This window comes from Malus sylvestris, chromosome 15 (genome assembly GCF_916048215.2).
Source record: "Malus sylvestris chromosome 15, drMalSylv7.2, whole genome shotgun sequence".
Lineage (NCBI taxonomy): Eukaryota > Viridiplantae > Streptophyta > Magnoliopsida > Rosales > Rosaceae > Malus > Malus sylvestris.
The window spans coordinates 51,849,967-51,913,412 of NC_062274.1; the positions used below are offsets into that span (position 1 = coordinate 51,849,967).

Genomic DNA, 63,446 nt, shown 5'->3' on the forward strand with positions numbered 1-63,446 from the left:
CTGGCCACAAGCGATGGTGGTGGTTGTGGAGTAAAAAATAATTCCAAAAAACGTGGAGATGATGTCACATCCCGGCCCAGGGTCCACCACATCCCTGGCCCACTCCACTACCGTAGCATGATATTGTCCGCTTTGGGCTCCGACTACGCCTTCACGGTTTTGTTTCTAGGAACTCACACAAGAACTTTCCAGTGGGTCACCCATCATGGGATTGCTCTTGCATGTTACTCGCTTAACTTCAAAGTTCCGATGGAACCCGAAGCCACCCAAAGCCAGTGAGCTCCCAAAATGCCTTATGCTAGGTAGGGATGAAAATATACATATAAGGATCACTCCCCTGGGTGGTGGGATCTTACAATCCACCCCCCTTAAGGGGTCCGATGACCTCGTCGACACACCACGGACATGGTTAAGCTCTGATACCAATCTGTCACATCCCGGCCCAGGGTCCACCACATCCCGAGCCCACTCCACTACCGTAGCACGATATTGTCCGTTTTGGGCCCCGACTACGCCTTCACGGTTTTGTTTCTGGGAACTCACACGAGAACTTCCCAGTGGGTCACCCATCATGGGATTGCTCTCGCATGCTACTCACTTAACTTCGGAGTTCCGATAGAACCCGAAGCCAGTGAGCTCCCAAAATGCCTCATGCTAGGTAGGGATGAGAATATACATGTAAGGATCACTCTCCTGAGCGATGTGGGATCTTACAGATGACATGTAGATTTTTGGACAAGAAAGATGAGATTACCCTTGAGGCATACCGGAATTCCAACGTGCATGCAACGGACAATAACGGCTCAATTAAGGAAGAGTCAAAAGTGATCAATGTGGATTTTATTTCGGGTTAATTACACTAACACCCCCTAAGGTTTATCGAGTTTTCACAAAACTCCTCACCTTTGAGATATTACACTAACACCCCCCTTAAGGTTTTAATTTCCTTTCATATAACCCCTTGAGTAAAAAATCTAAGAAATTTACTATTTTACCCTTATAATTAAAAAAAGTTTTATTTTTTGTCCAATACGAAAATCTTTATAAAAACATAAAAAAAATATCAAATTAAAAGAAGGGAGTTTTAATGAAAAGGGTTTAGAAGAAGATTATTTTAACAAAAAAAATCAGCCTAAAATATTCTTTAACCAAAAGCTCTTCAAATTTAATCATAAGGACAAAGACCCTAAATTATACACGGGCTAAATTACAGACCCAACCCCCTCAAATTTAACTTTCCATAATTGCCCTACCATAAAGAGAGAAGAAGAAAAGTTTCTCTCTCTTCACTCTCACCCCACGTGGTCTCACCCTTTCATATTTAGTTTTTTATTAAGTTGCTATCCAACGAAATTGTGACAGCTAACATCTCAACATGTTTTAAGAAATTATGTGGTGCCCCACCTCCCTCCTTTTATGCCTCAAATCCCTTAGCTCTCTCCCTTTTTTTTTCTTTTTTTTTAATTGTTGTTCAAATGCTTTTTACATCATATGTTTTACACTTTTATTTTGTTTTAAATTTACAATAAATTCATATGATTTCTGTAAAATATTTCTTAAAGTACTTAGAGTTGTAATTATTTAAATTTATATTCCATTCTATCAAATTCACCAAAGTACTAAAAATAAATAATAAATTTATTTACTTATGTCTAGTCCGCCACCCGACTAGCACCTAACGTTTTTTAGGTCTATTACAACCCCCTCAGGTTTGAGGCCTATTACAACCTTATACAATATCTTTAGAACATTTCACTTTCATACCTCACCTACTATTTTATTTCAATATAGTACATCTGTTACATTTTTCATCCATTGATCCGTTAAGAGCTGACGTGGTTGCCACATTTGTGCCACGTGGTAAAAAAAAAATTTACCCATTTAAAATATTATAATATTTATTCTATTTATTAACAACAAAAAAACAAAAAACAAAAAAAACCCACACCCACACCCAGATCTTCATCCTTCCCCCTCACCTCTCTACAACCCTAGACCCACTTCTCCATCCACCTCTCCAATGGTTTCCTCCTCCCTATCCCTCATCTCCCCCACCCCCCACGTCGACAAAACTTTTGTTTTTAGTTATTTTCATAGTTTATGAGTCCCTTCTTTCTACTCGCCAAAACCCAGAACGGGAAGCCCTTCTTTCCTTCAAAACCGCCCTTAGAAACCCTTAATTCTCCCCTTGTGGTGGCCTTCCACCATGCGTTACAACTGGGTTGGCGCCCCTCCCGACACTCTCCGTCAAAGGCCCGCTCCCTTCCTCTTCTTCGTTGTGCTGGACCTCTCCTCCAACGTACTCCGCGACAAATTCAGGCATCCGATCTCAAAGCTCCGCCTCCTAATTGTGGAAATTAGGGTTTCTTTTTCCTGAAAATTTCAAATTATTAGTTGTTTGCAACTTCGCCTTCAGGGATGGGGGGAGTAAGTTGTGGTTTTGGTGATAAAAGGAGGGGGGACGGACGAAAGGGGGAATAAAGGTAAGGAGAACGGCAAAAACTTGCTCTAGAACGTAGATAGGGAGGCAGCGTCGGAGAAGTTTATGGTGGGTTTTTGGGGTTTTGGGTAGGGTGGGGGGGGTTGTGGGGGAGGTGGGGATAGGGGAAGGGGTGGGAGCCAATGGAGGTGCGGCAGCCGGCAGCTTTGTGGGATCTGAGGAGAAGGGCGCCATTTTTATGGGTGTGAGTTCTTTTGGGCATCGGCTATGGAGAGAGAAGGGAGGGAGGGAGGGAGGGAGGGAAGGTGGGGTGTAGGAGATGGAGGTGAGTTGGGGGGGAAGTTGGGTTCTGGGAGGGAGAAGAGGGGTGGGGAGGGGTTGCGGGGAAGGTGGGGTGGGTTCTGCATTTTTCAGTTTTTTTTTTTTTTTGTGAGAAGATTCAGGTTTTTTAAAATAAAAAAAAATTTGCCGCGTGGTACAAATGTGGCAACCACATCAGCTCTTAACAGATCAATGGATGGAAAATGTAATGGAGGTACTATATTGAAATAAAATAGTAGGTGAGGTATGAAAGTGAAATGTTTTAAAGATGTTGTATGAGATTGTAATAAAGGAAAACTAATGAAAAGGGCTTGAAAACTTTGAGTTTTAATGATAAGGACAAAATAAAGGGTAAAGTGAATAGTACCACGATTGACTTTTTAGTGTAAAAATGTGGTTTTTCGTTAAAGTGAACAGTACCGGGTGCTTTTCGTTAAAGTTCCCATTGTAATAAACCTCAAACCTGAGGGGGTATTATGCAATTTACCCTTATTTTTTTGTTCAAATTCAGAATTAGTGTGAATTATTTTGTTCTAGTTCCTAAAATAGTGTTTATTTTATTACCTTTCATAAATAGTGTAACTTTCAGAAATAGTGTGGCTTATTATGTTGTAGTTCTAGAAATAATGTGAGTTATTTTGGTTCACTTTCAAAAATAGTGTGGGATATTATGTTATAGTTTTAGAAATAGTATGATTATTTTTGTTCATTTTTCAGAAATAGTGTGGGTTATTATGCTGTAGTTTCAAAAATAGTTTGGGTTATTTTTGCTTACTTTCATATATAGTGTGGATTATTATGTTATAGTTCCACAAATAGTATGGGTTATTTTGGTGTAGTTTCAGAAATAATGTGAGTTATTTTGTTGTAGTTTTGGAAACAGCATGAGCTATTTTGCAAAAATAATGTGTCATTTTGCTATAGTTCCACAAATAGTGTGGATTATTTTGGTTCAGTTTCAGAAGTCGTGTTTGTTATTTTGCTATAGATTCAGAAATACTGTTTATTTTGTTCCATTTCATAAGTAACGTGGGTTATTTTGCTATAGTTTAAAAAATAATGCAGGTTGTTTTGTAGTAGTTCCAAAAATTGGGTGGGTTATTTTGTAGTAGTTTCAAAAATAGTGTAGATTAGTTTGGCTCAGTTTCAAAAATAATGTGAATTATTTTGGTTTAGTTTTCAGAAGTTCTATAAATAATACAAGATCACTCCACCAAATGACAAAAAAGAATATGTAATCACACTTTTGGACTTATGTTCAACAAATACTTTATAAAGATTCAATTTTAATTTTATTGTTTGACAAATTTTTTGTTTTTTAAATTTTAAGTTGGAGCAAAGACACGAGAACCCCACTTGAAATGGTGACTTCAAATTTCAATAGTAGTGTCTTTGACTGCATGATGACAACGATGACCGTGAATGTTGGATTATTTTTAGAGAGTTCTTGAAACATCATTGCAGTTGCTCCTTGTCTAGTCACACGTCTTTTTAGTTTGCTATGTGTAGCTGTGTATAGCTGAACTAACTTGACCATTTCATTGCTGCAGCATACTGTGTAGTTGCAGCTGAGGCTATTGGTCGAGAAATTCCTCTTGCCTTCCTCAACAAAATCAATAAGGATTTTACTGGCAAATATTGTCAGCCGTTAGTTGAAGCATTAATTGCAAACGGTATGAACAACGAATTAGGGTATCTGTGCTTTATCCTTTCTTTCATTAAAAAGATTGCGCCTTTCCCTTCCCTATGAGGTGCTCTAAAGCCTTAACGTTGGTTGCGAGGTTGTAGGTCCAAAATGAAGGTGCATATGGAATATGCTGAGGTGAAAGCTGCTCAGGTTTCAAAAGACAGAGAAGTTGCAATAGAAAACATTGAGAAGGTAAAGTGCCTTATGTGAACTCTTCTGATTTTGATTATATCTTTACTCTGCCAATCTATTTCGCGTGTTTAATATTGTTCATGTATTGAGAATAGAATCGAGGGTTGTGCTTGAGAAGAAAATCAAGGTCTCCATCGTTGATCTATAGCTTCATGGGGCACGATACTCTGATTCTTGCAGACTGCTTGCTGTATGAGGATATGGCCGCTTGCATGGCTGTGGATATGCTCCCGATGCTCCCCCGTTTGATAAATAAGATCACCTACGACCGTGATGGCTACACGATCAACTACCTGCTTGATTGCAACTTCAGTAATACCTCTCTCTCATATCTCTGTGTTTGATTTCGAATTTCGGGTCCAATAAGGTCTTGATCATGTATTTGATTTCCCTTTTTACTTCATTAATTGAATTGTTTCAATGGATGGCGTATTTTTGTTGAATCAATTGTTTCTGTTGGATATATGTTAACAATCTGTGATTTAATTATATATATGCTAATAAACTATAAATGCGAATATAAAAATTATTGAACAGAGTACGAACAACGAAATAAATTTAAACAGAAAAATTGAAGATCAAGGCTTGCGTACCGCAATGTCCTTGAAACAGAAATTTCATCTTTACTCAGTGCTTGTAGTTCTATGGACGATCAAGTTAGAATTTCAGCACCGAAAAACTTAACTTCTGACGAATTTCTATGTGGTTCTCTCAAAAATGATGTTTGTGATTGTAGAAGAAGAATATTGATTTTCTGTGACCTAAATACCATGCAGATGAATGTATATATAATAGAAGCATGCCTGTTCGCAACAAGTATAAGAATGAGATGTGTCTGTTGGGAGACATCTTCTCCAGAGGGGTGCTTTGCTCTGTGTTCTTTCTGAACTCTTCAGACTTCATCTGAAATGATGAGTCAGTTGGTAAAAAATACATAATTAATTAAATGTGAAATTAATTATTAAATAATTTAATTATTAGAGCCCGAGCTCCAAGGCCCAAGGCCCATCTTTTGATAATTAATTATATATTAATTATAATTAATTACCAATTAATTGGTGCACTCCAAAGCCCAACCTCAAGGGTGAGCCCAATTTTATTCTCCAAACCTATTACTCCAATCACTTTCTATAAAGGACAAAGCCTTATAAAGTGATAAAATCTTTTGGGAATGGCCAATGTGGGACAAAGAAATTTTTACTCAAACTACTCAAATTTCCAACAATACCCCACATTTGAGTTGAAATTTTATTCAAATTCCAACAATTACCCCACATTTGAATGCAAATGTAAATGCAAATTGATGACTAAGCTACCTAAAACTGAGAGAGAATAGACATTATATGCATCGAGTGAAGTGTCTTTTGAACTTGAACTTACCCTAGTGAAAACATATCGGGTTTACTTGCTGACGCATTGGATGTAGAAGATCTTGAATTGTTCACCGCAGTAGTAAACCGAGACAATATGCTACGTACATATCATGTCTGCCACACGTTAATTCATACGGTTGTGTTCATTTTGACCTTGAACAGATCCCGGATTTCATAAGAGCTTTAGAGAATTTATCCATGTCAATTCTCATAAATGCGGCCCCATTTACTCCTATATAGGTGACATTAATTAAGAATGGTCTGCTATATTCCTCTTGATAACAAGATATTAATGTCATTAAATGTATAAAACATAACCCCTCAAACGTCAACAGACAACACAATTTTATCATAAGAATGGGTAAGTTGTGTGGTCAACTTTTGAATCAAACTTAACCAGTTTGCCTATTGAACCTAGACCATGGGATCTCCAATCAGCTAGGTTAGGTTTCTGCCCAGTTCAATTCATTGAATTGGCTTGAGACCCATTCCCCTCGATGTAAATAATATTTGCTCTCTTAGTAGGCCTTTTGTCAAAGAATCAGCGATATTATCCTTTGACTTCACATAATCAATGGATATTATTCCATTGGAAAGCAACTTCTTAAGATTATTATGTCGACGCATGATGTGACGTGACTTCCCATTGTAAACATGACTTTTGGCCCTTGATTGCGCGACCATACTGTCACAATGTATATATAGCAGTTACCGACTTTGGCCACATGGGAATATCCTCCAGAAAATTTTTTAGCCACTCAGCTTCTTCGCCAGCCAAGTCTAAAGCTATAAACTCGGACTCCATGGTGGACCGAGCTATACATTTCTGTTTAGAGGATTTCCAAGATATTACTGCACCTCACAAGGTAAAAACATATCCACTTGTCGACTTCGATTCTGTAGTGTCAGAAATCCAATTGGCATCACTGAAGCCTTCTATAACAGGTGGATACTTTGTGTAGTATAATCCGTAGTCAAGTGTATTTTTCAAATACCTTAACACTCTTACTAAAGCATCACAATGCTCTTGTGTCGGATTACTTGTATATCTACTAAGCCTACTTACTGTATAAGCTAAGTCGGGCATAGTTGAATTCATCAAGTACATTAGACTTCCAAGTACTTGAGAATATTCAAATTGAGATATGGCATCGCCTTTATTTTTCTCCAACTTGCATCCAGCATCAAAAGGAGTTGCAGCAGGTTTGCAGTCAAATTGACCAAACCTTCGTAATATTTTTTCTGCATAATGGGATTGCATAAGAATCTTTCATGTCAAAACTTGAATTCAACATTTTCTTTGTTTTGTTTATTACATCTTTATCGCTTCCCATTATGAGCATATCATCCACATAAAAGCAGACAATAACACAAGTTTTATCATTACTCTTAATGTAGACAAATTTATCAGATTCATTTATTTTGAACCCATGTGTCAACAAAGTATGATTAAATTTCTCGTGCCATTGTTTTGGTGCTTGTTTAAGTCCATATAATGACTTAACTAATTTGCACACTTTGTTTTCTTGTTCTTTAAGCACAAACCCTTCAGGTTGTTCCATGTATATTTCTTCATCTAGTTCTCCATTTAAAAATGCTGTTTTTACATCCATTTGATGTATATCAAAGTTGTATACAGCCGCAATCGCTATTAACGTCCGAATTGACGTTATGCGAGAAACTGGATAATAGGTGTCGAAATAATTCAACCCTTTTTTTTTGACGATAACCTTTGGCTACTAAACATGCCTTGAACTTATCAATGGTTCCATCTGCCTTAAGTTTCTTCTTGAAAATCCATTTATGACCAATTGGTTTACTACCGGGAGGTAAATCAACCAATTCCCATGTGTTATTTTCCATAATGGATTCCATTTCACTTTTAATTGCTTCCTTCCATATAGGAGCCTCAGAAGAAGACATTGCTTCTTTAAAAATTTTAGGTTCATTCTCGGACAAGAAAGCAATGAAATATGGTCCAAAGTTTTTAGAAACTTTGATTCTTTTTCCTCTTCTTTGTTCCACATCATTTCCTTGGACACCAGAAGAAGAGGCTTCATCATGACTATAATCATGAACCCTCTTTGTATTACAATCATATTCCTTTTCTTTGTAAGGAAATATATCCTCAAAGAATTATGCATTCGCTGATTCTAATATAGTGTTGACATGTATATCAGAAATCGAAGATTTTACAACAAGGAACCTATAAGTAGCACTATTATTTGCACATCCAATGAATACACAATCAATAGTTTTAGGTGCTAATTTCGTTCTTTTTTGTAACGGAACTTGCACTTTTGCTAAGCAACCCTACACTTTGAGGGTTTTATAAGTGGGTCTATGTCCTTTCTATAGTTCATAAGGTGACTCATCAATCTTCTTTAGAGGAACCTTATTCAATATGGTATTTGCAGTAAGTAAAGCTTCACCCCACAAACTGTGTGGAAGCCCTGTACTATTTAACATGGAATTAATCATATCTTTGAATGTTCCATTTTTTCTTTCGGCAACACCATTTTGTTGTGGTGTGTATGGAGCCGTTGTTTGATGTATAATTCCATGTTGTGCACAAAAATCTGAGAAGACAGTAGACTCATACTCTCCTCCTCTATCGGATCTAAGTGCTTTGATTTTTCTCTCAAGTTGATTTTCAACTTCGGCTTTATATGTCTTAAACATATTCAAAGCTTCGTCCTTGCTATGAATCAAATAAACATAGCAATACTTACTGCAATCATCAATAAAAGTAACATAATAATTCTTTCCTCCACGAGTTGGTGTGGATTTAAAGTCACAAAGATCACTATGAATTAATCCAAGTAATTCATTTGATCTTTCCAGAATTGACTTTCTTGTTAGCCTAGCAAATTTCGATTCAGTACATGTTTCACACTTATGATTAAAATCAATTTCGAATTTAGATAATAATTCTAATTTAACCATTCTATGCATGGAACGAAAATTAACATGTCCTAATCTAGCATGCCAAATATTAGAAGACTCAACAATATAAGTAGAAGCATTTATTTTATTAGCATCATCAATGGCAATTACATTGAGTTTCATGAGGCCATCAGCCACATAACCCTTTCCAACAAACATTCCACCCTTGGTAAGTACAAATTTGTTGGATTCCATTACAAGTTTAAAGCCCTTAGCAATCAGAATAGGTCCAGAAACCAAGTTCCTCCTTATTTCAGGAACATGCAGCACTTTCAGCGAGGTGAGACTATTTCCAGATGTGAATTTGAGTACCACTTTGCATTTGCCCTCCAGTACAAATGAGGCAGAATTGCCCATATACAGCTTTTCTCTATGGGCAGCAGGATAGTATTCAGTGAATAGATTTCTGTCAGCGCATATGTGCTTAGTAGCACCAGTATCCAATAGTCATTCACTCACATTTGAGACCACATTGACCTCGGACACAACAGTAGCCAATTCTTCATTGGTGGTTGCCATGTTAGCATGATTGTTGATGTTTCCGTTGGATGATTTCCATCTTTGCGATGATAACAATCTTGTGCCTTATGACCAGATTTGCCACACACATAGCATGTGCCCTTAATCTTCTTCAGATTCTTGCCTTTGGGAGCAAGGGCGGATTGTACAAACTGCTTGGTTTTAGGAGCCTTATTCTTTTTCGGCTTGACCTTGGAATTTCCTCTCTCAACATAATTTGCATTGACTTCAATGGCAGCAAACCCTCCAGAATGGTCTACCTTTCTGTGGTCTTCTTCCACTCGTAGCCTCATGATCAAATTCTCCATATTCATCTCACGACGCTTGTGTTTGAGATAAATTTTGAAGTCATTCCACGAAGTTGGCAATTTTTCAATTATCGTCCCAACTTGGAAATGCTCATTGATCTCGCATCCCTCGAAGTGCAGTTCATAGATCAATTTCTGGATTTCTTCGACCTGAGAGAACAGATTTTGAATCCACCATTGTATATTTGAGAAACTTACCAATAACAAATTTCTTTGAACCAGCATCATTAATCTTATACTTTTTCTCCATGGATTCCCACAACTCCTTTGCTGTCTTGCACAGAGAATAAATGTCGTAAAGATTGTCATCCAAACTATTCAGAATATAATTCCTGCAACAAAACTCAGAATGATTCCAAGCTTTAATTGCCATGATAGTCTCTTTCGTCATTGGATTCTCATTAGACTTCAGAGCTTCTTCCTTGACAACATGAGCGAGATTCATTGGTGTCAGGAAGAACAACATCTTCTGTTGCCATCTCTTGAAGTCCAGCCCTTTGAACTTCTCAAGCTTTTCAAAGTATTTTTGCACAGCGCCATTCACATTTACAGATTGTTGATCCATAAATTTCTGTTTCAAGATTGTTAGATATGTGTCAACAATCAATGATTTAATTATATATATGCTAATAAACTATAAATGCGAATATAAAAAATTATTGAACAGAGTATGAACAACGAAATAAATTTAAATAGAAAAATTGAAGATCGAGGCTTGCGTACCGCAATGTCCTTGAAACAGAAATTTCGTTCCTACTTAGTGCTTGTAGTTCTACGGACGTCTGCTTTACCAGGATTCAACGATCAAGTTAGAATTCCAGCACCGGAAAACTTAACTTCTGGCGAATTTCTGTGTGGTTCTCTCAGAAAGGATGTTTGTGATTGTAGAAGAAGAATATTGATTTTATGTGTCCTAAATGCCATGCAGATGGATGTATATATAATAGAAGGATGCATGTTCACAACAGGTATGAGAATGGGATGTGTCTGTTGAGAGACATCTTCTCCAGATGGGTGCTTTGCTATGTGTTCTTTTTGAACTCTTCAGACTTCATATGAAAGGATGAGTATGTTGGTAAAAATAATAATTAATTAATTAAATACGAAATTAATTAATTAAATAATTTAATTATTAGAGCCCGAGCCCAAGGCCCATTGTCACAGCCCGTCCCGGAATTATTAATTCCGAGGACGTGAGATGACCAATGTGACCTTAAACGGGATTAAGGTGTGTAAATGTATGACATTTGTTTTACTTTAAGATCCTAAACTAGGGTTAGATTTATATTTGTATGTGTTAATTTGTGCTTGGACTTAGGTAGGGCCTCCTACCCTGAATTCCCTCCCTAAAACCCGTAACCTTTCTTCTCTCTTCTTCTTTCATTCCAGACTCTCTCTCTCTCTTATTCTTTTCTGAAAACTCTCTCATTCTCTCTCTTACTCTCGAACTCACGGCAACCACCAAGAACCACCACAATCTTGTACCAACGTTCCATTTAAGACCACCATCGTGATCCTGGGGACTTCACGAGCACGGGGATACCAATTTCAGGTGAGTTTCACTTCGAAAACCCTAGTTCTAAAGTTGCCGTGAGATGACACTGTTCATGAGCTTTGAATTGGTTACGTTTTAGGCTAAAACAAGATCACAGAGAGTTTATTAAGGTCCCAAGGAAGCTCGGAGTGCTTCGTTGGAAGTTTTTGGACGTAAGAACACGGAGATCGACAAGTTCAAAGTTTGGCCGGAGCTTTCGAGGCGTTTTCCGGCGAATCCCCGGCGAGTTAGGAGTCGAGGTAGGTATAAATCTCTTCGTCTCGTCAAGTACTACAACTTTCCTTTTTGTTTCACTCAATTTCGTTGAGTATTGAAGAAGTTATACTCATTTGAAAAATACCCAGTTTCCGGCGACCTCCGAGGCTTTCGAGGAATTTTCCGGCCAAACCACGGCGAACTAGGTGTTGTGCAAGGTACCATTCTCTTTGTCTCTTCAAGGGCTACAACTTTCGTTTTTGAATCACTTGATTTCGTTGAGAAATGACAAAGTTATGGCAATTTGAAAAACTGCCCGGAAAACGGCCGCCGGAAAAACCAGTCCGGCGACCCAAGGAAGAAGAAGGTGCTACAGTAAAAATAAAAAATAAAAATAAAATTATTTTAAAAATATGTCGACGTCCGTGACGTCGAGTAGATCACTGTGGTATATTCATATACCTAAATTGAACACCGTATGAGAAAGTTATTGAGGATTGTTGGTTAGGTGTTCAAATAACGTTTTATAGTTTTCACATTTAGGTGAAAATGTGAATTGATGATCCGACCGTTGGATCGTCACCAAACTTTGATACGTTGTAATACGTAATATTTGAGGATTATTGGAACTTACGGATTGGGAATCCGAGTTACGGATCTTCCGGAATTGGAATTGTAAGTCCATAATATAAAATGTTAACCGTCACTTAGTTTTGGAAATTGACGGAGACCCGACCGTTGGATGGTAATGAAATTTTAGGATGTTGTCCTAGAGGTATAATGTGGACCTCTGGAAGTTATGGATTTAAAATCTGAGTGGCAGATCTTCCGGATCGATCAACGTAGTGACGTATTTTATATAAGTTATGTATTCTATCGATATGAATTCTGAGCCTGGATTTGATTACTATTCTAGGCGGCGATCGTCATGACGCCTTGATGTGTGGTGCTAGGGAGTTTTTGGACGAACTCCAGGTGAGTGGGCAGTTTTGTTTTCCGTATATATATATACTTGACGTTTCCCAGAAATTGAATTGAAATGAAAATATGTTTAAAATGAAATGCATATGAGTTATGTGGAAAAACGGGAAGTGAAATACCATGCATAGAATTGATATGAAAAGTATATAGAAATGTGAGTTGAAATGCCATGCATGAATTAATATATGATGCATATGTATGAATTGGTGCGGTGGACGCACAGGTAAGAATTGATTTATGATGCATATGTATGAAATGGTGCGGTGGACGCACAGATGAGTATTTAATTACTGTTATGATGATGATGATATATATTGAGCTCAAATCCTGCACCATGGTTTAGTGCTTATAGTATTCACCGCATCGCACGCTCGCCTTGGATCCAAGTAGATGCTAGTCGTACAGTCCACGCGGAGTGGGTACGACAGACCAGTCGCGAGAGTGTTAGTGAGATTCCGACTGGTGGGTGACCTTAGATTATGTGCACAGATGATTTATGAGAAGCACTAGAGCGTAACTTGCGTGCAGAAGGCCGGACGGGTCACAGAGGTGACTCCGGTAGAGTGATAATGATAGATTTTGAGCTCTAGGTTCAACCGTACAGGGCTATTAGAGGGCCTACGGTTGATTACTTTCTTGCACCTGATATGATTATGTTGATGCATTCATACCTTATTACTGTTGAGATGATGTGGCATGGCATAATTAATATGAGAAATGTTGAGATGATGTGGCATGGCATAATTGTTATGAAAATGTTGAGTTAACGACTTGAAGTCTTGAGAATATATATGTATATTTATATTTTACATTTCTGGGAAAGTATACAGGTTTTACGGAGAGGGGTTACAACGTTTTGAGAAATGTTTGGATTTGGAAAAAGAATTGTTTTACTGACCCACTCAATTTTGGTTTTGCGCCCCTCCAGGTTCAGGAATCACAAAGGTGTGGTGACTACGAGGAATTCGACGGTGTTCTGACAGATTGGACAAAATTAGGACTCACCTTCGGGTGTATCAACTTATAAATTGTATCTTAAAGCTTCCGTACTGTGCAAATGGTTACGTCACTCTCACGTGACGGCCAACATGCCCTCCTTCGGGACGGGGTGTGTCAGTTGGTATCAGAGCATGGTTGCAATCTTGGACATCTTGAGAAGTCCTAGTGAATTCTGTCAGAACTACACCGCCTCGTAGCAAGCCACGTAGTTAGAGGAACTTAGTCTCCCTGATTTAGCGGTTTAGGGGGAAACTATTACTATGGTGATTCAGTCTATTGTCTAAAGGGACATTTTAAGATGGGTAATGAGTTGAACTTGAATCACCTTATGAAATGATGAACCTGAGAGAGCGAAGTAACGGTTTAACCATTTGGAAAAGATGTTTCAGGTTATGCAAGTCAAAGGAAATTTCCTTCTGACAAGGGGTCGAGACGACTACCTGGTTTTGGTTATGAATTTGTATCCTGGTGGAAACAGGAGTATGAATTGTTGTCACCAGAGGAATCAGTCGATTGAGAATTGTTTAAGGACTTGTTTAAAGGAAAAGTTTATCCCTCCGGCATTTATCGATGGTAGTAAACAAGAGTTTACAAATATGAGACAAGGAAGGTGATGATCGAGGGATATTATAGAAAGTTTTCAGACTTGCCTCGTTCCATCCAGATATGGTTGTTAATTTGGTGGAGGTGTTATGTTGTTTTAAGCTGGGTGGCAAAAAGGGAAGTGGTATTTTGGGTGACCACTATCCATTATACTTCTTACCAGGAATATACGAGATGCTGTTGAGTCTTGAGGACTCTGAGAACATGATCAACGAGAATAAAGAAGAATAAGAAATGAATGGGAATTTAAAAGAAGACGATAAAGTTAATGATTCGTCTTATCAAGGATATAGAAAGATTCAGAGCTTCGAAAGAAGTGAAGCTAGAGTTAATTCTTCCAGCTGAGGTTTTAATGTCGCTGGTCAGAGTAAAAGTGATGGATATACTGGTAATCCCAGATATTTGAGACAAGGTGTCTCGAGTAAAGGAAATGTACTTTGTGCAGCAGGTACAAAATTAACACTTTGGGAAGTGTGAAATTAATGCATGTGTTTATGTGAACAGATGGGACACAGAATTGTGAATCGTCCCTAGAATCAGTTGTACTCAACAATTTTCCATGATATCATAGTGTCGATTCAGCAGAGTTATGGACTTAGTAGTTTGGTCGGATTGACCGTGAGTACAAAGAGATTTGATGAGTTATATGTTCAGCTGTACAGACCATGAGAAGTGGATTCGACTGACACATGAGAAATTGGTGAGTTATAGGCTCGGCCGTACCGACCACGCGGAGTGGATCCGGCCGACGTACTATTGAGATAAGAGTTGAATCAGTCGTATTGATCATTCTAGTTGACTTCGGCTGATATATTTCTTATTATGTATGTTATTACCTTGAGAGTAGTAAATAAATGTAGTTGAGATGAGTGTATGTATTTTGCATTGAGTGACAAAATAGTAATGTTATATCTTTGAGAGTGGTTGCCTACTTATCGAGACAACGATGATTTATCAGTATTGCGGGCTGCAGACCGTAATATTAATAACTCATTCGTGGATTCGTTAAGCAAGCAAACCGGTAGATTATTTTACGTTAGTATTGTACTTATTTGGAATGCTTAATAATAATAGAATATATATTGTATCAGTTAATTCTGTTCCATTAGATTGGTTGGTTATAATTGTGACAAGACGAAATGTTATGGGAAACCAGTACTTTCCATCGATCTGGATGAACAGAGATTACTTTTGTAAGTATGCAAAATGGATTGAGTCAGGCTGTTATTTATGCTGTGAGAGCAAAGAGATTGTTTTCGAAAGGCTGTCAAAAATACTTAGCTCATGTGGTGCTAAATGATGTTGTTTGGAGTAGTGTGAATAATGTCGAAAGAGTTAGACTTTTCTTGATGTCTTCCTTGAAAGTATACCTGGATTGCCTTCAGGCAGAGATATGAGGTTCATTATTGATTTGTTGCCAGGTATAAATTTATATTGGAGATTGGTTCAGGATGAGTTAAGGGAATTGGAAATTCAGTTGAGAGAATTGGTTGATAAAAGTTTTATTCAACCTAGTACAACACTTTTGAGGAGCCCAGTTTGTTGGTGAGGAAGAAAAATGGATCTTGAGACTGTTCATTGATTATAGACAATGGAGTCGGGTAACGATTGAGAACCGTTATCCATGGTGATGTACTGATGTTTATTTAACCAGCTCAGAAGTAAATTGCGAAGATTCAAAGATTGAATTGAGATCTGGTTACTACCAATTGAATATTTTAAGTGACGTTGATCATAAGATGGTTTTCTGGACTTGTTATAGTCTTTATGAAGTTTGGTGATGCTATATGGATACTCATGCTGTTTTATGAGTTGATGGATGAAGTATTCCAATAATGCCTTGATAAATTGATATCATTTTCATTGACGATATTCTGGTATACTCTAAGCTAGAGCAGAGCATGTAAATGTATTAAGTCGATGAAGCAAAGATTGAGAGAACGTTGGTTGTATGCTAAGTTTAGCAAAGGCTAAAGTTAAACGAATCAAGTGGCATTCTGAGAATTGTTATATATTCTTAAGGTATTCAAGTGAATCCTTAAAAGATAGCAGAAATTGAGAAATTGGAACAACCACAAGCCATAATTGAGATTCGGAAATTCTTAACTTATCAGGCTATTTTGGATGGTTGTGAAAGAATTTTTAGTCATTGTTTTGTCATTGATGAGACTGTTGAGAAAGGAGGTTATGTATGAGTGGGAAGGAAATTGTGAGCAAAGGATTCAACAACTGAAGTATTTCCTCACTCATGCACGTATTTTAGTAATCCCAGAGAATAATGGTAATCATAAATTTTTAGTGATGTTTCTTGAATGGTATTGGATGCATGTTGATGCAAATGTTAGGGTGATTGCATACGTTTCACGATAAATGGAACCTCATGAGATGAATTACCCTACGGGTGACTTGGAAGTCATGATTACCATTCTTGCTGTGAAGTTATGAAGGCATTATATTTGGTAAGAATGCAAGATTTTTACGAATCCAAAAAGTCTTCAATATCCATTACTTGGAAGGATTTTGATATGAGGCAGCGAAAGTGAATTGTATTGCTTAATGAACATGATTGTACGATCAGGGTGATCGTAAAGTTTGTTCTAGCTCAAGCACTTGGCGAGAAGACTACAGTAAGATTAATGTCTGGCACGTTTGCCAAGATTATCTTCTTGTGGATTGGAAATCAACTGAAGTAAAGTTGAGAATTGGAGATCGAGAAGAAGCTCTACTTGCTAATTTTCAAGTTAGGCCTGTTTGGTAAGGTCGTACTCGAGACTCAAATGGTATATGGATACAAGCAAACGAAAACGTATGTGCCTAATGCTGAGGATTTAAAGCAAGCAAATTTGGATGAAGTACATTGTTTAGCTTCTGCAATATTCCGGACGTAATAAGATTTATTATACCATCCGACGTTGTATCGGTCAGCAGATTGAAGCAGAAAGAGATAAACCTTTGGATTGAGATAATTATTTTCTGTTTCGCAGTGGAAACGGAAAGATATTACTTTGGATTATGTGTACAAGCTTCCTTGTACACAAGATGGTTATGATCGAATTTGAAGTGATAGTTGGTCAATGTACCAAGTTAGTACAATTACTCCAGTGCTGAGTAATAACTTTTTCCCAGACAGGGCAACGGTACTTAATGTATTTTGTGTTCGATGCGTTGTCGCTAGGTGGCAGAGTCGTCACATGAGATTCTAGTGCAACTATTGAGAATTAAATTGGATTCGACTTGATAAGGAACCAAGGACGACTTTGGATTGGAAAAAAGAAGGTCCTAAGAATTAAGACAGAGTAAGTAGTAAAAGCTTTGTGAAGGAAATCATTCAGTAGAAAATTACATGGGAGACAGAAGAACGGATGAGAGTTATGTATCCGAGACTATTTTATGAGTTTTGATGTTCTGGTTGGTGATTGGAATTTCGGGGACGAAATTCTATAAGGAGGGGAGATTGTCACAGCCCGTCCCGGAATTATTAATTCCGAGGACGTGAGATGACCAATGTGACCTTAAACGGGATTAAGGTGTGTAAATGTATGACATTTGTTTTACTTTAAGATCCTAAACTAGGGTTAGATTTATATTTGTATGTGTTAATTTGTGCTTGGACTTAGGTAGGGCCTCCTACCCTGAATTCCCTCCCTAAAACCCGTAACCTTTCTTCTCTCTTCTTCTTTCATTCCAGACTCTCTCTCTCTCTTATTCTTTTCTGAAAACTCTCTCATTCTCTCTCTTACTCTCGAACTCACGGCAACCACCAAGAACCACCACAATCTTGTACCAACGTTCCATTTAAGACCACCATCGTGATCCTGGGGACTTCACGAGCACGGGGATACCAATTTCAGGTGAGTTTCACTTCGAAAACCCTAGTTCTAAAGTTGCCGTGAGATGACACTGTTCATGAGCTTTGAATTGGTTACGTTTTAGGCTAAAACAAGATCACAGAGAGTTTATTAAGGTCCCAAGGAAGCTCGGAGTGCTTCGTTGGAAGTTTTTGGACGTAAGAACACGGAGATCGACAAGTTCAAAGTTTGGCCGGAGCTTTCGAGGCGTTTTCCGGCGAATCCCCGGCGAGTTAGGAGTCGAGGTAGGTATAAATCTCTTCGTCTCGTCAAGTACTACAACTTTCCTTTTTGTTTCACTCAATTTCGTTGAGTATTGAAGAAGTTATACTCATTTGAAAAATACCCAGTTTCCGGCGACCTCCGAGGCTTTCGAGGAATTTTCCGGCCAAACCACGGCGAACTAGGTGTTGTGCAAGGTACCATTCTCTTTGTCTCTTCAAGGGCTACAACTTTCGTTTTTGAATCACTTGATTTCGTTGAGAAATGACAAAGTTATGGCAATTTGAAAAACTGCCCGGAAAACGGCCGCCGGAAAAACCAGTCCGGCGACCCAAGGAAGAAGAAGGTGCTACAGTAAAAATAAAAAATAAAAATAAAATTATTTTAAAAATATGTCGACGTCCGTGACGTCGAGTAGATCACTGTGGTATATTCATATACCTAAATTGAACACCGTATGAGAAAGTTATTGAGGATTGTTGGTTAGGTGTTCAAATAACGTTTTATAGTTTTCACATTTAGGTGAAAATGTGAATTGATGATCCGACCGTTGGATCGTCACCAAACTTTGATACGTTGTAATACGTAATATTTGAGGATTATTGGAACTTACGGATTGGGAATCCGAGTTACGGATCTTCCGGAATTGGAATTGTAAGTCCATAATATAAAATGTTAACCGTCACTTAGTTTTGGAAATTGACGGAGACCCGACCGTTGGATGGTAATGAAATTTTAGGATGTTGTCCTAGAGGTATAATGTGGACCTCTGGAAGTTATGGATTTAAAATCTGAGTGGCAGATCTTCCGGATCGATCAACGTAGTGACGTATTTTATATAAGTTATGTATTCTATCGATATGAATTCTGAGCCTGGATTTGATTACTATTCTAGGCGGCGATCGTCATGACGCCTTGATGTGTGGTGCTAGGGAGTTTTTGGACGAACTCCAGGTGAGTGGGCAGTTTTGTTTTCCGTATATATATATACTTGACGTTTCCCAGAAATTGAATTGAAATGAAAATATGTTTAAAATGAAATGCATATGAGTTATGTGGAAAAACGGGAAGTGAAATACCATGCATAGAATTGATATGAAAAGTATATAGAAATGTGAGTTGAAATGCCATGCATGAATTAATATATGATGCATATGTATGAATTGGTGCGGTGGACGCACAGGTAAGAATTGATTTATGATGCATATGTATGAAATGGTGCGGTGGACGCACAGATGAGTATTTAATTACTGTTATGATGATGATGATATATATTGAGCTCAAATCCTGCACCATGGTTTAGTGCTTATAGTATTCACCGCATCGCACGCTCGCCTTGGATCCAAGTAGATGCTAGTCGTACAGTCCACGCGGAGTGGGTACGACAGACCAGTCGCGAGAGTGTTAGTGAGATTCCGACTGGTGGGTGACCTTAGATTATGTGCACAGATGATTTATGAGAAGCACTAGAGCGTAACTTGCGTGCAGAAGGCCGGACGGGTCACAGAGGTGACTCCGGTAGAGTGATAATGATAGATTTTGAGCTCTAGGTTCAACCGTACAGGGCTATTAGAGGGCCTACGGTTGATTACTTTCTTGCACCTGATATGATTATGTTGATGCATTCATACCTTATTACTGTTGAGATGATGTGGCATGGCATAATTAATATGAGAAATGTTGAGATGATGTGGCATGGCATAATTGTTATGAAAATGTTGAGTTAACGACTTGAAGTCTTGAGAATATATATGTATATTTATATTTTACATTTCTGGGAAAGTATACAGGTTTTACGGAGAGGGGTTACAACGTTTTGAGAAATGTTTGGATTTGGAAAAAGAATTGTTTTACTGACCCACTCAATTTTGGTTTTGCGCCCCTCCAGGTTCAGGAATCACAAAGGTGTGGTGACTACGAGGAATTCGACGGTGTTCTGACAGATTGGACAAAATTAGGACTCACCTTCGGGTGTATCAACTTATAAATTGTATCTTAAAGCTTCCGTACTGTGCAAATGGTTACGTCACTCTCACGTGACGGCCAACATGCCCTCCTTCGGGACGGGGTGTGTCACCCATCTTCTGATAATTAATTATATATAAAGGACAAAATCTTATAAAATGATAAAAAAAAATTTGAGAATGATCAATGTGGGACAAAGAAATTTCTACTAAAACTACTCAAATTTCCAACAGTTTCTTGTATTCAACTGGTTTAGACTATCGTCTTTTTTTATGACCATCCTATAAGATCGGTCTAGATTTCCGTTCTCGAAATTCCAAAAGCCGTTTTTTGTTGGCCTTAGAAAATGTTTGGAATAAACTCAAAATAATTGGTACTGTGCTCGGTAAAAAGATCAAATATGGTAATTGTTTTTGTAACTGAACGAACATGTTATTTGCTTAAAGTAATTTGTCTTGTCAGAATGTTGATAGGTTCTTGAGATTTCTGGAAACATCTGTACCGAAGAAAGTTGAGATTCCTTTATAAAACCAATTAGCAATATGGGAAATAATCTAATCTTTTATAAGTCCTTGCAAGGTTTCTCATTTTCCCAATGTGCGACTCTTTTACCTTCACATCCTCACACGCCCTCGCACGTGTTGCGATTGGCAATATGGGAAGTAACCCAACCTCTTTTAAGCTCTTGCAAGGTTTCTTCTTTCACCAATTTGGAACTGTTTTACCTTCATATCCTCACATGTATTACTTATATTTTTTTTTTTCCTCTAGCCTCTTTTCTTTGTGCCTCTCATCTGTTTCATTATCATATATAATTAGTTATTTTAACAAGTTGATAGCTCCTAATCTAGTTGTACATCTTTTTCACTTTGTTATGTATGTATGTTTACCTTACCATTTGGGTACTGCAGTTTACCGTGTAGTCGCAACTGAGGCTATAGGTCGAAAAATTCCTCTTGCCTTCCTCGATCAAATCAAGAAGGATTTAACTGGCCGATGGAGTAGAGGATTAGCTGCACCAACAGTTGCAAATAGTCTAAACAAAGAATATAGGTTCGGCTTTTCTTTTCATTCATTAAATTGATTGTGCCCTTCCTTCTCTAAGAGGTTTGTGATGCCTCAACTTTGGTTGCGATATTATAGGTCCAAACTAATTGGGCGTATGAGATATGCTAATGTGATAGCTGCTCAAGTCAATATAGGAAAGGTAAAGGGCATGGTGTGGCCTTTTTGATTTTATCTTTACTCTATTTGGCATCTATTTCGCGTTGTCAATATTGGTCTTGTCTTGCTACTTAATACTACGGTTTAGTAGTATTCCTCTTTATTTGTAAGTAAGAGGTCTTAAGTTCGATTCTCGTAAAAACAAGGCGAATTCGAACCACATTATTACTAGCTCATTATGAAGCTACGTCCACCTCCTCTATCTTAATGTAGATAATATCGTTTGTTCAAAAAAAATATATATATATTGGTCTTGTCTTTGATTTTGGTTGACTTTGGCAATGAACTTGTTTAGGTAGCAGGTTGTGTGTTTTCTATTTCGTGTTTTCTCACCTTTAAGTGATTATATAATTGTTAACATGTTTATGCGTTGTGCCTTATAGCTTGTTTGTAACTGGTAATCACTTTCAGATCCTGCATTTCTGATTTATCATTGTAGGTTGCCGAGGAGGAGGATGAGGACGAGGAAGACGATGAGGACGAGGATGAGGAAGAGGACGAAGATGAGGAAGAGGATAAGAAAGACGACGAGAATGAGGATTAGTGAAAAGTAGATTTGGGGGACAAGGAGTACTGTACTTTTACAGCATTTAGATCTAGCCTTATTTGCCTATGTAGTCAAGTAGATATGGGAAAATTGAAATGCTGCATGTTCATAGTTTTCGACGATGTGATTTGAATTAATAAGAAAAAACTCTTAAAGAGCAACATGTTGAAGTATAATCTTGTTTTTGGTCCAATTCAAATACGGGTCCAGCCCAGGTTGAAAAGGCAACGCAAGCACAAAAGAAGATTCACGCACGTGTGCTAGACAATTCTAGCAAGGTCGGTGTAGTGCAGGAGCTAGAAAGATTTAGCAATATTATAATATAGATTTGTTTGTAGAATAGACTAGAAGTCGGAAATATGTATGGCTATTATGCAAGTTTTATGTCGGTGGTGTATGATAACTAGAATGTTCTAGCAATGGTTGATGTCGGCAAAGCATGCCTATAAATATAGCTTCCGAGTGTAAGCGAAGTAAAAATGTGTTTTCTTATATGAGTGTTCCTTCTCTCTCTTTTTTCACATAATTGACGTACTCATCAAGTATGTTCCTTGGAGTTTTACGTTCTCAAGTATAATGTTCAAATTTTTGACAATTATAAAATTATACTTGAGATTTGATGTTTGAATGTCCTTTTCCACGATCTCTTGTTGAGCTCTCTCCTTTTTCATAGTTGTTACGGTTGTTGAAATTCCAACCACGTTCACGTTTGCTACATCGACCACGACTTCTTCCGTTTTGACTTTTCTCATTGTTGAAGCATTCTTCTTTCTTCTTTGGGTGGCTTGCTTCTTGAGAAGTTGTTCGTCAGTCTTTTGCCTTTTTGTATTTCTCTTTGTATGCTCGCAACAAACTCATTAATTGCTCTATAGTCATTTCTTCCAAGTTTTTTTGTTTTTTCAACTGTTACGGCGATGTTCTCGAATTTGGGATCCATCAAGCATAGTATCTCCTCCATTAAGAGGTGAGTTTGATCAATTAAAAAGAAATGGTGAAAAGTCTAGAGATGTTAGAATAATGGATGAGATATTACACTCGTTAGATCTAAAATTCGAGCACATCATCGTGACTATTGAAGAAACAACAAACTTGGTAGAAATTACTATAGAGCAATTAATGGGTTCGTTGCAAGCATATGACGAGAAACACAATAAGAGGTAAGGGACTGATTGATAAACAACTCCTTAAGATACAAATCCACCCAAAGAAGAAAGAAGAAAGGTTGAGAAGCCAAAACAGAAGAAATCATGGTCGAGGTTGGGACCTGGACATGGTTGGAATTTCAACAACCATAACAACGAAAGAGGAGAAAGCTCAACAAGAGGTTGTGAAAGAGGACACTCAAATTTGAGGTATGACAAATCTCAAGCTCAATGTTATAATTGTCAAAAGTTTGGGCATTATGCTAAGAAATGTAAAGCTCTAAGGAACATACTTGATGAGAAGATCAATTATGTGAAAGAAGAGAATGACATTGTGTTACTAGCATGCAAATTCTATGCATTACCAGGCACTTCCAAGCTTTAAAGTGATGATTGGTTCAATAACGAAAGTTGAAAACCCATACATTCAAGGTGGAAACATGGGTGCTTGATAAATGACTTCCTCTGGATGGTAGGTTGTGGTTGACTTGTAGTTGGGTGGCTCTCTCGAGACTGAAGCTCCATGGTAGCCTTGGTAGGTTGGGGCTGACAAGTACTGAGGTGGCAATCTTCACAAGCATCATGTTATTCGTATGTATAAGACTGCGTGGAAGATTCACCGTTTTGGTATATTAAATGTTTCCTATACATAATAGGGTGTTTTGATTCTTTTGTATGTGGTCTAATATTTTAGTAGATAGGATGTTAGATCTTTACATATACGTTTAGGGTTCGAAACTTCCTGCTAGATAAATTTAAGGCTGATTTTGGTTCGGCAAATGAACCGAAAAGTGGTTACCAAGGATATCGGAATAAGCAACTAAACTAATCCCAAACCAAAAATTTCGGTTTATTGAAAATCGGTATTTCCAAAATTATTTCGTTTATTTTTTTTCGAGTATGAGAAACTCGAAATCCCTTGATCATGCTTCAAACTACAAGAGGATTCAAACACCTATCATCAACAGCCAACTGTTGCAAATAAGAAACAAGATATGTACCAACTAGGTTGCATGGAAATCATGAATGGAGAACATGTTGATGCTGATTGAACAAAGATGAAGAAGAGTGATGTTTTCTCGAAAGAAAAAAAAATTCTATAATTTCCTTTTTCAATGATGATGGTAGTTCTGATCAGGAGGTTCGTCAAGAGAAGTTCGATCAAGAAAAGTCTGATCATGAGTAGTTCAATCAGGGAAGCATGGTTATGAGTAGTTCAATCAGAGGAATTTTGGTCATGAGTAGTTCAATCAAGAGGGGAGTCTGGTTATGAGTAGTTCGATTAGAGGGGTCCTGGTTATGAGAAGTTCGATCAATGGAAGTTTGATCACGAGGAGCAATCTTATTTTGGTATACCTTCTTCATGGTCTAAAGGGAGAGATTGTTGGGTTTTTCCAGCCCATAATGAGTTGTCGTAAGGTTGTTGGGAAATATAGTCTTAAAATATTAAATTGTTTTTCTAATTGAAGTTGTTTTTCAATTGGAGTGGTTTCTCAATTGGAGTTGGTTACCCAGTTGGAGTTGTTTTCCCAACTGAAGTTGTTAACTGAATTTAAATTGTTTACCAATTTAAGTTGTTTACCCAATTGGTGTTGTTTTACCAATTGGAGTTGTTTCCCCAATTTAAATTGTTTACCCAACTTAAGTTCTTTTACCAATTGGAGTTAGTTTCTCAATTGGAAGGATTCATAACTGGATTTCAACTAGGATTAGTAATACTTATTGAATAAGACCTTTATTGTGTTTGTGTAAAGGGGCTATTGTACTAGTTTTGAATTGGAGCAAAACAATAAGTTGTATACTACGCAAGGAGCTAAACTGAGACAAGGGGAAAGTGTGTGCAAGAGAAAAGAAAAGAGATAAGAGTGTATCCCTTGTTTTTTCAGATTTATCGTCAAATCTTTAATCCTAGAGGCGTGGTAAGATTATCCGTTATATTCATTATTGATATAGTGAAAGATTGTTGTTGCCCCGTAAATGTAGGCACATATAGCCGAACCGCGTTAATTCTTGGTGTGATTTGCCTTGGTTATTTTGTTTTTTGATTTCCCAAGTCAGTTCGTTTTTTTCATTCCTATACGCGATATTCACAACAGAGACCACACATAAAATGAGTGCAGAATATTTGATCTCTCAAATATTTTCGATGGTGGTCCTATCATTGATTGGCTGAACGAAATTGAAAGGCTAGCAATTTATGAAGCCAAAACCATCGGTGCGTCTCTTGAGATCAAATCTTCTACACCCATTTTGTGTGTGGCTTCTATTATTGATTGACACATGTTAAATTTATAACAACAAAGTTCAGGAGAGTTAAGTTTAGTAACACATGTCAATCAATGATAGATACCGCTGAGAAGCCACACACAAAATGAGGGCAGAAGATTTGAACTTAATATTTGAAGATAGAATATAAATTCGACACCAATCAATGCTAAGACTATCACAATCAATAGAAAATAAATATATAAAACCATTAAAGCCAACCAACAAGCAAAGACATAATTTTAAAAAGGATTTTTTTGCAAGTACCATCTAAACTTGTAAGCATGTGTGATAATACCACCTGAATTTTCAATTTTTATTTTTTACCACCTGAACTCTCTTAACAGTTGGAATCTACCATCTAGGTTGTTTTTTATCTATTTAACTATAAAAAAATGTCACATGTAGGGATAGTTACACCAATTAACTTCATGAGGCTGGCTAGAATAGCTCCAAAATAATATTATCTTAGTCAATATGGTCCTATTGCTTGAGTCAATATGGTGCTAAAATTGGGGTTTGTACTGCCCCATGTCGGCAATTCCCTCCATAAGAGTTTGAAAATTTAATATTTGAATAAATTAAAGTGAACCACACATTTATTTGCTGACCTACAAAAATAATTTTGAAAACTCGTTGTAAATGAAAGACTATATTTTTACATAGTTTTTACTTCAATTCTTCAACAACCCTTGTCAAAATCATATTCAAAATCAACTTCTCCATTTCTCTTCAGAACCTTACTTCAACATCGTTACAAAAAAATGTTTTTTGCTTTCATACAAATTGATTCTAATGAGCCTTTGAAAGTGAATTGACAAAAAGATCCCTCCACCTGAGGAGCGCGTAACATGTTCTAACTGCAAAATAAATGGAAGGCGATGGAGTGAGGCAAGGAAATAATGAAATTAACGGAATTATTTTTAAATTAAATTAATAGACATATGTCAAAATATTAGTACACAAAAAAGGAACTGGTTCCTCTCCGGATCCAAAAAGATATGAGCCCACTGAGCAATACATCCGGGTCATTGAAATTTGATCCAACGGTTACAATTATTATAACTCTTAAAGAGATTCTCTGTTTGTAACCGTTAAATCAAATTTTAATGACCTAGATGTATTACTTAATTGGCGCAGATTCCTTAGATCCAGTTCCCACAAAAAGAGACAGATCAGGAGCCCAACACTTTCTAATTTCATTATACGAATCCCACTCTTCACTTGAAGGTTGACACGTGTCCTGAAAAAGTAGCTGAGTCCTTTTTGATTGATCCGATCTTGTCTTCATTCATCGATGTCTCCGAGCACAAGAAGTCTTCCATTTGTGGGTGAATTATTTACCAACCGCCGAACCACCGGACTCCTCGGCCATCATCTCCACAACAACACATGGGAACTCCTTACCCAAACCCCATCTCTCCTACCCGAACCCGCGTGGGCTGGATTGGCATCGGCGTCATGGGCGCCGCCATGGCCACCCGTCTTCTCTCCACCGGCTACTCCGTCACCGTCTACGCTCGCACTCCTTCCAAAGCTCAACCACTACAGTCCCTCGGTGCCCAACTCGCCGATTCCCCTTTTCATCTTGCTCAGCTATGCGACGTCGTCTTCACCATGGTGGGACACCCACAAGATGTGCGATCAAATGTCCTCCACCCAGAAACCGGCATTCTATCCGGCATTAGTCCCAACTCCGTCACCGTCGACATGACTAGCAGTCATCCGGCCCTTGCGCGCGAGATATTCACTGCTGCGCGCGCCAAAAATTGTTGGTCCGTCGATGCGCCGGTGTCGGGTGGCGACATTGGCGCTAGAGAAGGCAAACTCGCCATTCTTGCGGGCGGTGATGCTTCCGTTGTCGAGTGGTTGGCCCCGTTGTTTGACATTTTGGGGAAGGCTACTTATGTGGGGCCTGCCGGTTCTGGCCAGAGTTGCAAGATTGCGAACCAGATTGTAGTGGGAGGGAATTTGCTAGGACTGAGTGAAGGGTTGGTGTTTGCGGAGCAGGCGGGGTTGGATGTGCGGCAGTTTATGGAGGCGGTGAGGGGCGGGGCCGCGGGGTCAATGGTGATGGAGTTGTTTGGGGAGAGGATGATTGGGAGGGACTTCAGGCCTGGTGGGTTTGCTGAGTATATGGTGAAGGATTTGGGAATGGGTGTGGATGTTGTGGAGGAGAGTGAGGATGAGAGAGTGGTGGTGTTACCTGGTGCTGCATTGTGCAAGCAGTTATATTCCGGCATGGTGGCGAATGGAGACGGGAAGCTTGGAACTCAAGGTCTTATCACTGCCATAGAGAGGCTCAATGGAAAGTGAGATGAAATGGTCACCTCAATTTGAAAGGTTTGGGCCGAAATCTTTTGAGTTTTACAGATTGTCACAACATCCCTGCTCTTTTCTTCTGTGTATTTTCGTAGCCTTGATCCATGGTACGTACTATCTACTTGTTTTCGTGATTTATCTACGGTATCTTCAAATGTTAGTTTTAGTTCCTAAATCCTTGAGCTTGGAAAGTGAAGTTGATGGAACTAATAGAACCCCAATTGTTCACTGTGAGGGGTGAAATTTTTTGCCAAATTACCATTCCAACCGTACCATATCAAAGTTATGCAAAAAAAATTTGTACCATTGGTAATGATACGGTATTTGTATTGTACCGTATATTTTTTTATACAATAATGGTATTTAAAATCATTAACAATGGTATACCGTACCATATCACTGCTATTAATATTATATTATTTATTTATTCATTTATATATAATTAGGTATTATTATCATTATATATGCACTTTATAATTTTTCCTTAGTTATTTATCCAATCATCTCACCCTCTAACATCTACTTTCCCAATAAAAAAACCTAAGCCTTTTTGCGCTACGACTCTTCATCTTTTCACTCATCTAGCCACCGACTTCATCTCTGTTGCTCCAATTCCGACGACTCTCTTTTTCCTGAGTCCATCTCATCTTCTCTTTCATCAAATTAGGATGTTTTTCTTCTTGACTTCGTCTAACAAGTTAATTTTTGTATAATTTTAAAGATGTAAAGATGAAATTTAGGAATCTTTGTACTATTTATATTAGGGATATTGGATTCTTTCAGCAACTCGTCTATCTATTTACTTCTTGTTTCTTAAATGAATCTCTATAAAATTCTCATAATTAAATAAAAAGTTTTAGAAATCCAAGGGAATTGGCCAAAACACGTTTGTGCCTTAAATTGGATTGGAAAAAAAAAAATTGACCCAAAAGAATGGCCCAAAACAAAATGGTAATTACCGTTACCATACCATGTCAACCGAACCATTTAGGATGTCGAAATTTGATATACCGAAAGTTTGACACAGTCATGATAATAGATTTTATCATATTAATTGGTACATGGATTTTGATATGATAATCATACCAATAGCACCCCTACTCAGCTGCACTTCAGTATAAACATTCTCGGTTGGTGTATGTGTCCGGTAATAATTTGGATAGAACCGTAAACGTCATCGATTCTCTCATAACTGTAGCCTGTTTTGTATAATTGACACTTGCGTTTCTATGTCCAAGTCTAGCATCCATAAGCTAACATTCATTGTTTACTTGACAAAACGATATTTTGACAAAACGATAATTAAAGTTAATACTCTAATGTGCGAAAAAGTTAATTCAAACTTAGGTTCAAAGAGTTTCAAACTTGGGCGCATAAAAAATAAGACGTTTATCATAAAATTAGGTATTTCTTCTTTGCGTGAAAATATTATCTAAGCGTGTGTGATTGATTGAAATACGATTAATTTGATCTCCCTTATTTACTGGGTGACATGTTTACTTGGAATGAGCAAAGTCTTAAACTCAAGACCTTGAGTAAGAGTGAATACTCTTAATCAACTGAGCTACTAATTTTTTTGTAAAACTAAAAGCAAAAGAAAATATGAACCTTATCAATGGGACTTATTTCCCTAAGATCTTTTGTAGCAAGTAGCAATTGCAATTTTGTTGGATATTTATTAGGGATTGTGGGTTATGGCTTTTTTTTTATGGTTAAAAGGTAAATTTATTACCAACGCAACAAATTTACACAAACAGAACTCTGTGAAGCACCATACAAAATATGGGATTTGGATCCTCTCTGAGGTAACTAATCGGGATCCTCCTGATTAGTGTTCGTAGACCGTTGAATTTTTATCCAACGGCTATAAACAAGGAACCCTCTAAAAGTTATAATAATTGTTAAGAATTGTTGATTACAACTAAGGAGGAGTGAGCAGTGGTTGTGTGTGCGGCGGCCTACGGCTGCTGGGTGTGTGTTCAGATGTAATTTGTAAAATTGGGTTTCCACACGACTTTCTTTCTACTTTTTAGGCTGAGGGCGATAATAAATTAAATTAATTTACGATATGAAAGAAAAATACATTTTAAGCTAATTGGACGGAATTCATGTCCACACATTATTTTTTACTTTTTATTTGAAAAACATTATAATGTTGTAAATAGAGGGTATGTATGCCCATATGCATACAGTAAATTTTTCACAAGCTTAATAGTATAATTTGTTTGCTTTCAAAGTATTTGCTCAATAAATAGAGCATTACGGGTGTTCAAAAATATAGAGTGAGAAAGAAAGAAAAGTTCAAATATTTTCGATATCCTCCTATTTCTCTCCTATCTGCAATTATTTTGTGTTACTGTAATATATTGCAACAACCTTGCTCATGTCCCTAGCAAAAGTTATCTCTCTAACTTTTGCCTATTTATAATACGTTATCAGCACGACTCTATAATCATTTCTCATTTCCCTTCATCGAAAGAAAAAAAAATGTTTCCTCTAAGGTTTTTACTATTCTTCTTCCTCCTCTGCCTCAATTGTTGGATATACCCTAGCGAAGAACTGTTTTCACCATGTTTACTTCTAGTTCTCAACCTAACAATAACTTATATCTTTGATTTCTTATTTGGTGTAGCTCTTAACTACTAACCCAGTGTTTATTTATGCAATCCAAGATGAAACCCAAGCGCCACTGCCATCCTTGTTTGTCTTAGCACTCAATTGAAGGGCGATTTTGCAACAACTGTATGGTCAGAGATCAAGTGGTCACTACTCGGTAGAAAGTTTCAGTTTAATTATCATACTCCAACAGTCTTCACAACTTTAAAAATTCATAACGATGACAAAATTTCCGGTACATAAGGTCCGTACTTCTTCTTTTCCAGGGCCTAGATGTCACTAGCAGGCTCATTCCTGCAAAAACACACCGAGTTAAGTGCGTGATTTCCATTGCACCGAAAAGCTAATAATGGATCAACACACACCTTTTTAACGCTTCCGCTCTGCCCGCCACTTGAATACAAGGTTGGATGATGGGGAGACAATCTCATCTTCACATAGTTTGCGTTTTTTACCCTTTTTCTGTAATTTAGACGGAAACGTATTCAAAACTATCCACAGACAACCAAACTCCCAGAACTAAGCAAAGAAATTAGATGTCAATACCTTTAATTCCTTCTGCATTGCCATATCCATATAGATTTTCTCCAACTCATTGACTCTGTTACTCCTTGCTTCGAGCTCTCTGTAGGAACCAGCTGTTTTCCTGCACATTGTAGACAACAATATAAGACTTAAACAAAATAATGATATCGTGCTTCAAGAATCCTTGCTGACAATGAAACAGGAAGGCAGATGCAAGAATTATTCCACAAATTGAAAGGTAGCATAAGAATAACAGGAATTTGTTAACATGAGTGAGCTACCTAGGATTCATGGACAAAAAAACGGCATAAAAGAAATTCTCAACCGAAATACAATTCCAACTAGCACCTAATAGTTGGGCCGCAGACCAACTTCTAATTTATTGTTTTTATTTCAATTTCAATTTTGCCAAAGAGCTCTTTATCCCATGCAAAGTTGGGCTTTAGTTGGCATAGCAGCAAAGAGCTGTTTATCAAACCGGTTAATAACTTAATATACAGAACAACTTTTGCGAGACAATTTTTTATTTTTTTTGCCATATACTTGTAACCATTAAGATTTGTTTATGCTCTTGTAGGTCAGTTGGCATAATCACAAATCACACTCACATAACTGTATAAAAGCCAAGTTGCAGCCTTTAGACTAAACATTAAGAGACTAGGTTTGCTTAGAACCTTTTCTCTATTAAGAAACATTCTAGTCCTATTCACTTCACGATTGATGGCCTGTTATCACAAAGTAATCTTATTGCTTTGAGAATGCAACCACGCAAAGTGCAAAGGGATCACTGCACAAGTATTCTTAGATAGCAATAATGCCAAGATCTTATCACCATAATCAATGCATAGAAATGCATAATTGATGCAAAATTGATGAAAATCAAAAGACCAAAACTTCCAGAATAAACCTAACTCCTCAATCTGTCCTCGATCACTGTAAATTTTGTTTCTACCTTTTTATATGATCAGGAATGTCCTCAGAAACTGGCATTTTTCCACTTCTTGAACGTGATTGAATTTCTCTAGCCTCCTCTCTGGCAAAAAAATAATTAACAATATATTTTTTAAATGTGCAAAACAAGATAAAACATATTTGGCAAATGGGAACATAAATGATGTGAAATTAAGAAACTACTTTCCCTCCGAACTCTTTCACCCAGAGTGGTAAGTGAATTCTATAACATTATAGGTCTTATCCCCATGTGAAAGAATTGAAGAATAATGTCTTCCCAGGAAAAAATTAATAACACTTAAGAAATTAGCCTAGTGTCCCCAGTTGAAGCCATGAGGATCTACTCTATTATAACTACATGGGCCAGAAAGGAAGCAGTTTACAGATTTATAATAGCACGCTTATAGTCCTTGTATCACTGTATTTCTATGTCCCCTTTCTCAGGGCCTTAATAGTTTTTGTAAATATACTCAAGTGAACAGGATCAAAAACATTTCATACAAGTCCAAAATGGGATCAGGAGAAACATATTGATCAAGTTTTATGTATGCGTCTTCCCATTTGTTACAGTATTCCTTTTCAGTGTCTGTAAGGGTGGATGTGAAACTTCGGGTTCATGTACAGTAGATATGTGTTTGTGTTTGTGTTTGTGTGTGTTTTATGTTGTGTATTTGCTTGGAAAAAGGGGTTAAAATCACTCTAGATACATATGCCTACTAATGAAAAAACCAATTCAATGAACATGAAAAATATACATAACAAAATCAATTAGAACAATGTAAACAGACATCTGTGGATAATAAGGGACAACAAAGAACCGAAAAATGGTGAAAATAGCCTTTCACCATATCCAGTCTGATTACAAATAACAGCAGCAACGAAAAATTACAAATTAAAAAAATCCATTAATTCAGAATTATGATTCTCCATGGATAGAAGATGTGAAGGAAGCTCAAACCTGTCTTCGGCAAAGTAAACGTGTCTACTTGAAGGCCGATTATCAAGAGAGTGCAGTGTCGCAGTTAACTTTTCAATTTTCTGCATTAATTAACACCATAATAAGAACCATGTTAAATTCATAAAACCAACCGGTAGACCATAGCTTCATGATATATATTTATAACCTTTTTCTCACTCTGCACTTTCTGAAATATGTATCCAATATCTTGGGTCTTCATAAGCATGAGCTCTTCTGGAGTGTACTTGTTTGCCTGACTCCTGTAGTAAAAATCCATATCACGTGAGTAGCAAGTGTGAAAAAGAAACATGATATAGAAGAGCAAACGAGAGTTTTATGTTACTCTAATTTATGGACTCCATTAACAGTTCGTGTCTTGATCATCTTGAAGTTGAACTCATCTGGGTTTCTGTAGAAGGCTTTCTGCTTCAGTATCTGATGAGTGAAAAGACAGATGAGACATAGCCTAAGATGTATACCATATCAGGAAGTTAAATTACCAGACTATTAATAGATGACGAAATCCAAGGAGAAAAACAACAAAGCCATCATAAAACTACCCGTAAAGTCTCCTCCTTTTTGTGATATGCTTTCGCACGCTCAACATAGTCCTTATGCTTTTCAAGAAGCCCAAATTTTTTCCTCGATTCCCTATCAAATATTTGGACCCAAAACACAAAAACATTAATCCCATCATCTGATGCAAAAAAACATCATCCGAAAGTCCAACAGCAAAAGGAATGTGGTCACTCACGGTTGAGCTCGCTCCTTGTGAGCCCGTCGGCTAACGGCGTTCCTTAAAGACGACATGCTGAAAAATTCAAAGCAACCACCACAAGTTAAATGCGAAGGTAGCACTAAAGCTGAATTTTTTAAGCTGTGGAATTACAGATACAACAAATATTCATAACCATCTCAAACAAATTTGATAAACCACAATGTCGAACAATTAGGGAAATTAATTCTTGGGTAAGTTCCAAGAGCTTAAATCTTTACCCGTCGCTTACAACAATTGAATTGAATTGAATTAAAACCCTAAAAATCTAAGCAGCAACTAGGTTGTTAAAGTTGAGCAATTTGAAAGATGAATAACAATAACAAAGATTAAAGCGAAACAAACCTTGACGATGAAGAATTGGGATTCCTGAGCAGTCGAATGAAATTCCGAATCCCTCCTTACTCTTTAGATGATGGAATTAAAGCGCAGGCAAAACCCTAGATGGAGAACTGGCCTTTGGAACACGCAGACTAAAACCCTAGAAAATTATTAGGGTATAAGAATTAGGGGTGGTTCGGTATGGGATCCCATACCGAAACCCTTGTCCCGATTCCCAAACCGAAATTTTCGGGAATCCCAATTGCAATACCGATCCCAAACCAAATTTTCGGGAATCCCGAAATAGTTTCGGGATTTCGGGACAAATCGGGAATCCCGAAATGGTTTTGGGCTTTTGGACTAAAATTTGACATATTATGCTTTTGGGCTAAAATTCAATCTTTTATATTGAAAAATTGACATATAGGCCTATTAAAAAGAAATCTGCCTATTCAATACTTTCATAGCATCTGCCCAATCTGCCAATTTGACATAGTTTCATACTTTCATTGCGTCTGCCTATTCAAAAGCAATCTGCCAATCTGTCTGTGCACAATAGCATCTGCCTATTCAATTTCTACTACACATGCATGCAATAAAAATAAATTAAGTACCAAATCCAAAAGCAAAAATATTAGCATTCAACATAGAAATATATTCCGAGCAAATAAAAACCAGCTCGTTTCTAATATAGAGGATGGCAAACCTACAGACTTTGTAACGTCATGTCTTTTTTCTACTAATCCGTGCACAAATATGCCAATTAAATGGCAAGGCCCAGTTAAGTATCTGCCTAGAATATGCCAATCTGTGCACAGAATTACAAAACTTGATTTGCTATCAAACATTAAAGCAAGACCATGTATCTAAGATTCTATAGCCAAAACAAAAATATTACCTGACGCAGCGTGTGACTAATTTGAAGTTTGAACAGGTGAAATGATTAACTCCTCAGTTGCTACAGCAGTGCTAGACCTGCTAACACTTCTCCCTGAAGATAACCAGGAAATCAGTCAGCATAGATAATCACTTGTAGTAGTGCTTAATAATTTTCTTTGTTGATTAATGATCAATGATAGCGGTTTAATTTATCACATGTAAAGGTGCACCAGTGAACGCTTAATTCAATGATGTGTGTGCAGGTGTAAAGAGATTTACTTATTGTCGCAAGTAAGACTCCAAGAAAAAAGTATAACTTCAATCTATTTCTCCAGAGTGTAAACTCAGGGGTATTATTCTCATTAAACCCTTTGTTAGTTAAGGTATCGCAACAAAAGTGCAGTTCATTAAGAATTGAGTTGAAATTCTCCACTTCCAAGCTATGATATTAGAGCCTAACAATTTGAACTAGCCATCTAGAAAGTTGAAGAGTTTCCCTGTAAGTATTATGTGAACATGAAATTAATGGACTAACACAGCGCCTAGTACCAACATTCTGAATGAAGCGAGCAGGATGCAACCAGAAACAACTTTAACCCCCCTACAACCCGCCAAAACCAAATACATAGCATCAAACACGGGTGCCGCAGCGCATCATCAATAAAAGAAACGATTTTTAAAAAAGAATACGACAAACTCAATCAAACATCATTTTAATTATTGAATGACTACTAACTAACAGATGAAGATGGAAGAAATGTATAAGTTATTAACACACAAACAAAAAAAATTGCCAACAATCCCTACTTTGGATGAGTGTCAGAAATTAGATTTCAAAACACTAATAAATTAGTTACCTAATTTGGGGTGAGAGTGAGACTCGGACTCGGTGCTAGATCGAGAGTTCTGTCCGTGAGAGAGAGATCGCAAGAGTCGGAGACGATTCGTGAAGGAAGGCTGGAGAGTTCAGTCTTTGATGCTTTGGCGTGGCGGTGGCTGGGTGGTGATTCGTGAAGGAAGGCTGGGCGGCTGGAGAGTCAGAGACGATTCGAAGGAAGGCTGTCGGTGTTGGAAGGCTGAGTGAGAAATCAGAAATCAAACTAGACTGGGAGAAACCTAACAAGGAATGGATGGCATGGATTAATTTGAAGCAATCCAACGGTTCAAATTAACTCTAACTATAATTAAAAAAACAATATATATTATTATCTATATATATATATAGATAATAATCGGGATTTGGATCCTCTCTGAGGTAACTAATCGGGATCCTCCTGATTAATGTTCGTGGACCGTTGAATTTTTATCCAACGGCTATAAACAAAGAACCCTCTAAAAATTATAATAATTATCGTGATAAAAATCCAATGATCCATTTACAGTGATCAGGAGGATCCCAACCAGTTGCCTCAGTGAGGATCCAAATCCCTAAATATGGACCCCCAAAAGCAACACAAAAAAGAGCCAACACAAGGTCTGGAGCCAACAGAAAGACCTAAACAAAGAAACCCTAGCATAATATTGCCGCTGCCGGAGCTCCAACCACCCATTGCAAACCAACACCCTCTGCAAACGCCTGAGATCAAACCAAACAAAGCCCAGGATTGAAGGACCACCCATTGCAAACCAACACCCTTTGCAGACTCCTGAGATCACACCAAACAAAGCCCCACAATTGAAGAACAAGGCTCCGTAGTCCTCCAACAAGCCCCACAAAGATCGTCGCCGCAGCTACAAATGAAAGGATGCACATCCAATAAGCAACAATGCCTACAGCAAACACAAGGAAGGTGGTGGTGTTAACACCCGAACCAAAGCTCTACACACCTTCTGATAAAGTTGTGACAAATCGTGTCAAATAGAGGTCCGAAAGGGAGAGAGTTTACAGGAAGTTGGGGTTATGGCTAAGTGGGAAGAATGAGATTATAAAGGCATAAAATTATAATAGATGCTAATCACAAAAGAATCACATTCCCAGATGGCAATTCTTTCACCAACGGCTTATTCAACAAACAACAAAAATATTACAAGTCACTTGCTAATGTTGCCATTGAGCAGGTCAATAACAGAGATAACCCCATGAATGCCAAGCTTCCCATCCCCATTAGCCACCATCGCTGAATACATCTGCTTACTTAACGCCGCCCCCGGCAGCACCACCACCCTCTCATCCTCCTCCTCCTCCACCACATCCACTCCCATCCCCAAATCCTTCACCAAATACTCTGCAAACCCGCCAGGCCTCATGTCCCTCTCTATCATTTTCTCCCCAAACAACTCCATCAGCGTTGACCCCGCCGCCCCTCCTCCCATCGCCTCCAAAAACTGCTTTAAATCCAACCCCGCCCGCTCCGCAAACACCAGCCCTTCACTCAACCCAACCAACCCCACTTCGCCCACAATGTTGTTTCCTATTTTGCAACTCTGACCGCACCCGGCTTCCCCCATGTAGGTAACCTTTCCCATGATGTCAAACAACGACGTCAACCACTTCACAACTCCGGCATCTCCGCCGGCGAATATTCCAAGTTTTCCTTCCCTAGCACCCACGTCGGCCCCAGAAACTGGGGCATCCACAGCCCAGCAATCTCTGGCTCGCGCGGCAGCAGATATCTCTCGTGCCAGGGAGGGTAGATTGGTAGTCATATCCACCGTGACGCCGTTCGGGTTTAGGCCCGAAAGGACGCCGTTTGTCTCCAAGATAACTTGTCGAACATCCGGCGGGTGTCCCACAATGGTGAAAACAACGTCGCAGGATTTAGCAACTTCAAACGGGGATTTGGCGAGGCGGGCGCCCTGGGATTGGAGGGAGAGGGCTTTGGACGGAGTGCGAGCGTAGATGGTGAGGGAGTAGCCGGCGGAGAGGAGGCGGGAGGCCATGGCTGCACCCATTAAGCCAATACCGATCCACCCGATCTGGGTTTGGGCAGGAGTGATGGGGTTCGGGTAAGGGGTTCCCATGAGCAGAGGTAATCAAGGAAGGTGGCAGCGGATACATGATAATCATATTATAATTTCTCCCCACGAAATTCTAGTGTTTGGTCTGATCGATGCTACTATAAAATCAAGGTAATAAGGGCTGGTTTGGTATTGTTGTGCTTTGAAAAAAAACTGCTGTGATAATAAGCGGCTGTGCTGTGAGAATAAGCGACTGTGAAATAAATCAGCAGAGTGTTTGGTAAACTTTTTTGTAAAAGTGCTTTTGAAAAAAAAAACAATCTGATAGTGAGTCTTTTCATTAAAGGAGCAATGTAGCTCCGTGTGCTTTGAAAAAAAAAACCAGTTTTCCAAAGCTGCAAATAGCAGCTTTGGCTTTTTCCTTTGATTTTAGCTTATTCTCACAGCAGCTTCCAAAATAAGCCATTTTTTTTCAGTTTACCAAACACCTAAAACCCTCACAATTTTTTTTCATGGGTGCTTTTTTTTTAATCACCTCACTCCCAAACCACCCCTAAGGCTCGTGCGTTACGGATGAATTTTTCAAAATAAAAACTAATGAAAAATGTTTGAAAATTTTGAATTTTAACAATAAGAACAAAATAAAGGATAAAGTAAATAGTATTATGATTGATTTTTTAATGTAAAAATGTAGTTTTTCGTTAAAATGAACAGTACCGGGAGTTTTTCGTTAAATTTCTCTTTTTCAAAAGACACTCCATATTCAAATGGTTGCTTCACGCGCCTTATAATAAGTAAAGACACACGTCAAAATATAATACTTTCTCTATTTATATTGACATGCAGTGTAACGTATTTGTACCTTACATGAATGTTTGTTAGTCCTCGCTAAGTGAGACTGGACTAGGTGTTAGTGTAGTTTCATGTTTGTTAGAGGAAATGATTAGTTTTAGTGGGATTAAACCTCACTCGCCTCAACTACGGGGCTCGCTAGATAGTATTAGCGAGACCTCCCGAATACCATCGGATTGCTAAGACCCTTCTTTTCTCTCGCATTGTCCCGCTTGACTCCTTGCTCTGCTCGACTGCTCATCATGCTCGACAAACCTTGCCGAACCATCACAGGACCACCGTCGCGTCCTCGTAAATCACAGCTTCCTCTGCCACTTTCTCTTGTTAGTTTTCTTCAATTTTGTTTTGAAGATTTGTGAAATTATTACTAGGTTTTGATAGATTTCTGATTTTGATCGATTTGTGGGTTTGATTGATTTTTGGGATTTGATTGGTTTCTGGGTTTATTTGTTTCTGGGTTTTGATTGCTACCCATTTGTTTTCAATTTATCTACTATTTTTCCTTTTATGAATTGATTTATAAGTTTTTGTAAGTTGAAGTGCTTTTTTTCTTCATTCCCTGCTTTCGTTTTGCTATAAATTTCTGTTGGGAATTTTGAGTATAAATTTCATTGTCCCACATTGATTACTACTAAAAGGTTTCCTCACTTTATAAAACTTTGTTTTTTATAGAAAGTTATTGAAGTGATGAACCTTAGAAAACAAAATTGGGCTCACCTTGGGGTTGGGCTTTGGAGTATACTAATTAATTATCAAAAGATGGGCCTTGGGCTAAGGCTCTAATAATTAAATATTTAATTAATTATTTTCGGATTTAATTAATTTTGAATTTAATTAATTAATTAATTATTATTATTTTATCAACAAACTCATCCCTTTCAGATGAAGTCTGAAAAGTGATGAAAGAACGCAGAGCAAAGCACCCCTCTGAAGAAGATGTCTCCCAACAGACACATCTCATTCTCATACTTGTTGCGAACAAGCATAAACCTACTATATATACATCCATTTACATGACATTTAGAACATAAAAAATACAATTCTTCTTCTATAATCCAAAATATCCTTACTGAGAGAACCACATAGAAATTCACCAGAAGTTAAGTTTTCCGGTGCTGGAATTCTGACTGGATCGTTGAATCCTGATGAAACAGACGTCCGTAGAACTATAAGCACTGAGTATGGACTAAATTTCTGTTTCAAGGATATTGTGGTACGTAAGCCTCAATCTTCAATATTTATGTTCAATATTATTTCATTGTTCAAACTTTGTTAATTAGTTGTTTGCATTTATTATTTATTAGCATATATAAATTTATCACAAATTGTTGATATATCTCCAACAATTTGATGTTATCATATTTTGGTTTGATCTTTACCCAAAACTCCCCGACTTTCTTACTTTAAAATACCCATTGTATGCATACAGAAAGCACCCTTTATGATCCATAACCCAGATAACCTTTTTTACATCGTATTGGGCTTCCGAATTCAACAAGCTCCTAACTCTTTCTAATTGCTGCTTTGTTTTCTTAAAAGACCATTCAAGAGAAGTCCATTTTCTACAGCGCATGATGCTGGAAAACTCTTTCGGCCAAGGCAATTACAAATGAACGTCAAGCTTAGTTCATCAGTGTCAAAGGCCCTAAACTGCTCACCATGTGGTTTGGTGAGGGTGAAACCAATGTTCAATAAATCTTATACAAGGCTCGTTCATCTTCTAAACTGCAAATTTCGTTCTATTTGCCTATCAATTTGAGTCGTTGAAAGTTTTTGCTTCAATAGAGTTCATTTTTTTTTGGTATAATATTGGTTTAATTTTTGTTAATCGTACAATATAAGTTTGTGGTTGAAAAGAAATTAAAATTGAACAATAATTTGCAAACACCAAATTGTGGATAGTACTATTTTCACTATCTTGCTTCTTAGTCTAACCCTGCACCAAACTCTTCCCTAAATCAGTCTAGCTTAGTCTAGTCTAAAGTCAGTCCAGGTTAGTCCCTGAAGCTAGTCCAGTCTGAAATAGTCCGGTGCAACAAACGCACCCTACTTTACTAAACATGAGCAGACTTTCAACATGCACATCTTGTGTTTGCTTCTCAATATTTATCTCTTTACATATTATTCTCCCTAAGCGACATGAGTAACCTTACAAAGTTCACAAACTTGACAATTTACATTGTTTCAAATTAAATTGGACAGCAATTAGAAATGCGTAATATTAGTATTACAAAGATATTTAAGAGCGATTTTCAAGCAACTATTTACAAAACGTCATTTACTAATCTATCGTACGTTTGCAATACCCTCCATCTAACATTTGCAGGCCTACTGATTTGGCATCATTCTCTTGAAACTTTTAAATCTCTCATCCATATATTTGCCTAAATGTTAATGTTATTAGGATTTTATTTAATTGAGATTTCAAAGGTTTTTAATGGGTGTATAAAGTTTGTAGGGTGTTTTCTATATGGATTTTTGAAGAATTGGGGAAAAAGTTTAAAAATTCATGAGTTTGTAGAAGTCTGGGGTATTTAATTAGAATTTTAGGTTAGTTTAGGGGTATTCAATCAAAAATTTTAAAGAATTTATTAAAACCATAGAAATTGGTGTGTATATAATCAAGATTTTAACAAAATTTATAAAAATTCATATTCAATCATGATTCTAAATGAGTAATAAAGTCTAAGTGTATTGCCAATGAATTTTGGTTGAATTGTTAAAGATCGTTTCCTTTGCGAGACCAAAGTCTAGGTTCAAGTGTCGTTGCTAGTAATTTTCTTTGGTGGGTGATCTGAAAAAACAAAAAAAAAAGAGCTAAGATTCTATTTGTAAGTTCTCAAATAGGCTTGTGGCATGCTCTAATTCTGGGATGGTGTCACGCCCCGGACCCAGAGTCGGTAATAAAAACTCGAACCCGAATCTGAAACGTAAGTTAAAAATTAAACAAATAAAAGGAAATTGAAACGGGTTGGAAAATGAACTCCTCTTATAAAATAACTCCAAAATCCTTACAGGGTGTACAAAAGTAAAAAATTAAAATCCTTAAAACCCTTATCTAACACAACCTTAGCTCGTCTATCACCTGTCTTGCCAAATAACACCTATTTGTAAAATAATAGGTGAGGGGTGAGCAACAACCACCTTCGCTCAGTGAGTAGAATACGTAATATGCCAGTCAAGCGATTCCTTTTTACACACTCTAGAAAATACAATAATAATATCAAAGTTTTAACCACGTAATTTCATATCACATCACATCATCCATTTACGTGTTCATTACATCCTTCATAAATTGTAACTCACCACGTGACCCCTAATGGCCTTTCCACCCTAATGTCCCTGTGTGCAGTTTACATTTATCCCTCCAGATTAATGCAACACTAAAGTTCTCATGCTCCATGAACATATCCAAATAATCCACATATCACCATATTAATAATTCCAAAAGCATTTCAACAAATCCAACATACTTGACTTAAAATAGATAGAGATTTATAAATAGATAAAACCCACAATAATTCGTGGTTTTCATTTATCAGAAAATAAGAATACTTTGAAACACATTATATAAACCACTCACCTTGATCAATAGCTAGAACCTTGGCAAGACAAGCATACAAATAATCTCCACACCCTAAACCCTATTTCTTTCTCTCTTTACCCTCACTCCCTTTCTCTATGGTGCAAAGCTCCTATTTATACTAGGAGAAGACGGCAAAGATTAAGCCATTTAATCAGTTGTAAGTGCAACCCATGACAGCAAAAATTAAGCGTTTCATAAACTTTGTCTTCGCCTTGAGGTTATGAAGGAATTCACTAAAAATTCATAGATACTCAAAATCTATATAGAAAATAGAGGAAATTGTAGCAATGGTTAACTCAATTAGAGTAATAGTTTCTCAACTAAAATTATGTGACCATTGGCCTATTAACTTATCAAAACGGGTCCTTTTCGTCAACTCTTTTAAAATTTTAATCAAAATGAGTCACATGACAATCATATGAGGCTGAATCAAAAGACAAATATGGGAACCAAATGAGAAAAATTGTAGCATGATTGTTCAATTTTAACCAAATTGGAAAAATAATCTCTCAACTTTTATCTAATTGTAGCAATGGTCTTTCCAAATCCACGTGATTCATTTTGACGGAATTTTGGCGGAGTTGACAAAAAAGATCATAGTTACACGTTTTGATAAGTTAAGAGCCAATAATTATGAATTTTCAATTGAGTGACTATTACTCCAATTAAATTAATTTGAGAGACTATTTCTATAATTTTCTCTAGAAAATATGAAAGACTGAAAGTGCATAAAATTTAATAGATTACTGAACTTTTTTTCTTCATATATATCAATAATAGGTACACTAAATAGTTGAAATATAAAGGGTATAATTGGAAACTTGTGGTTCACTTGGTGGCAAATGCTGTAAGTTGGTACGAATATCTCCACCAAAACCCTAATTGCGAAGGGAGGCGCGATAAGCAGACACCACACAAACGCTTCCGTTTCTCTGCCGGCAAATAGCAGCAGCATCTGCAATCAGCCATGGGTATTTGATTCAGTTTTACTGTCTATGTGTTTTCGCGATATCTGATTGGTCGTTGACGGTGTGTGAGTGCTGTGCAGGTAAGGTTCACGGGTCGCTCGCGCGTGCCGGGAAGGTCAGGGGTCAGACCCCGAAGGTCGCCAAGCAAGACAAGAAGAAGAAGCCCAGAGGTCGCGCTCACAAGCGCTTGCAGTACAACCGGAGATTCGTCACCGCCGGTAAGCTTAGCTCATCCCTCTCCTCACTTCCTCAGTTTAATTATACTTGATTTTTCTGAATTAGGGTTTCTTTGGATTTGGGAACAAAAGGGTTGATAATTTGGATGGCTCTGATTGTAATTTTGATTGGATTTGCAGTTGTTGGATTCGGGAAGAAGAGGGGGCCTAATTCTTCTGAGAAGTAAGGTTGCTTTTTGGGGACTTTTTGCTGTTTTCTTATGAGGCATTAGTTTCATTTGAAGTTTCAGATTATGGTTTGACATTATCTACTGGTTCTGTTTCGTCGTTCTAAATCGAAGCACGTTTTGATTTCCGGATTGGTAAATGCTTATTAATATCTGCTAATTTTGAGTCTTTGAGTATGTGATTGTTGGATTTTGTTCTTAATTCAAGTTTTGATCAGCTCATGCCTTGTTGCTACATTGTTAGAGTTGATTTTTGGCGTCTCTGGTGCTGCCTGTATATGAGCATACTGAGATTACTGGTAGTCTCGAGTACTAGATGGTTACGGAGCTATTTGTTTTTCAGACATCTAGATGTAATTCATGTAAGTGAAAAAGCCTTTGAACCCCACATTTTCGCTTTTGCCAATGACAACATTGATCTCGTCTTAACAACATTATCATTCTTTCACTCCTTTTTCATCGTTCTAATGTCCATCTCTTTCATCTCCATAGCTCCAATCTCTTAGATCTAGTGTAGTTGGACTTATCTTTCGCCGATTTCTGTTTTTCATTTAATAAACAAAAATAGAGGAACCCCCACCCCCCATTTCCTCGTTAAGTGTTCCTTGGTGGAACAAGAACTCGAGTTACACCAAAGCACAGGCCTTCCAAACTGACATGGATGAATCAAAAGCAGCACTTTGGTAGAGGAGTGGAACTTAAGACCTAGTTCTTGATGTTGTAGTCAAGTAGAGAAGTTGGTTTTTACTAGAACGTACGAAGAAGTAGAATTTTGATGTTTGAATGTGGTTATGAGAGGAGTATTGGCATGTTTTATGCAATGCTTGCATTAGTTTAAAACCTGTTTTTGGAGTTCGTAAATGGCATTGAATCAGATGAATATGTGAAAGTTCACTATGAATATGTGAAAGGAACATAGTGAACTTATGTTTGTGAAAAACCACCGGGCCCTTGTGGATCGAGTCTGGTGTTCAAGTTTTGTGCCGCATTGTTCATAAACGTTATGAGATTTCAGAACACTTCGTTTTTAGATTTCCAACTAAAAATCATCATTGTTATTATACCATGCTAAGAGATTAATGGTTATCTGTAAACCAACAACCACCAACAACCTCCTCCGATGACCTCCTGCCTCCTGCCTCCTGCCTCCTGCCTCCTGCCGGTCGACTCCTAAAGCATCATACCCCTAGTCATCCAAAAACAACTGGAATACTAAAAGTCCTTCAGCGGACTTGGAACTTCAAACCTCAAAGAAAAGAAACATTGTTTATCAAACTGGTGTTAATTGGTCCTAAAAAAGAAAGGGCAGCCAGCCACGTGTCAACGACGAACCAAACTGGTGATTGAGGGAGCAGCTGACCTAGCAGTGGTCGCAAGCATCCCTCTTTTCTTACGCACCATGTCACACGGCAGCTGTATGTGCACTAAACAAGTCACCATGCACTCCTTTCTCGATATAAAAATAAAGGCAAGAAGTCATAATGATTACTTCAGAGTAATTCTCTTTAATAAACCATCTAAGCAAAAGGTAATCAAACAAGAAATTGTTTAGTTGTTCAATACATAGGATTACCAAACGATCTCTGATTCGATCCACTTGTTCTTTTCAACGTGCACGGTGAACATCGTTAATCACAACTGGAACGGAGATAAGGAGATGCAACTGGAAATGCAGCGAAGTATTGTTCATTTCGTAAAGCACAAAGCACCCTACTGAAGCTACTCTACATGTTAGCTACTACAAGTCCAACTTTCAAAAGAAAAAGCGTGGCAACGACCATGTTAGCTACTCTACATGAATACATACACAACCCAAACACAACTGGAAAATATATACCTTAACTTTCCGCAGCTCATTTGATTAAAGATACGCGGTACTTTCTGCGGTCAACTGGCCAACAAAATCCAGAAGAACCTGCTCTGTGCTCAACGAACTATTGGCTCTCCATCAGCAGGACCCTGATTGAGTTCTGGTACTGGTGGAACTGCAAGGAAAGGAACAATTGTTTCAGTGTGGAGGTAAAATGAAATCCAGTAATCCTATAGCCAGCCTAGCACGGAAAGGAACCAATGTTTCGGTGGCAAGGGAGGGTACCTCTTTCATAATCTCCTCACATCTACAAGCTAATTCTATCTGATCAGCTGCTCCAGATTCTTTTATTGATGCTGTCTTTGAAGTGATAGAATCCACCTACCGATTTCAAAGCTAAAATATCAATTTGTACATCAGATTGAATGAGAGCGGCTCGTTACTTATAATCTAAGACACAGAAAGTACCTCTTCCACCGCAGCTTCAACAGCCTTTTGCCTTGCTTCTAGATCACGCCTCCTAGATTCCACCTCCAGCTCCACATTATTCAAATCTTTAGAAGCATCCTCAAACTTTAAATCTCTTTCCCTTTCTAGCTGCTTTTTTAATTCATTCAACTGTTCCACTGGAGAAAAAGAAACAGAGTTCTAAACTTTGTAGAACAACTATCAATTTATCCCAACATTTAGCACTATCTACATTTTTCTTCTTTCGATCATAAGCCCTATCGGTATGTTAGGAAAGAGGCTCAATATAGTTTTGCGAATGTTATAAAGAATCGAGATTTCTAAACTTCAATTAAGCAATTTACATTAGAATTCATACTAATATCCGTCAGCTAAAACCCTTTCTTCCATATGGCCCCTCAGAAGCAGAAACTACCTTTTCCCTCCCGTTCAACCAGTTTGGCCTGAAGAGACTTGCTTACAACTCCATCGTCACTTAGTTTGGCCTTTACAGCTTTAAAGTCTCTGTCGACTGATTTAGCAGAATTAACCTAGCATATAAACAATTGCACGTTATGAAAGAATGCGTTTAAAGCAACGCCACTTGCACTGCATGAATAAGAATGTCGACAGTGAAAATCCTTTATCACAAAGATCATTAAAGGATACAAAATTATGGTATGCATACCTGTTCTTGTATAGCCTGCATTTGGGCCAAGTGTTTTGACAGTTTCTTAGAGACCTGACCAATAAAACTTTACAATGTTATATTATACTAAAGTACACATTAGTAATTACTAAATTTAAAAAAAAAATTAAACATATAATTTTCAGTTTTTGTTTAAGCTTCCATCAACTTACTAAATGTTTAAATTGCATCTTCTAGATCATCTATTTTCGGTAAAACGTATCAGGACATATTGCATCACATATAGATCAAGACTGGTGTGCCAGATAGCAACGGCATACTATTTGATAATATATTACCTTTGTATAAACCTCATCAACAGCGGTCTTCTCCTCCAAGGACTGCTTCGCTGACCTTTCAGCATTTTTCGCCTCCTCACGAACTGATTTCTTCTCTTCTAAAGCCCTCTTTAAGCCCAATAAAAACACAAATCATTTCTTTTAGTTGCAAAACGAGCAAAACTCTGGTGAGCAATCAATGAAAGAAAACTAGAGAAATACTGACCACAATCGACAAAATAATAAGCTTACTTTTATGTAGTAAGGTACAGAAACAAGTAATTTTAAACCCTCATTAGGAAAACGCATAAGATGAAATCGAATATCATAGGTAAACAGGCAACACAACAAATACTTGAGAAAAATTTCAAGTTAGAACGCTAAGGGAAAGGAGAACAGGGGTATAATATGAGGGAGTCGAATGGGTAGAATGATTTATTTATTAGAGGTTTTGTAGAATGGTAGTTGAATGACAACCAATTCGTGCAGGTACTCTAAATATTCTGAATACAACAATTCCTCCAGAATGATTCCGAGGCGAACCAGGAAATTTTAGTATGAAGAGTGGCCCAACTTCTTGTAAGCCCTCGCAAGCTTTATCTTGGAGAAAAAGTTCCTCTATGTTGTACTACTTGCCAATATTCTTGCAATGGAATAAGCAAAAGCAGCAATTATTACTAATAATCTTATCTCAAATTCTTGCATCGTGGTCAGTAACAAGTTAAGGTTGTCATATGGATCTCCAAAGCATGACCATATAAAATCTACAAATTGCTTAACTACAGCAAATAAAACTAGAAAAACTCACGAGCCTTTTACACCTAGAGTGGGGATGCAATCAACAGGAATGTAGTAGTACTATTTGGTGAACTGTCATTCAGTAAATAAAACTCGAAGAAAAGATACCTGCAATTTATCTGGTGACTGAACAATTTTTGAGCGCAAATTTGCATTTTCTTGAACACTTTGTACCAAAGAAAACTCTGCACTCGAAACCTGTAGTAAAAGAATAAGCCAGAAGAATAATTACATAAATACATAATTAAAAACATCTGGATGAAGAGTTGATAATTACATAAATTTATACTTAAAAAACATCTGGATGAAGAGTTGATCACAATCAATCAAAATTTAACACAGCATCAATTGAAAAGAAAAAGAATTTTATTAAATGAAGAAACATATACAAACAAGAATAATCTCTGACCTTGTTGAAGACTTGATACTATGTTTAACAGAAGATATGAAAATAAGGACTGGGAGTAATTGTACTTTAAAAGGAAGTTTTAAAACATTTCAGTTGTATTGCCTTTTCAATCCTAACACTTCGGAAAGATTGATCTATGTTGGCCCATCTACTCTCCCTCCTACATACATAAGGTTAGAGTTTTGGGGAGCAACCACATACACACACACACCAACACACAATGGAAACGGTTGCAGTTAGAATAGACAAGTAGCATGCCCAACTTTAGTCAAGCAAAGGGCCCAATCAAGAATAAGAAATCCAGGCTAACAAATACCACAATGAAAGTAGATGTGTTCGATCATTAAACTACATTTGGTGGATGTCACAAAGACTAAGGAGGACCCGAGCAATTTTATTCTAATCTCACACTTTATAATTCTTTTAATGCCTGTTTGTGAATCTTCATAACGAAATAACTAACGTTCCTAAATTTGTTCCTCATCAAATTCTTAACAATTCAACACTACCAATTACTTAATCTGCAGCAATAACAAAAGCTTTCCTACCAGAGTTTACAATTTATTTGTGTATTTTTATGCTATTTAGAGTATATATCAGTTAGCCAAGCAGTCAATAATCTAACCTTTTCCTCTATTTCTCCAATCTTCTCCTTCAACTTCTGACGAGAAGTTCTCAGTGACTTTTGCTGATTGTTAAGGCCTGAAACAGTTTGGTGCAGTTCTTTAACTTTTGCATCTACCTCTTGAACAAGGGGCAACTCCTTTTCTCTTGCTTCATTGTAGTCTGCAATCTCTGCAGTCAACTACAACACAAACATCTAGTGAATTGATGCATCTTCAACATTGAACCTTTTAGTTTATTAAAGGAACCTTTTTTATATTAAAGTTACCTGGGAAATCTTGTCCTCCCACCCTTTGCGTTGCTCATCTATGTCAGTTAATTGATCCACGACTTGGGTAAGGATATTCATTTTTGTCTCTCTGATATGTAACATAAACAACTATCATGTGTGAGAAGCAATTATGATAGAACTATTTAAACCATAACAATTGAGCTCTTCATATGTGAAACATTTTCTCTTTTCCATTAAGCTCAAAATGGGAAGAACTATTGTCCTTCAGGAGAATTTTGATTTGTGATTCCTTATGAATATATCTGACCCAAAAGAAAATTCCATCTCTCACTATCTCTCTCTCTCTCTCTCCCCAAAACAACACTCTATGACCATTGTTCATTGAGAGAATGACAAGAAGAACAATCATTTCACATACATTGAGGAATACTTATCACAGAGATTTTTTATTTTTTTATTTTTTGTGATCGATTACGGTAGTTTTAGTTTACCATTAACTGCGAAAAAGTAACATCATGTGTTAAGAACATACGGTCCCACAAATTATAACAAGTTTGTCAAGATCCACAAATTAGATCATCCAACCATGCATCAGTTACATTCAAATCACAATTGGAGAGCCCAAACAAGAATTTATCTGTGTAATATAAGTAGTCATCACACACAAGTACTACGAAAAGTAAAATCTTTGAAACGAATAACTAACTACACAATATCTTACCTGTGAAGAGAGAAATTGAGAAGTGCACTGACAAAATATTCAGTCCGATCCGTCTCAGGTTTTATCATATCTTTTAGAGTAAATCTCTTAGGACAATCCACTAAAGCCACCACTTCCTTGATTCTGTTGTATAGCTTCATGGTCCGGACCGAGTCCGTGTGAAAATCCGGGTTCTCGAGCTGCTCCAAGGCCGAAAACTCAACCTGCCCATAATCTTCCCTGCATAAATCAGAAACCCCACGAAGATTTGAAGCTCGGACTCTCTCTTCTCTAGTACCAAACATAAAATATTGAAAAACCAAGGCGCCGTTTGATATCCATTTCGTTTTTTCAGTTACCAAACGAGTTTACAATTTTCAAACAAATGAAAACGAAATGGTTATCAAACGGCGCCTAAACATTGATCCTTGTTCATTTTTCGAATGTCAATCGAATGGAGCATCTGGGTCCAAGCCCATCTCTGTAACCACCGAAAACGCAAAACCCCATATACCCAATTGAAATTAAAAGCACGCAAATTAGGGACTTGAATTTCTAGTGAAGTGGACAAATTAGCGGGAAATTTAGGGTTTAAGGAGAGAGAAGTACTCGTGGAAGAAGTCGAGGGAGATGAGGATGCGGGTGTAGAGGTCGGCGACGAAATCAGGATTGGGGTTGACGAGATCGCGGTCGGAAATAACGACGATGTGAGAGTCGGCGAGGATTGTGACGATGTCGGAGCGAGTAAGCTTCGGGTACTCAAACTTCGACATTTCTTTCTTTCCCCAAATCTTTCAGAAACTTGGTAGTTGGTACTGCCGAGTGGCCGAGGAGGGAAAGGCTCAAGAGATATAAAAGGGCAAATGGAACTGAATATTTTCCCGCTCCTTCCGATAATTGAAAAATCTTGTTATTTCGTTGATTTGATAATCATTTTGTTTTCTAAAAATGAAAAAATTTAAAACAAAAATTAAGGAAAAATGATTATCCATCCGTCCTTAAAATTTAAACTTTTATGAGTCAAATGTAAATTTCAAGTTACAAATGAAAGGAATATGACAAAGAGTCGTATTTTTCAGAGTTCGGATGAAATTTTAGTTAATAGGTCTAGAAGTTGGTCTTGAGGCTCGAATTCAATCCTCATAGAAGGCCAAATCAAATGTAACAGGTTCATTGATTGACTTCAAATTTTTGAATGAGAAATGGGACTAAAAGAGAATGAAGACGAAAGCTAAAAATTTTAATTGATTTAAAGAGATTTCATGTTTCATGCTTTGTTAAAGAGATTTCATGTTTTGTTTATTGAACATGCCCAACTTGCTCACAAGTTTGGCAAAATAGCCTATTCGACACTGCTTTTGTTAAAACATTTGCAAGCTGATCTTCCAACTTAACTCTTGCTATCTCCATAATCTTTTTCGATGTGATGACAATCTCTTGTGGAGGAGGAGTCATGGATTAAAAGAGACTTGTCATACGTCATGTAGTCAGTAGCACCAAAATTAATAATCCAACATGAGTCACAATCTCCTTACGCAACTGGGTTTAGGGTTTAGAGTTTAGGCTTTTCTCAAATTTCCTGAAGCATCTTGATCATCAGAGAGGGATATTTGATCAACAAGAGACAAGATTGCTCCTCTCCCATAATTACAGCGGATTGATGCGATAGACAAATACTTGGCTCTTTCAATGTAAAGGAGTCATTCGTCCTTTTACATATGTTTGCATATGCTTATCTTTTTGCGATTTTAACTAATCATTTTGCTAATGTGTCACACTATAATTTGCAGTTATGTAGAAATAGTGTAAGGTGCCAAGTGATATACACAATAAATAGAGAAAGACAAGGAATCTTGGCATGCATGCTTCCCTCTATAAAGAAACTTGCATATGTAAACTCTTGGAACGTCAATAATACTATGTCATGCGTAAGCGTCTTTCCACAAGATTATAAGATAGTACGACTCTTAAAGAGTGTCATACTGTTGGGCGACCGATCGTGTGGTTCCTCGCGATCATAATACACATCAAAGAGCTAGAGATTCAAGTTTGTTGTTTCAAAGCAGAAGATAGCCCTCACATTCCCTGCATCTCCCAACAACAATTATCGGAATTTAATTTTGCACGCCATTTTTCACCACCCGCACAGCCTTAATTTGTTTATAACCATTGAATTGAACAAATACGAGAACCAGGAGCCAAAAACTGTGCAAAAATTACTCCCCTTTTCGGATTTGAACAACATGAATTAACCATTCCCATATCCCAACTGCAAAGTAGTGCATTCTCTCATTAGACTTCAAACAAAAGTAACCTTATTAGTATGACTGCCAACAAACAAAAGCACCAACTTCACCGTTGGCAATTTGATTCTGCAATCAATAACATACCGACAACGCTGCGTTACACATGAACGACATACGATGGGTAAACATCATCTTCACTAATTCTATGATGGGAAAGGGGAAATTTCAAACCTATAGAAACCCCACACCGAAGAACCGTAAAACTCAAACAAATAATAATGCACACGAACGCTCAAAGCAGACAGGAGAATGGAAGAAAAAAATTCGGGGAAAACGGATGCCACAAGAAAATAGGGAATAGAAGTAAAAGCATATCTCCAGCCTTGAAAAATGGAGGTGGTACTAGGAGGAGGATCACCTGTAAGAATGAACAAAAACACGTATAGAAGGTTAAAGCAATTTGCAAAATAGGGTTCATAGCGTCTTAGGGCACTTGCTACTTTTCTTACCGTAGGGGCATACCTTATAGAACAACGTCCTCCTCCAGGACTTCAGCTATCCCGGCTATAATACACGGGAACAACATAACGCGGTCTTTGAATTGAAAAAGAATCTCAGCAAAAAAGGCAAGTAGAAAATATTGGTGAAGAATCACAATTCATGGGCTCAATTGAACAGCTTCTTGGAGCAAATGCAACGAGAAGGCAAGCCACTGGCTCAACCGAATCAGCTTTTCGGGACAAATGCAGCTAGGGCATTTGCATAAGCAGGGGAGAGGTTACTCAAAAGGGGCTGCATTTGATGGCCATAGAGGGAAATCAGGTGAGAAAAAGCTCTTCCGATTTGTGCTTTTACTTCAGGAGTTTCAACCGGAGACGCCACAACTTGAGCAAATACATTAATCAATTCAGGGACTAGAGAAAGGATCTGCTTGGAACATAGAATGAGTGCGTAAGAAACTTATGGTCACCTCCATTAAAAAACAGGAAAAGAAACAAGAAAAACAGAAAAGACCAAAAAAGTGCAACTTCTAGGACTACGCAATAGACATGGAGCTTCCATAGAGGGATCCCTCATCGTGTGTATGATATATGTACACATATATTATAAATGTGTGTGTGTACTGTGTATAAAATATATATCTTATCATTTTAATCTACACAAGTTTCAGACTGAAATCATGGAGCAGTGAACTAACCTGAGCATTCGATGAGAAAACAAGAGTACAGACGCAACTATACACCGCCATGGACTCTTCACGATCTTCTTTTAGTGGAAGAGCCTTCAAGAAAACAGGAAGTACCTGCAAATTTATTAAGGAGATATATACTTAAAGCTCAGCAAAAGAATAACAAAATGATGGAAGAATGATAACAGTAAGCCTGATAATGTCATCAGGACACTTACCTGATTCAATGGGATAGATTCAGGGTGCACCATTATCATCCTTGCCACTGCACCAGCTGCGTTATCCCTGACAGCATCATCTGGCTCAGATTCCCCAAATAGTGGGTAAAGTCCACGCAATATATCACCATAGTATCTGGAAAATGATTAAAGGACACACTAGCGGAAGGCACATTCTAGGTTTCAACGCCAAACTAATTTCTACAAACAACATAACTTTAAAGATAATATTCGTCACAAATCCTGTAATACCTGAACTCAGAACACCAATCAGAGGATAAAGAAAATTCCAAAGAAAAAATAAGGAACAAGGAAAAGACATTAAAAAGTCTTAACGTAAAAAAAGGATACTTCAACGTCCCCTCGCCCCCATTTTTGCAGAACTCTCCAACACAAAAAGCAGCATTCCTTCTATTGGTGGCGTCTGATGATGCTAGTTCTTTGATTACCAAGGGCATCACCCTCTGAAACCAGACACAAATATCAGAAACTAGCTTAATGTATCCTAGAACTTAATGTACATTCTTAATTTTCTTTTAAAAGAACAATGTATAAGAAATTTGATAAAATTTACATCGACATATCCAGCAATTGGAGCACCCATGTCTTGAGCAACTTCAGCAAGGCAGGCAACAACCATTGTCCGATCTTGCAATGGCCGTGAAGCTCTCTGAACACACCAATAGTTAAATTAGGAAAATACCTATTCTAGCAAAATGCTAGCAAGGTCTCGGAACTAAATTTGATAAAATATTTTTGCAACCCACCGCAAATTTCATTAAAGGTTCAAATAGCGTAGCAAAAATAGGTGCAAAATGAGGACCCATTGACTTCGCAAAAGCAGGAAGAAGGTCAGAAACTGCGTCCATAAGTTCTTCATCATGTACAACATCATCGTCATCAATTTCATCATCGGATTCTGTCTGCTGACAAGCTGATTCCTCCCGAAGCAGTACCAGAGTAGCATCAACAACCCTTGGTACATCTGATATTGGATGACATCATTTTATCAGCCTTTAGAAGTTACTTCAACAAATAGGATAACACCCAACTACAAATCATACTTACAAGGCTCAACAACCATATATCCATAATCTTTGATGATATCAGCAAGGCTCATACAAGCTTGAGCAACAACTTCCTTGTCATCATCTTCAGTCATAGTCTTGATATAAGTATTCATCACAGTATCTGCAGATTTTGAAGAGTTTGATTATAATGTAACAGAAAAACCAGGATGAGGACAGGTACAAATATCTTCTGTTTCCAGGTCTTTATCTTACCGAGGATTTCCTTAGCCCTTGCTTGTCCTTCCTGCAAAACAAGAACACAAAAACATTTAGTACCATACTTTGATACCTAATAATTTCAAATGAAATCTCAACTATAAACCAAGGTGGCACCAAAAAGGAGGGTCCAAGAAGCCATTACAGTACACAGATGAATATGCAACAAACAAGTTTGCAAAACCAAATAACAGTGATCATGACGCACTTGCATGTACAGATCAATACTAAATATGTAAATGAAACAGGTGCCATGATTCAACATGGAAGAATTCAGTAGTTACAGAGAGTGAGAGTGAGAGTGAGAGAGAGAGAGAGAGAGAGAGAGAGATGATGACCACTAACATTATGATTCTGGTAAACTGCCTGTGCTGCTGTTAAAATATCTGTATTTGAAATCAACCAAACATGAGTTGTTAATGAACAAGTGATATTAATATCATACAATTTACAGAAAAACAAGACAGTGCTCAATAAAAATTAACCAGCTCATCCACATTTCCAGTATCCTTTAAGATAAGTAACCTTTGACAGATAGCATGCAGATACAGACAAAAAGTTTGAACTCACGTTTCAGTGAAATGATTGCTTGTAGCCGAACATCTTCATGGAAATACCCTGAGTGTCGTACCAGGATCTTAAATGATTCCTCCAAATAGCTTAAAAGAAGTCAAAGATCCCAAAATCATATCTTATCGATTAACATTGTATATCCATAAACTTAGAATGCTAACCTAAAGATCAAATAAAATTAGATGTTGGATACACTGCATATGAGGCCTTCGTATGTAGTGCAAATAAGCCAAGAGCTTGAGTCGCAGCTGCTTTTTCATCTAAAACTCCTGTTCTTACGCTGATATTTCGTACTCTTGGCTCATCATGAGCTTCATCATCAGATGAAACTCCACCAAATCCATTAATGTTTTCATCATCAGACTCATCGATGTCCACTGCAGCTCCATCATCAAGATTGCAGGAAGAAAAAGCCAGGGGTACGACATGAGGAAGATACTGTTTTCCAAAGAGGGAAAAATAACTCGTGAAAACGGGCATCAAGTGAATAATTATACTAAGCATAACCCAACTAAAGCCTTTCATACCTGTATAAAGCCATCATCCAAAATTTCTGCCAAATTGCTGAAGAATCCATGAATATACTCCCGAAGTTCACTGAATTCCAATCCAAAACCCTGTGATAACACTAGATGTGTTAACTAACATCATTGAGACAAAATAATCATAGTCAAAGGAATGAGGAAATATAAATTACAGAAATTGCAGCTTCTATATAAGGGGGTAAAATTGGTTCCATCCTAGTTCTCCCCACACACATTGCAACTATTCCAACTAATTCAGTGGCTCTTGCTCGTGAACGAAGATCCTCATCATTACTAAGCACCAAGAAATTTTTCATCAACTCCAAAACCCTTTCAGCATAGGGAACGAATGCCTGTTCTGCAGCAGATGCAACTGAACCAATTGCTGACTGCATTATGATGCAAATCAATAAATTTAAAATAATTCATTGAATATCTAGATAATGTTTAAAAGAATTTACTTCAAACACTTTAGCCCAAAGAAGACCACCATACCATGCACGTCTCCTGCAAATTACGAGGGCTATTATGGAGGGCCCCCAGTAGTTTTCCCATCAACGGATCAAGGAATGGAAGAATTTCCTCACCCATGTTGTCACAAAATGCTGCCAAAGCATAATATGACTTCTCCTGCACATAGAGATTGTTTTAATCATATCAAATACAGAAGAATAAACTACACCAATCTTCTAATCTCCTTCTACTAAACATACCTTCACTTCGTCAGATGCATCCTCGAGGGCATTCAAAATGCAAGGAAGCACACTTTGGTAGTGGGAAACAATTTCAGGTTGCAAATGCTCCGCAAACTGACCCAAAGCAAATGATGCAGCCCCCCTAACCACTTCCTCAGGATCTCTCAGAGCGCCTAAAACAATAAGAAGAACTGGATCCAACTTATCTTTTATCATCTCCAAACAACCCTCTGAAATGACACCTAAAGCGGTAACAGATGCTTCCCGATATTTTGGATTTGCATTTTGACTGCTTAAAGAAGAAAACTCAAAGACAGGGTGGAAAACATGCTTTGGTATGTTCAAAGCCATAGTATCAATAACTTCTGCAGCAGCCCGATCTGGAGCAAGATCATCATCCTTATCTTCATCATTTGATTCAGCGAGCAATGGGCACATAACTTGCAGAATAGGGATGACCAGCTTATGCTTTTTGAGGGAATTGGATTTATACTTTGCTAGCCATGAAACTATCTGAACTGCCTGAGAAGCAACAAAAACGAAAGAAACAAAGATGAGGAAAATTAACAGACAGAGAGCCTTTGTTTACCAATGAGAATCAACTTTTTTTTTGCCACTTCACCTTTCCATTTTTCCCTCATTTAAAAAAAAAAAAAAAAAAAAAAAAAAAAATGAAAAGTGCAAAACCCATAGCAGCTCCACTTTCCGTTGGTGTCTGTAATGGCTGCGCTGCCAGAAAATCGCCTCTCTCTCTCTCTCTACAACTATCAAATCCGATCAGTAGGAAGCTGACGACCTTTCCAGCCCCCAGATTGCAGGTCAAAACCTGAGGCTGCAACAACCCAAAATCGCAACACAACGCTAGAGATCCCCACATACAACTGAGAGAGCTGATGGGGCTAAGCACCCAAGCAACAGAGAGAGCACATCATCCAGTACACCGGATCTACATGAGATAGTTAGGATCATATCTGAGGGGCAGAGTTGCCAGCCTTTGATCCCACAGTTTGCATAGAGACGAGAAAGAGAGGAAAGAGAGAAATAGCAAGCAGGTGCAAGAGGGAATCCTTGGTGGGAGCTACTATGGTTTTCAGCTGTCTCAGGTTTTCTTTTTCATATCTTGAGGGCCAAAATGAAAAGGAAAGTGACAAAAAAATTTGGTCTCAAATGGAAATTGTTAGGTCCAGTCCCAAACTTATCAGCCTAACCACAGATTGAGAGCATAGAGAAAAGACGAGAAAACTGACCCTGTTTACTAACCTGATGACGTGTATTAGATTCTAAACTTTGACTTGAGCAAACTTCAAGAGAGAATTGCACAATGGATTTAACAGATTCCCCAAGAAGAGGTGCGGGAGATTCAATCAACTCATCAAAAATTTCAAAAGCAATAATAGCAACATCCTCCTCGCCGGCTGCAAGGCATTGTCTTGAAACATTTAAGATGCTGGGTATGAATTCTCGAAACTTCACCTGGATTGGTATGAATACAATAAATGCCAATAAAAACGAACTAATTAGTTACACTGCGAGAAATTTGGGAGAAAATGCAAATAACACAAAAAACAAAATGCCTGTTTGGCATGCTTGACATGAGATGTGGAAAGCATCAGATTACTTGGAATAAAATGCCGAAGGAATACGATTGTCACGTTTGGTCAGTCAGACTTGGGATCTTATGTTGGTATATTTAAGAATGTTGATTAAAGCATGGTCACTATTTGATCTTCAAATGAATCCTAAAATTATAACCGACTATCACCTGTGGTTTTGATGAGAGAGTAATTTTCTCTTGTGAAAATTTTATATAAGGATTCAAAGAGGAAAGTTAATCCTCTGTTCCCAGTGAGTTAAATAATAAATTACATCACAGCCTCACTAAAAATTACGTTCTGAAATGCTATTTTTCATCAACCATACAGCGCATAGCCAGCCAAGATCAGATTCCATGAAATTCAAGCATCAGGTATACTTAAAGAAAGATGTAACAGCCAATGAATATATGATCAAGTTCAATAGAATAAAAAATCAAAGGAAAAATTACCAGAGGTCTGTCAAATACAAAACAATACAGTGTAATCTAAGACAAATGAATCTATGAGCTAAACCAAAATTTATCTCACCAAAACCAGTCAAGAGCACGTTCCATCATACCAACAGAAGACTGAATTTATTTGTATATTTTTCTAAACCAAGAAAGAGAAACTCTTGTTGTTAAGGTGATGGAACCTTATAAATAATAGGTGATGGATCCTTATAAATAATTCAATAGTTGCTTTAGTTTATATTTCAAAAGCCTTATCTGTTTGGTGATTTTTGTGTTTAAATTTTTTTAATTGAATTGTTTAAAAAAAATGCATTGTGCTATCAAACATGCTGAGTAGTAAACACATAGTAATTCACGGGAACTTTAAATCTTCAACATCATTTTAGGTTATCCAACTTACCCAAGTATAAAGGACAAACAGAAACAGATAATCAATATTGAAGAACATATTGCTCATAAAAGAATTTATTTGTGATATAAAGAGACAGCATGAATACAAACTCACCACTTCAACCCCATCATGAGTGAATTCCAGAAAAGACCCTACAGCCCTGGCATAACAATTTCAACAATTCAAATGAGAAAACACAAGCTAATCACTTATTAGAAAAAGAAGCATAAATATATCAAATTCATGAATATACTAAGCATTACTTGAGTGCAGCAACTCTGACGCGGTTGCTTGTCTCATCCTGCAGGCATTTCAACAGAAGAGCTTGCAAATCTGCGAAATGTGGCCGAAAAGTATTCCCTATTGTTTCAGTCAAAGAGCTGAACAGGATCAAAGCCACCTTATTTCAACAAAGCAAAACCAACCGTATAAATCAGTATATTGAATCTGACCTACATACCAGCATAAACAAGAGTGTGCATTCACAGTTGAATGATGGATTACAAAAGTGGATAAGATGTCAGCAAAGTAAAAACAAAGCCAAAAATAAAATAAAAATCAGTGAAACAACAAATGAAATACCCCTAAAAAGCAGCTATGAAAAATCCATAGCAGGTTTCCAATCAAGCAAAATAGCTGAAAAAAAAAGTCTTTAAAATCCTGAAGATCATAAACAAACTTTCTCCAATAACTCCTCTCTGCTGATTCCCACAAAATCCTCAAAAAATAATCCTATTTCTTTCCATCCATATTTACCCATAACACAGCCAAAAAATACAACCCCATAAAGTCCTGGTTTTCTACCACTTTCCTCGTATTTTTATTTTATGCTTCTCTCATATAAAAGCAACACAATCTCTGGAAATAACCCATCTCCTCTCAAAGCTTCAGAACCACCAGATAATGTAAAAAGACATGATCAACAGATTCTAGACAATGCTTGCAAAGGATGCACCTTTGAGGGCGTTAGTTTAGTGGGTCTCCTTTCCGGAAGCATTTTGCGCATTTTAACCTTCCCCGGAGCCCCTAATCAGGTAAAGACTTTCACACTGGGGAACTTTAGACTTCCCAATCAAACCATGTGGCTGAAAAACCATATATGTATCATATTTAACTATTTAACCAAAGGACAGTAATAGGATTTGATGGAAAAGCTTCCCAATGATTCCAGACTCAGCTCTTGAAGAATATAACCATATCTGTTTTATTCTTAACAGCAAAGCCAATAATTCTCGTACCTCCACATCACACAAATTCCTTTGATAGCTCAATTCATAGACCATCCATTTCCACTCAATATAAGTTAATCAAGTTCACCTGATTAAGTCATTTAATGGTTTAGAACAGTGGTATAGCTGCAAAAGTGAAGGTTTTCTGTTGTTTGTTGCCCAAAGAATAAACAGAAACTTGTGATATCTTCCAAACATATGCTCATCAATTCTTCTCCACCCTTTTTTGCATTTCTCTTTCACATTACAAAAATGGGTCACATTGCCACACCTGTTTGGAGTGGTGTGCAATTGACCAAGAAATAGTTACCTATTGATGGCTTGGATTACTTGGGATTTAAGATAATAAGAAGGAAACTACTGTATGGAGATGCTTAATTTGGGCGGCAGTCAAAATTATTTTTTCCGACAAACTCAAAGATTTTATTAAGAGACAACAATAACGATACATAGCAGACAATATGTCCAATAAAAAAGTGCAGAACCCCTTAACATATGAGCTGTTAAACAGCATATAAAAAGGTCCAACAAAAACAATACAGCACTATCCCAATCAGCTGCCTTCTAATCCGCAGTAATAGGGAAGAATGATACATCCCAAAAGAAATTGCAGCCCACAATGATACCCAATTGCAACCATTATGCTCAAGCCTTCCACTTCCCCACTAGAATCTCCAATAATCCTATTATTTAGTCCTATACGAAATACCCCAAACTAGCCAAGAAACCACCTTCAAAAGATTCTTGTTATGTTCCCATACTCCGAAAACTATAATGCATAAGGTTTCTCAACAAGCATAATCACACAACTCATGAATCACCCCGGCTACATTAGCTTCCATACACAATTTATGCCACAACTTTGGACATTGTAGGGCAATGAAGGGAATAAGCGGTCAAACTTTCAGCTTCCATTTTGCAAATAATGCACCAAAGGTTTAGGCTTACCAACCATTACGCCTCCTCATGTGAGTAATGTCACAAGTGTTCATGAACTTTCAGGATTACAATTATATAGAGCGCAATGAAGTTAACATGGGGAAAGATATAGAGAGTGCAACAAGAAAAAGAAAAGGGCCTTTTTCAGAACACAACGGATATTACCTCTCTATGTTCTTCCTGTGCACTCTGACTACATTGAAACAGAAAGGGCAACAAATCCGGCCATTCTCCAGCCGGGACCGCATATTTTGCCACGACGCTAACCACATTGGCACTGGCTCTCCTCACCGGCGGACTGCATAAACACCACGAAGATCAATAAGCAAACCATTTTGAACGCAAAGCAAATAAATGACACTGACACACAAGCTCAAGCAATTAAGCATCACCAGAAATCGAAAACAAAGCAATCGACATAAATTCAGACCTGTGCTCCATTGTGATGCTCTCAATGAGGGACTGCTTAACGAGGTGTTTGCTCTGAGGAGAGAGCTTGGCCCAGTGTCCAGTGATCTTCTTCCTCAGAAGCACGGCGGCCAATTGCCGCACGTTCGGCGTCTTGGCGGTGCGGAGGTGCTGTACGAGCGCAGGAACCACCTGAGGGTCCTTGGCCAACCGCTTTATCTGGTCCTCCGCCTGCCGCCGGGCGTCGTTGTCCGGCATCAGGAATTGTATCAGCAAAAGCTCCAGTGACTGCGACATGTCGTCTGCTCTAGTCTCTCTCAGTCTCTCTCAGTCTCTCCGTATATACCTAGGGTTTCTGGTATCGTTCGTGCGACGCCGTTTCGGGTGGGCCAAGTTTCCAGCGAGGGGAAATGGAGGTTTAGTGCGAGGGTTTTTTATTAGGTTTTTGGAGAGGGAGTCTCTGCTGCTGCTGCCGCCGCTTTGCTTCGGAGTGAAGGCTTTATATACGTTGTGGGGACGCTCTGGACAGACAAGTGGCTCGTAATTTCGTAACATCGGATATACGCCTGTCGCCCCTGGACCCATGCCTTGTGCAATACTTGGCAACTACTCCTCACCTCAAAATACTCCAACGAACATAACTTCGTAATTATAATCTGAATCGTTTATATTATAAATTATGATGTAAAAATATTTTCTTTAGAAAAATTAATTAAAACAAAGATTGTTTGGTCGATTAACTATAACATACAGATGAACAATTTGTAATACTTTTATCTGTTATTATCATTTTTTTTATACAGTTCAATGACTAACGATTATATATTTTATAATTATTTGCAGAGATTATTATGAATACAAAACCCTATGAATTGACAACTAAGTATTTTGAGGGAGACTTCTTTGAAACCTTGAGAAGCCATTCGAAACAAAAAGTTTTATTTACAACATTCATTCACCTACTTGAACTCAACCTTCAGAAATTTATAGGTGTCTTATTTTACTTCTTAGCACCAAGTTCGTTAATAAATCTATTAAAATGGTTTGCATGGCGCAAATGTAACGCGTTGTTGTTAAGATGTGCGTCACATGTGCACATAAAATTTGTTAGATTCTTATTTTTCTTATTTTAAAAAGAAATTTTGAATTCAAAACACCAGACTGTTATTAATTTTTTATAGCCAAATTGTACTTATTGTCACACATCTCAGCAACAATGGGTCCTAGTTTTGACGTATATATAGTTTTGACAAATTTGTTAATGGGTTTGGACACAATGGAGCAAAGTGAAAAACGAGTTGAGTTTTATTTTTCATATTTGGAAAAGATAATTTTGAATTCAAAATACCCAACTATTTACTTTTCAGCCAAATTGTACTTATTGCGACACATATCAACAACATTGGGTCTTAGTTTTGCAACATAAATGGTTTTGACGGATTTAGACAGTATGGATCAACCTGAGAAACGAGTTAGTTTCAGGTGGTTGAGTAGCAAAATTTGATTTTAGGAGATTAAGTGAGACTCGAGTTCAATCTCAAGAGGACTCAGGTTCAATCAGAAGAGGCTTAGATGTAAGTACTAAACTGTGTGAGGTTTTTCCAGCCCTATGAGTTGTCCTATGACTCATTTACTAATATGTAATCAGAATAAGAAGAATTGAATTGAAGAGGAGTTTGAATATGGTGGAATCAGATTCCTGTTAGAACTGTTTACTAAAATTTTAAGGAATCGGAATAGGAATAGTAATAAACCATATAAGCTATTTACTAATTAACTGTAATAGCCCGTATTAAAAAAAAATTATATATTATATATATGTGTGTGGGTAATTATTTTTACATAATGATATTATTAGATTTGTTTTATACAAGAATCTACTTTCGATATGTAAAATAGTCTAAGCGTAAAATCCTTTGAGTAAATTGTAGCAATGGTCCATCAACTAAAAATTCATTACCATTGGTCCTCAACTCATCAAAATGTGTAGCTATGGTTCTTTTCGTCAACTTCATTAAAATTTTGTCAAAATAAATTATGTTGGAAGGACCATTGCTATAATTGGGGTCCCTCAACTCATCAAAACATGTAGCTATAGTCACTTTCGTCAACTTCGTCAAAATTTTGTCAAAATGAGTTATGTTAGAGGGACCAATGCTACAATTGGGTTAAAGTTGAGGGATCATTGCTTCAATTGAGTTAAAGTTGAGGGATCATTTCTCCAATTGGATTAAAGTTAAGGGAAAAATGGTAATGAATTTTTAGTTGAAGGACCATAGCTGCACGTTTTGATGAGCTGAGGGACCATTGCTCCAATTGAGTGAAAGTT

At 37.5% G+C, this 63,446-nt stretch overlaps 6 protein-coding genes and 1 long non-coding RNA gene across 19 annotated transcripts; 3 read left to right on the top strand and 4 right to left on the bottom strand.

Annotated features, from left to right (window-relative positions):
* Positions 1 to 10,944: 10,944 nt before the first annotated feature.
* On the top strand, positions 10,945 to 18,888 carry LOC126604470 (uncharacterized). 4 transcript variants are annotated; one of them, XR_007616619.1, is made up of 4 exons: positions 10,949 to 11,014; positions 11,176 to 11,338; positions 11,421 to 11,580; positions 11,686 to 12,256. It is a non-coding gene; the product is annotated as an uncharacterized LOC126604470 (long non-coding RNA). The 4 variants fall into 4 exon arrangements; XR_007616618.1 differs by having other exon boundaries at positions 10,945 to 11,338; XR_007616616.1 differs by lacking the exon at positions 11,686 to 12,256 and adding an exon at positions 18,318 to 18,888 and having other exon boundaries at positions 10,951 to 11,338.
* Positions 18,889 to 26,574: 7,686 nt separating this feature from the next.
* LOC126604466 (probable 3-hydroxyisobutyrate dehydrogenase-like 2, mitochondrial) lies at positions 26,575 to 28,033 on the top strand. Its single transcript, XM_050271728.1, has one exon. It carries the CDS (start codon positions 26,725 to 26,727, stop codon positions 27,646 to 27,648), a length of 924 nt encoding a protein of 307 aa, XP_050127685.1. The 5' UTR covers positions 26,575 to 26,724; the 3' UTR covers positions 27,649 to 28,033.
* Positions 28,034 to 30,421: 2,388 nt separating this feature from the next.
* Positions 30,422 to 35,592, bottom strand: LOC126604468 (probable U3 small nucleolar RNA-associated protein 11). Of its 5 annotated transcripts, none has more exons than XM_050271735.1 (12): positions 35,537 to 35,592; positions 34,699 to 34,791; positions 33,825 to 33,919; positions 33,459 to 33,515; positions 33,265 to 33,355; positions 33,048 to 33,139; positions 32,871 to 32,964; positions 32,705 to 32,784; positions 31,748 to 31,828; positions 30,817 to 30,916; positions 30,636 to 30,732; positions 30,422 to 30,564 (listed from the first exon to the last, which is right to left on the bottom strand). In XM_050271735.1, exons 4-11 carry the CDS (start codon positions 33,512 to 33,514, stop codon positions 30,640 to 30,642), a joined length of 687 nt encoding a protein of 228 aa, XP_050127692.1. In that variant the 5' UTR covers position 33,515; positions 33,825 to 33,919; positions 34,699 to 34,791; positions 35,537 to 35,592; the 3' UTR covers positions 30,422 to 30,564; positions 30,636 to 30,639. The 5 variants fall into 5 exon arrangements, with proteins under 5 accessions (XP_050127692.1, XP_050127691.1, XP_050127690.1 ...); XM_050271734.1 differs by having other exon boundaries at positions 33,825 to 33,952; XM_050271733.1 differs by having other exon boundaries at positions 33,825 to 33,960.
* LOC126604465 (probable 3-hydroxyisobutyrate dehydrogenase-like 3, mitochondrial) lies at positions 34,423 to 37,697 on the bottom strand. Of its 5 annotated transcripts, none has more exons than XM_050271725.1 (4): positions 36,708 to 37,697; positions 36,060 to 36,449; positions 35,537 to 35,795; positions 34,423 to 34,791 (listed from the first exon to the last, which is right to left on the bottom strand). In XM_050271725.1, the coding sequence occupies exon 1, from the start codon at positions 37,638 to 37,640 to the stop codon at positions 36,711 to 36,713; it is 930 nt and encodes a 309-aa protein (XP_050127682.1). In that variant the 5' UTR covers positions 37,641 to 37,697; the 3' UTR covers positions 34,423 to 34,791; positions 35,537 to 35,795; positions 36,060 to 36,449; positions 36,708 to 36,710. The 5 variants fall into 5 exon arrangements, with proteins under 5 accessions (XP_050127682.1, XP_050127681.1, XP_050127683.1 ...); XM_050271724.1 differs by having other exon boundaries at positions 36,060 to 36,410; positions 36,507 to 37,694; XM_050271726.1 differs by having other exon boundaries at positions 34,423 to 34,608; positions 34,699 to 34,791; positions 36,060 to 37,694.
* Positions 37,698 to 42,830: 5,133 nt separating this feature from the next.
* Positions 42,831 to 43,514, top strand: LOC126604474 (40S ribosomal protein S30). The gene is made up of 3 exons (XM_050271743.1): positions 42,831 to 42,986; positions 43,064 to 43,201; positions 43,340 to 43,514. Exons 1-3 carry the CDS (start codon positions 42,983 to 42,985, stop codon positions 43,384 to 43,386), a joined length of 189 nt encoding a protein of 62 aa, XP_050127700.1. The 5' UTR covers positions 42,831 to 42,982; the 3' UTR covers positions 43,387 to 43,514.
* A 1,357-nt stretch (positions 43,515 to 44,871) lies between these two features.
* On the bottom strand, positions 44,872 to 50,232 carry LOC126604473 (kinetochore protein NUF2 homolog). The gene is made up of 11 exons (XM_050271741.1): positions 49,982 to 50,232; positions 49,394 to 49,612; positions 48,709 to 48,799; positions 48,442 to 48,621; positions 47,516 to 47,605; positions 46,631 to 46,738; positions 46,332 to 46,385; positions 46,080 to 46,194; positions 45,665 to 45,822; positions 45,482 to 45,577; positions 44,872 to 45,371 (listed from the first exon to the last, which is right to left on the bottom strand). Exons 1-11 carry the CDS (start codon positions 50,143 to 50,145, stop codon positions 45,321 to 45,323), a joined length of 1,326 nt encoding a protein of 441 aa, XP_050127698.1. The 5' UTR covers positions 50,146 to 50,232; the 3' UTR covers positions 44,872 to 45,320.
* A 979-nt stretch (positions 50,233 to 51,211) lies between these two features.
* On the bottom strand, positions 51,212 to 61,639 carry LOC126604472 (uncharacterized). Of its 2 annotated transcripts, XM_050271739.1 has the most exons (21): positions 61,140 to 61,637; positions 60,875 to 61,007; positions 58,805 to 58,941; positions 58,656 to 58,701; positions 57,364 to 57,576; positions 56,122 to 56,625; positions 55,904 to 56,038; positions 55,582 to 55,797; positions 55,412 to 55,501; positions 55,078 to 55,322; positions 54,882 to 54,970; positions 54,657 to 54,697; positions 54,309 to 54,339; positions 54,094 to 54,216; positions 53,793 to 54,010; positions 53,600 to 53,695; positions 53,377 to 53,489; positions 53,026 to 53,161; positions 52,817 to 52,921; positions 52,141 to 52,545; positions 51,665 to 52,036 (listed from the first exon to the last, which is right to left on the bottom strand). In XM_050271739.1, exons 1-20 carry the CDS (start codon positions 61,412 to 61,414, stop codon positions 52,345 to 52,347), a joined length of 3,147 nt encoding a protein of 1,048 aa, XP_050127696.1. In that variant the 5' UTR covers positions 61,415 to 61,637; the 3' UTR covers positions 51,665 to 52,036; positions 52,141 to 52,344. The 2 variants fall into 2 exon arrangements, with proteins under 2 accessions (XP_050127697.1, XP_050127696.1); XM_050271740.1 differs by lacking the exons at positions 51,665 to 52,036; positions 52,141 to 52,545 and adding an exon at positions 51,212 to 51,641 and having other exon boundaries at positions 61,140 to 61,639.
* Positions 61,640 to 63,446: the final 1,807 nt, after the last annotated feature.

What these genes read in the sequence shown, in the direction of transcription:
- LOC126604466 (XM_050271728.1), top strand. Translation starts at nt 26,725, where the DNA reads ATGGGAACTCCTTACCCAAACCCCATCTCTCCTACCCGAACCCGCGTG.
- LOC126604468 (XM_050271735.1), bottom strand. Translation starts at nt 33,514, where the DNA reads ATGTCGTCTTTAAGGAACGCCGTTAGCCGACGGGCTCACAAGGAGCGA. An exon ending in AAAAGGAGGAGACTTTACGG is followed by an intron (nt 33,140 to 33,264) that starts GTAGTTTTATGA and finishes TTCACTCATCAG; the next exon opens with ATACTGAAGCAGAAAGCCTT. An exon ending in ATTCCTGATCATATAAAAAG is followed by an intron (nt 30,917 to 31,747) that starts GTAGAAACAAAA and finishes TACAATGTGCAG; the next exon opens with GAAAACAGCTGGTTCCTACA.
- LOC126604465 (XM_050271725.1), bottom strand. Translation starts at nt 37,640, where the DNA reads ATGGGAACCCCTTACCCGAACCCCATCACTCCTGCCCAAACCCAGATC.
- LOC126604474 (XM_050271743.1), top strand. An exon ending in CCGGAGATTCGTCACCGCCG is followed by an intron (nt 43,202 to 43,339) that starts GTAAGCTTAGCT and finishes TTGGATTTGCAG; the next exon opens with TTGTTGGATTCGGGAAGAAG.
- LOC126604473 (XM_050271741.1), bottom strand. Translation starts at nt 50,145, where the DNA reads ATGTCGAAGTTTGAGTACCCGAAGCTTACTCGCTCCGACATCGTCACA. An exon ending in TTGGAGAAATAGAGGAAAAG is followed by an intron (nt 47,606 to 48,441) that starts GTTAGATTATTG and finishes CTTTTACTACAG; the next exon opens with GTTTCGAGTGCAGAGTTTTC. An exon ending in TTGATGAGGTTTATACAAAG is followed by an intron (nt 46,386 to 46,630) that starts GTAATATATTAT and finishes TTTATTGGTCAG; the next exon opens with GTCTCTAAGAAACTGTCAAA.
- LOC126604472 (XM_050271739.1), bottom strand. Translation starts at nt 61,414, where the DNA reads ATGTCGCAGTCACTGGAGCTTTTGCTGATACAATTCCTGATGCCGGAC. An exon ending in CACAGGAAGAACATAGAGAG is followed by an intron (nt 58,942 to 60,874) that starts GTAATATCCGTT and finishes TGTTGAAATAAG; the next exon opens with GTGGCTTTGATCCTGTTCAG. An exon ending in AACCTTTAATGAAATTTGCG is followed by an intron (nt 53,696 to 53,792) that starts GTGGGTTGCAAA and finishes TGGTGTGTTCAG; the next exon opens with AGAGCTTCACGGCCATTGCA.